Source organism: Desmodus rotundus, chromosome 8, assembly GCF_022682495.2.
Source record: "Desmodus rotundus isolate HL8 chromosome 8, HLdesRot8A.1, whole genome shotgun sequence".
Lineage (NCBI taxonomy): Eukaryota > Metazoa > Chordata > Mammalia > Chiroptera > Phyllostomidae > Desmodus > Desmodus rotundus.
Genome location: NC_071394.1, coordinates 106,588,006 through 106,660,094, shown reverse-complemented (window position 1 = coordinate 106,660,094; position 72,089 = coordinate 106,588,006). Strand labels below are relative to the sequence as shown.

Below are 72,089 nucleotides of genomic sequence, written 5' to 3'. Positions count from 1 at the left end.
AAATATCTTTGAGATGATGAGAAGAAGTCTATAAAAGTGCTAATATTTTAAACAGTGGGAAAATTTAAGGAGGATATTTAGGGTTTACAGCTATTCTAGTCTTTACCACCTCTACTCCTTCCTCATCCAGTTTGGGATTTTATTGGCTTTTATTTGTCTGCTTGTTGTTGTTGTTGTTTCTACAATTAAACACGATAAAAACTGAAGCAACTTCAGCAGCAAATGCTTTTGACACTAGAAAATTACAACTGTCATGAGAGGCTTGAGCTGAAAAAGGAACTCATACCTTGTCTTAAGGTGTATATTTCAGGGAAATGGTTTTCCAATCAAGACTTGGAAATGAGCAGGCTGTTTCTTAACAGGTCAAATGCTTCATCCCGATGGAATGTTTTCCCCCATCCTCCAGAGGAGATCAGGTACTTTCAGACATGCAACAAAAGTGTTACCCTCTGCCTTAGCCCGTTTTCCTGTTTGTCTTCTTTACCTGGTGTTCTGAAGACCGGAAATGCCGCATGCAATGCATCCAGATCTAAGAACCAGGTAAAGGAGACACACCGTGTGATTTCAGAGTGCTCACAGCAGCCTCAGATCACACCATGTTGAAGAGATTAAATCCCTTGTACCAAAGGTAGACACTAAATCCTCCAGATTCCATGTGTTTCCCAGGTCCATGGGTCTGTGGAGCCAGCAAAGGAGCAGGTGCTGCTTTCCTGAAACATCAGCTCCTTTAGTATCATTACTGCTCTTTCCTGGCAGAGGGCACCCATAATTACCTCCCGTAAACTGAACCCACAACCCTACCGCTCCCCACACACACCCACTGCTGAAAATTGTATTGCCAATTAATTTGTCAGGAAAATGCTAGAGGCTGTGAACACTGGTAATTTTATACCATAGATATTCAAATTAAACCCAGAGCCTGAGTGTTTTCAGTGTCAAATTGTAGAATAGTACAGAAGAAGAGAGAAGCTCAACCTTCCTCCTGCTCGCTTCTGACAAGAGGCAAAGAAGAATGTTCCAAGTGGATGTAATAACCTTGGCTCCATCCGTAGGCCTGACGTGGGAACATTAAGAACAAAAACACACTAATTATGGGTGATGTTCCTTGAAAAGGGATGGGGTGGTTGTTTGTTCTGTATAATTCCTCGAGTGCCAAGAATCTTTTTAATGAAGAACAATAGCATCAGATACTGATAACTTGCAGAAGTCTACTCCAATTCCACACCTTCTTTTCCCAGGGTTACTGTGGATTCCCAACACTTAAAGTCACAAAAGGAGCACAGATAATGAGTGCCAGCAGAGCCCCCACTGGAAAGTCTCCCAAACTATCTCATGCGGAGAAGGACAGCCTCTGGGACACTGAAGCTGAATGGGGGCGGCGGGGGGAAGCATACAGCTTCAGGGTCTCCTGTGGCTACAGTCTATAGGAGTCACTTCGCTGATTCTTTTAGAGGAAGAAAGTAAACTAACATTAATTGTCTACGTCAGATCAATAATTGTGCACATATGACATCATTCTATCTTCACATTAAAACCATGAGGGATATATAGGCCATCATCATCTTACAGGTGAGAAAACTAAGGCGTATGGGTTAAGTAGCTATGTAACTCAGCCAGTGTGTGTCCTTTGTAGAATTCAAACTCATCTTTTTTAAAAAAATGATTTTATTTATTTATTTTTAGAGAGAGGGGAAGGGAAGGAGAAAGAGAGGGAGGGAGACATCAATGTGTGGTTGCCTCTTGTGTGTCCCTTACTGGGGACCTGGCCTGCAACCCAGGTATGTGCCCTGACTGGGAATCAAACCAGTGACCCTTTGGTTCGCAGGCCGGCACTCAATCCACTGAGCCACATCAGCCAGGGCTCAAGTCTTCTTAGGCTTTTTCTTATTCCAATTGATTCAAACTTCCACATCAAGGATACTCAGGACAGGATGAGAGACTCATGGGCTAGTTGATGCAATTCTTTCATAGGGTTTCCTAATCCTTGTAAGTACATTAAATAAACCATACCTTTCATACATATATGCACTAATTCTCTTAAATGTGCATGGATGCTGTTGGTGAAATAGAAATGCATTTAGAAGTGTTACTCAAATCACAGCATCTTCTCATTATTATATATGTTTTCCATCAGTAGATACCAAAAGTACAATATTATCATATGAATGCGTCAGGGGCTTTCATACTCAAGAACCACTGCGATCCGACATGCAGCTTGTTGAGTGGGCCCCACAGAGTTTAACTGTGGCACCCTGTGCCTCGCTTGCATGAAAAATGGGAGCCATCAGCATCCTGTCTTAAGCTCAGGAAAGAACCATTTCACTAAGGCACAGACAAGCATTTTGCAAATTTTGATCTAAGGACTACCTGAGACTTGATAAAAAAATTATATTCCTGGGCTCAGACCTATTAGGTCAAACTCTCTGGAGATGGGGCCTAGGAAATTGCACTTTTTGCAAGCTCCCTAGGAGATTGCATCACCCACAAAATCTGAGAACCACTACTGAAAACTGAGGCCATGAGATAATTTCTGGTCCAACCATACCCTACTGCATCTCCATAAGGTTCAAGGGACTAACACAAACGTATATAGGATGTGAGGCCTTGAACATGCTGGTTTCCGTCCCTGGAGAACATAGACTACAGGCTGGATTCCGTCAGTCTACACCGAGACGAAGAAAAGGCCTTCAGTGTTCAAATGAGTAGCACAGGACTGTTAACACCTGTTAGCCCATGGATTTTTCCCCGCTCCTGGGATATGAGGATGCTTTGCCAAACTAGATTTGGGATTTTAAAAAATTCTCTACCTCTCCTACTTAATATAATGTAACTCAAATGTCATTCATTAACATGGATACAACCTCTGTCTTTATTGTTACTGTTTATTTCATTTCATTTATTTTCACATTCAGACATCTTTGCCTTGATTTATGCCAAAAAGTGGGAATAAGAGCTTATCCTACTGAGTCTAAGATTCCTGTTTTCATGAACAATTAATTAACTAGCTTGAGGAGCTATTAGGAAATGGAACTTTCAGTGTGATGAGAGAGATGGAACCCTGAATTCTCACAGTCTGGGGTATCGAGCAGGTTCCAGCTTGCAAGCTAACTTCAATTGATCGGTAGTGGTCACTGGGGCATTGTGTCGAGAGAGACTCTGAGACCGCACCCGGCACAGGAGGGGAGAGCAGTGGATTGACTATAGGCAATGGGGCAGCGAAGCACCAGGCACTTGCTAGTCTTGCTCTTAGTGGTTTACTATTTGCACTGGAAATGTCTGCCAGGTTACACAGCACCCGAAGTCAGAAATTCTGGAAACTTTCCCTCTTTCGAATTTGTATTTAATATAAGAGAAGCAGTACCCAGAAAGGATGAATTTCCCAAAACTACATTACTACTTGGAAATGCAAGACCAGCACTAGAGTTTACTTCTCTTTAGTACCCTCGGTGATGTCTCACAACGAGACGAGGTCCATTTAACCTTAGCCATGTCTGTTACATAGCTTCTGAAAAGAAACTTGAGCAAATCTCCACTATGTCTGGACAGAGGGCAGTTCTCCCGAGCAGCAGGTGATGACCTGTCACCCCCAATACCAATGTGGCCTACACACCACCAAGAAATAACCTGGATTAGCCCAACCCTACCCAAACCAAACAAGATAATGACTGGTTCTGCTCTCCCAAGCAGGAATACACTTCCAGGGAAGTTGGGGGTTAAGGGGATTGGCTGGGATGTGAAACAAGACAGAACTGACAGAAGGCTGCGTTGGGATACGCTCCTGGCCTGCAGGGGTGCGGTTACTGATTCTCCTTCCCAAATGCACTCTGAAAGGCATCACGACAGAGTCAATAATCAGAGGGCTGCCTTCCTCCCGATGGACTCTCACAGAGACAGATGCTCAAAGCTTTATAGATCTCTCACAGTCAGATAGGATTTCACCAGGCCAGGCAATTAGGCCTGAAAGGAAAATTAGCATCACAAACATTTTAGCACCTTCCTTCTCTTGGAACCCTTTCATTTCTTTCTTCTATCCTATTAATGGTCTTAAACAGCTTTCTCTTAAAAAAAAAAAAATCTTACATAGATCTCTAATCTCCAGGGCCATGTACCATTTGTACCCATATAGAAACTGGTGTCACATACAAAGAGCCTTAATTAGACTCTTCACAGAGCACAGGTGTCTCCAGATGAATCGCACACAGCGAGGGAATGAGACCAGATTGCAAGGACTGAGGCAGGCTGGGGAGTGGTCCATACAGCTGTACCCTGTGACTGGAAACAGGAAATAGTCATAGGGAAATGTTTCGTTCCCCAACCATGAGGCTTTTCCTATCTATCACGTCTTCTCTATCCCTGGCCAGGTGTGATTAACTACAAGGATAAGGGACAAGAGGAGAGGGACTAGAAACTCCGACGACTCTCCTGCTAGATTTGCAGGCAGACCCCACTGGCAGCCCAGATACTAGCTTGCTCAGGGACTTGGTGCAAACTAGGAAAAGGCACCCCTTGTTTGAAACACTTTACTGCCATCTGCTGGAATGTTGTCAAAATAACTCTTCACAGCTTGGGCGATTGCAAGTCAATGTCAACCTTGGGAGGTGTACCTGCTCGAAGTACAACCCAAGCAACTAAACTGAGGTGGACTTGGAAGGAAATCTAGTCTGGTAGGTGGAACAGGAAATCCCAAGGCTGCATATGCATGGTTGTGGGCTAGAAATCAGTCTACTCCAGAAGACCACATTATATAAACCCAGGTAAGGCATGATCCAGGACGAAGCATTCCAGAAGGAGGCCCAGCTCAGAAACCAAATGGCCACCGCTTCTTGTCGTTCAGCCAGCTGTTGATAGAGACCGAGGGAGCCCGACAAGCCCAAGACAGACTCCAGCGCCAACCACACTGAGGAAGCACAGTGGACTCAGAGAATCAGACACGGGTCTTCCTTCAGAAGGTGACTCCAAGTCTTAAAGACTGAGGGAAAAGTGGAGGTGGCACGCAGAACCAGCCAGCCTCAGCTGTGAAGACAGAAGGGCTGCCCAATCTGAGGCTGTGGCAGGGATCCACAGTCACTCAACAAACGTTTATTGAGTGCCTACTACCTGCTAAGCATTGTGCAAATGAACAGACTACAGAGAGGAGTAAGTCAGGATGCCTACCATCGAGCAACTCGTGGTCTCCTAAAAGCTCCAAAACAACTTTTTTGATGAACTTAACAATTTATCAAAACAAAAGATCAGCCCCAGTTGGGTGGCTCAGTAGGTTTGAGTGTTGTCCCATACAGCAAAAAGTTCAAGGGTTCAATCACCGTTCAGGGAACATACCTAGGTTCTGGGTTCGACCCCCAGTCAGGTCATGTATGGGAAGCAACCGATGGATGTTTCTCACATCAGTGTTTCTCTCTCTTTCTCTCTCTCTTTCTTTCAATCCCTTCCTCTCTAACTGTCTAAGATCAATAAATATATCCTCAGATAAGGATTAAAAATAAAATTGTAAAAGATCAATATATATTTAAAGAGTACCTACAATATGCCTGGCCCTGTAGTAAGCACAGGACATATAACAATGAACAGAAATAGTCATTGCCTATAAGGAGCCTATAGACAAGTAAGTAAGTCTTTGCAATACAGGGTATGTAAGCACCACTGTGGAGACTGGCCCAGAGGGCTCTAAGCCCTCTTAAAAGGGGCACTTAACCCAGTCTTGGGGGCCATGAGAAGGGTTCCAGGAAGAAGCAGTAACTAAGGTGAGGCCTGCATAAAACATAGTTTCTGCCCTGAAAGGGTTTAATAACATAGGCCTGAGCTATCCAACACAGTAGCCACACGGCTATTGAGGACCTGAAATGTAACCAGTGCAATATATTAATTTTAACTGATTTAAATTTTTAAAACTGAAGCAATTATTATTTTGGTAGATAATTATTATTTTGGTAGAATTAGATTTCACTCTAACCATTTTATCACATAAGTTATTATGGTTGTATTACCATATATGTGCATTTTTTTCTTCTAGAAAATTTGAAATTATATACAGGGGTCTCTTTATATTGCTATTGGATAGCACTGGCCTAGACCAAAGAGATAATCACACAATCAGAAAAGTAACGCAAAGTACTCCTTACAATTGCTGGGATACAAGTAGGTTTGCCTACTACCTGCTGGTGCCTGGAAATATTAAGACAAAATGCTGAGAAGATCCTAGATGCCAGAGGAAAGAACACATTAAATGCAAATTAATGCAAGCTGAGTTTATAAAGAAATAGATGGCACAGCGGGGAAAAACACACCTTGTATTCTGGGCAGAGACAGGTCCCTACACTGATAGGTCCCTACTGCCACAAATGTGGAAGAATGATGATCACTGTACTCCTTCGTCAGTCAGTGTGCATTAGGCTGCAAGTAATGAAAAGTCTAGCAGACAGTGGCTTGAACTTTAAAGATATATACTGTTCATGGGGGGGGGTATAAGAGGACTAAATGGTAATGGGAAAAAATACAGTTAAAAAAGATATATACTGTTTACTTAACAAGTCTGGAGGAAGGAGTCTATGGCCGACTCAGCAGCTCAATGTATCTTCAAGGATTCAGCAACTGCTGGTCTTCCTACCATGCTAAGGGTTTTGGGTTTTTTTTTCATCCATAGGTTGGTTACCTCAAAGTCCTAAGGCACGAAGCATGGGGATGGGAGTAGCCCAATTAGAGAACCTTCCCTTCAGCTCATTGACATTCCAGGTCCACTCCCAGCTTGCTTCCCAGGAGGCAGGGAAAGGAATTACCTGGCAAAGGAGAGCCAGAAAGCCATGACACATTCCCACCAGCCACAACTGTTCTGCTGAGGCTGCACACATTGCAGCCAGGAGTTCAACTGGGGCTCTGTTAGCAGAGACTCCGGGGAAGTAATTCCCAGTGTCTTCCACATGTACCACCACTGTGGTACTTGTTTCCCGATATTTAAATACCCCATACACTAACCGTTAGCAGGTAATTGTCTAAAAGAGACCCCTATAACTGAAAACACAGGCCATATTTATAGTGATATATGAAGGACAAGAGATCTGAAAGCCCTAACCAAGCGAAGCAACTGGTCCATAATTCTTGTATTCTCAGTTAGGAAGAGCAGTGGCGTCTCAGACCACTGCCTCCACTGAGAAGGACAGTGTGGGACTCACAGTGGCTGAGAGACTGTTTTTACGGAGACAACAGGTGGTTTTTAGCGTTACCATAAAGGGATGAGAAAACTGCAGAGTGTCCAGCATTCTTGAGCTGAGAACGAGTCATTTTTTAAATTTTGCCAAACATTAAGGGCAGTAAATTGAACCCCGTATGTAGTAATAGTTAAGTTTTATAGACAAATGTGCTAATAAGCTATAAACCAAAGAGTACACAGTGGGAAGCAACAAAAAATACCAATAATCTTGGCGACGGAAGAAAGGGAATCTCCTTGTGACAATCACGTGGAAATTAAAGGACGCCTTCACGACCTACTAGAAGGCCGGTAAACCACTCCCGTGAAACACTAGGCCACCCGCAGATGCGGGACCGCGCGTCCTCTGCAAGGCTGTGACAGTTCTCAGAAAGGAACGACACATTCATCAATCGAATGAAATCAAATGATGTTTGACCCTTAGAAGTCCATGTGGGCCTCTCATTTCGAAAGGCATGTATTAAATTTATACTCAGTTCTGGACATCGCAGTAGGTCCTGGCAATACAGGAGCAAGGAGCACCAGGCCCCGCCCTCCATCTGTCCACAGCCTAGTGGACAGACAAGGAAATAGATAAACTCCATTCATTAGGGCAAACGGCCTTTTTCTCGTGAAGAAGAGAAGTTCCCAGCATGCCCCACAAAGGAGGCAGCACTTTCCCTGAGCTGTAAAGATGAATAGACACTTGCCAGGGAGGCAAAGCGCCGAGGGAGGTTCCCGGATGACAACACAAGGCAGCAATTTGCGAAGCAGAAGGGTAGCCGGAGAGCAGGCACGCGGTGCCACACGGATGTGCCCGAACAGAGCGGGTTAGCGCGGCTCTGGAAGGGCAGCAAGAAAAAGGCTGGGAGGCATGTAAGGGGTTGTACTACAATACAGTGCAGCTGCAAGTGCGTGGCTCTGAGGTGGAAAAGCCCTGGTTTGGTGTCCCGGCCCCTTCACGACCAGCTACGTAATTTTGAATGAGATCTTTCCATCTTCTCAGGCTCAAATTCCCTCTCCGTCTGTGAAATGGAAATAACAAGGACTTCCCATGGTTCACGTGTGAACCGTGATAATGATTATAAAGGTATCCAATGAACTGCAAAGTCTACTGACATCCATTATTATTGTTATCTTTATACATGTGTTATCGTTAAACTGGGCGTAAAGTCAGAGCCACGTGCCCTCCCCTTGCCATCCGGGAGGTTGGCACAAAACGGTGCTACTGTTCCCCAGAGAATTCGTGGAGGCCAAAGGGGCAGCAAGCCGGTTTAAGTGGTGAAAAGTCGTCTGGGAGCCGAAGCAGTGCTACTTAATTCAGCTGCACAGGAACTACAGTGGCCAAGAGGGGCTAAAGACGGAGCGCTATCAAAGAGAGTGCTGAACGTTTAGCAGATGGACCTATCATTGCAACTCAGTGGTGATTTTATGGGGACCTCTAACCAAGCTGTTTCGTTGCCATCTGAAACCTGTTAGCTGCTGGGCACACACCCCAGTCCTTTCCCAGGGAAACCACCGGGCAACCTTGTTATTGGGAGCAATAGTGCAACGTGCTGTCTAGCCTAGAGATTCACCACCACCACCACCCCAATTGTGCCTGGTCACCATGCAGCCTGGTTACCACGCAACTGCTGACAAAGCCTCCAAAAGGGCCTTTCTAAGGCACTTTGCCAGGTAATGAGGTGGTGACCCAAGTCAGGGCTGGCTCGGATAAGTAAATCTGAGCTCTAGCTTCAGGTGTGCCATTAGGCATTCAATATCCCTAAACACTGAGAAGTGACCTCAGTTTATTAGGCTCTGATTGTTCTTGACGTGGAGAAAGGTTATTTTGCTCTATTTCACCTCTGCAAGGCCAGGTGAGCTCGCCCATTCAGATAAAAACTACTGAAGGCCTACTGCCCCCAGGTACTCTACGAAGTGCTGTAGTAGGAGTCTGCGAGGCTGTACGTGTTGGGCCTCCAGGGTTTGTAATGGTTTCCTTCAGTCACTCGTCTCTGCTCAGCCATGCAGGTGAGTTTCTCAACCAAAGTTCAGCTTTCTTTTGGAAGGATGCAATTACTCTTTGAAAAACTTGTATCTTTAGCCCTGGTTGGTGTGGCTCAGTGGATTGAGTGCCAGCCCGCAAACCAAAGGGTCACCAGTTTGATTCCCAGTCAGGGCACATACCTGGGTTGTGGGCCAGGTTCCCAGTAGGGGACACACCAGTGACAACCACACATTGATGCTTCCCTCCCTCTCTTTCTCCCTCCCTTCCCCTCTGTCTAAAAATAAATAAATATATTTTTAAAATCTTATATCTTTAAAAATAAATGGCAATGACTTGGTCATATTTCTGAAGAAGTGAATCTGGCTGTCAAAGTTGTCTCACAGATTGTCCAAGGAGCTCTGATGCAGGAACTCATAAAAACAAGGCCCCAGGGCTAATGTGCCAATATGCAGAAAGACCCCAACATCATTTATTGGTACATTCAAAGTGCAGAAAGATGAACTTTGGCATAGGAAGTCTAGGTTTAAATATATATGAAACCTTGAGTAAGTCACTTAATTGTTTGTTTGCTATTATCTAAAAATATGAGACTATCCCTCAAGGTAGTTGTTAAAGTCTGCCTTGAGTTAAACCATAGTAAATGTAAAAATCCCTTTTTAAGATTGGTATGTTATTTTCTCACAGGCCAACCCTTCCTCTAATTCTAAAATGGTAGCATGCCCAAAGCAAGCTGAGAGGTGAGGAGCAGGACTGGTCAGAGAGCCAGAACCAGAAGAGGAAAAGTGGGAAAAGGTAGAAGTAACCACGCTGAAAAAAAAAAAGAGAAAAAGTATGATCAGGATTTAGGCCGGGAAGGAGGAAATTACTGTCTTCAAACTCTTGAAGGACTACCATGTGGAACAGGAAGGGGCTTGGAAAGGAAGGCTCAAAGACACTGTGAAGTTCAGAATGGAGAATTAACTGACTGTGGAACAGTACAGCAATGTGGCTAGTAGCTGAGTCTTTGGAATCAGACTGAATTTGAGTGGAATCCCAGTTCTGCCATCTTTTACGGACGACCTCTCGCAGATGATTGCACTTCTCTCAGCCTTAGTCCTTCCACCAGATAATGAAATTAATAATATGACTTGATTTATAGGGTAGTGATGAGAATTAAATAAGATACGTGGTAGAAAAGATTTAACAGAGCCAGCGGCTCTTGGAATTTTTCTGTAAATATTATTTATGCTTATCAAATGAAGAAGAGGTACAGGAGGACGAGGAAGATGATACACTCCTGGGAGGAAGACAGGCTCGGTCCCACAAGCGAGAAGCTTTCCCATGGGCCAAGAGCAGCCCAGCAGTGGAGGGGGTATGCTGCTCCTGTCCCAGTCCCCTTGTCCCAGCGGCACAAGCCCTGGGTGGTACTTCAAGCCAATGGCCTTTACCCACAAAGCTCAGTCCGAAGGTAAATCTTATTTTTCCTTATTCAAGAGCTAAGATGTGTGAAGCTGAGGGCTCGGCTAAGGGATCGTAGTGTCTTAGGAAAGAACTAGTTCAAAAGCCCAGAAGACCATGCTCATACCTCACCCAACCAAGGGGAGCTGGACAAAAGGGGGAGGATCCCAGAAGAAGGCCAACAATGGAGCTCACAGGAAAGAGGGAGAGAAGCTACCCCTTACCAGCCCAGAGGCAGCTGCTGGTGTTTTCCGGGGGTGTGTCCAAGGCTATGCAATAGGGATCATTGGAGCAAATGAAAGTCTAGCCAAGGGCAGATGGCTTCTGATGCACTAGGTTCCCAGTCACTTTTTGCTACAGAGGCAGGGCACCCTTTATCCATCAGGACACCTAAAGATTGTGTTCCATCACAGGCAGGGAACTTGGTCTACATATATGATGTCTATAGTCTCTTCCAATGCCAAGGCTTATACAGTTCTATGGAGTATGAGGCCCCACTCAATTACCATATTTTTGTATAATGCGCACCCACAAATTTGGCCCAAACTTTCAGGAAAAAAACTTTCATTTCAATTTTTTAATTCAATTATTTATTTATATTTAGATACTTGGGGTGTTTTTGTATTATAAAGGAATTTTAACATTTATTTTTGAACACATTATGGTACAATAAATTTCATGTAACAAATCATTACAAAACAGACGAACAGATACAAGGTATTTCAAGCACTACCTCAAAAACTGGGGCAAAACAGTGCACATTATACATGGCAAAATACATTATTTCCTACATAGCTATTGTCTTTCCTCCACCTTTTGTCATATATCCAGTCAACACGTGTTGATTGAGTGCCCACCAGAGAGCAGACACTGTGCTCGTTACCAGGGAAACACGGCACCTGCCCGCCCTCAGGGAGCTTACACGCAGCAATGCTGTTGGTTAGTGTGAGCCGCATCTGCACTTTCTCATTGTCCCGTAGCCCCAGTAACAGAAGCAGAAAATCAAGTGTGAACTTAATCTGAATAATATACTTTATTTAACCAAGCGTACCGAAAATACTATCATTTCAATATTCCAAAAGTTACCAGCGAGATATTTTATGTTCTTTTTTCTTTCCATAGGAAGTTTATCTCAGTTGGGATCAGCCACGTTTCAAATGTTCAAAAGACATATGCTTAGATGACCAGATTGGGGAGTACAGGTATGGCGGGGAAGTCAGTTATTTTAGAAAATTACAGCCATGGAGACCGACCCAGGAGAGGAGCACTGTCTTGTAGCATTAGCAATAGTGTACTGGCAATTGTTAATAACTGGCTGGAGAGGAGTGGACACCTTGTAATATTTGCTGATTTCCATTGAGTCTTCATTGAAATCTTGGGCAAAATAGGAGTGACACCTTCTTCTGGGGACATGTGCTGAAGAAATAAACTTTCCTCTCTTAGAAGGTGACCACAAGAAGAAATCAGAGCCATTGGGTAGGAGGTGGCCCTGTCTCATGGCCAGGTGACCTAGATTCTAATCCTAGAAATGTAACTGCCTTGAGGAACTCCTACCCCTTGCTCACCTGTTAAATGGGGATTAGAGCAATCACTACTGCACAATTGCTATCACACAAGGGATGAAATGCATGAAGGGGTCTTCTGAGAGCCACTGCGAATGTAAAGTCTAATTATTAACTGTTTACAAACTTCAGCCAGTGAGTTTTTATTAATTCCAACTTCCCCATTAAGGCAGGAGAGATGTTACAAGGGAAGAAAGGCAGGTGGCAGCTTATAGGCCCTAGGCAAGCACCCGACCGTCGTATTCCTACTGGAAAGATGAGGAGCAACTACTGCCACTGAGACTGCCCATCCCCAAAGCATGTCCCAGCTGTCCGGAAAAAGGAGCTTCGTAGGGACAGCATAAGAGACCATAGCAATTTTTACGTGTCTCCGTGGCTCTAATTAATAAAAAGGGTGGAGGGGAAGCCTGATTTACTCATGGTTCTGTAATTATTACAAAGTAATGCAGCTTCCCTGATAAATATTGTCAACTAACTGCCATCAGTCTTGTGCCCCCAAAACCCAGCTGTGTTTAACAGGCATTTCCATCAAGGCTTCTCACACAGTGGGAGTGGAACAGATGGCTCCAGGTGATCAGCACCTCCAGGTGATATGGGGACATATATTAATAACTACCACGATTTATCAAGCGTTTGCCTGGTCTGGCTTCAGCCACAGAGACAGGTATGTTCTGAACTGCTTATTGAAGCGCTAAAGATTATGATGATGCTCGAGATCTGAGCCAGGTAGAAGCCCTCCAGCCGGCATCTCCTCACTGAGTAAACAGAGCAGCCTCAGGACGAACCACACATTTTGCTTTTCTTTGTCACACCATGTGAACTCAGTAACTCAGGCTAAATTGTTGCTAATCTCTGCACAGACATGGAAACAAATCAAGCAACCGAGATGTCTGGTAAAATGTGCAGAGCAGAAAGCTACGTGGTGCCAGAACCTCAGGAGGACAGGAGGAAGGTCAGGATTGCCAGATAAAATTCAGGGTGTTCGTGCAACGTTTGGGGAATACTTAATCAACACATCATTTGCCATTTATCTGAAATGTCGTTTTAACGGTCTCCTATATGTCCCTTTTTGCTACATCTGGCAATGCTAAGGGTACCTCTCAGTGTAAAGGTGCAGCAGCTAAGCTGATTTGTCCCACCTCAACCAGTCATGTCCCCTTCCCATTCCTTGTACTAGGAAATTTATGCATATTAATGTATATGAATATTAATTTCAAATGAAAATTATATTAATATTAATTTCAGCCAAAAATTTAGGCTTCAGGTACCTCATTTTATCTTCCCTTTGACTTCACAAAATGTTTAAATTATCCCTTGTTGCTGTAGACCAGAATGGTGTTTGCCTTCTTCAAGCCATTCAAAGACCCCAAGGCCCATGATAACTACAGATTGGTCTTGGTACTGCAATGTATATTATGTACCTCAGTGTCTATTAAACACTTTATACACACCAATTAATGCTCCTTACCAGCTCATAAAGAAGCTTTTTTTTTTATCTCTGCTTCACAGATGCGCAAATCAAATTTCATAGAAGTTAGACATCTTGCCCAGGTCACACAGCTAATTAAATGCCAGAGACAGGATTCAAACCCGGGTGTGACTCCAGAACTCACACTAGGATGTATCTGGCATAACATCAACCCAGGGGGCAGTTTGGGCACCTTCCTCCTAGGGAATTGTAAGAATCTTCTGGAAACAGAAACTATGTGGCCTTCTTTGTAAGGTGCTTGCTTCTTCAAAGGAAACATCTGCGGGATTTTTCAAATTAGTTGCCAATCGGATTTCATTAACAATAGCAGGAGTCTGAGAATGATCCCAAGCGGTGTTTGCCTTCAGATTTGGGCTGCTGGGATGTGTCTGAAGAGTAGTACTAGGACCCAGCAGAGAGAGGCTGGGAGGAAGGGGAGTGGGGTTCAAAAGAGGGTCGCAGACCCTGAGGGGCGGAGGTGCCTGTAGGAGAAGCACATCCTTCGCCCTCAGATTGCTCGCTCAACTTCTGTAGACTCAAGGCTGAATCATGGGGAAGGGGGCTGAAATAAGCAGGTGAGTGACCACAGCATTTCTTGTTTATCATCGCCTTGGGCCATTAGGGGGACATCAGCAGCAGCAGGTTCTCTGGTGACAGGACACACCGGGTTGGCCTCAGTGGCTTTGGGACGAGGATGGGCATCACTGAGACAGCACAGCTCCATCGGGAGTGGCAGGGCAGAGCTTGGAAGAAACCGCCACAGCCGATCAGCCGTCAGAGAGCAGGGAGATGAAAAGGCTAATGACAGGTTCGGTGGGGGCGCCGAGAACACGCAAGAGACCTGTGCCAGAGGCTTCCAGGGCCCTTTGGAAGAAAACAAGATCCCACCAGGCAGGTGGGGGCAGAGGCAAGAGGTAGCAAACTGATTTGGGGTTATCTTAAATAAAACATTCTTAGTTCCTGGCCTATTCTCCCTGCAGTAATTAGGGTACACCGAAAACACTGGGAACCTCAGCCTTTTAACATCTCTTTCAGGGTCAAAAGTAGTCTTCTCCCTCCATTCTAACAAGATAACGAGAAAGAAAATGTAAGAAAAAATTAATGTTAATTGTCTCAAATGTACATCCTGGAATGTCTTTTAACATATGATAAATCTATGCCTATCTAGAGAGTTTTTCTTATGTCTTAAAAATTATTAATCCCACAGGAGATCTAATGTTACAGTCTGCTAAAGGGATTGTATTGTTAAACACTGATGAGCACTTCATAACCTTTTGTAGGAATAAATTAGGCAAAATCCTTTTATACACGTCCATTATTTTTTCCTCATACTTTGAAAATCATGAATGCAGCTATTACCAGGAATTTTTCTCCCTGCATTTGTTTTCTGCCTTTTAGATTACCAAGAGTCCACAGGTTTATTTTTTTTTTCTCTTGATTTCCTATCAACTCTGTAGGGTCTGCAGGGTAGCCTGAGTCGGCAACAGTGGTAAATTATCATTTATTGTGTCATCTTTAAGGGTCAAGTACCATAAAAATGATGACCAATAATGGTTAACATTCGCTCAGGGTTTTTTTTTTTTATATCCCAGACACTGTTATAAGCCCTTCTTATGAGTTTATTTATTCCAAGAAGCTTCTGATATAGATCATAAAGCCAGACATAGCCATTGAAATATCCTGCTTATTGAGGTCAAGAACCTCTCAAAGATTAATCATTTTTCTAGGAAAAGGCTGAAGCTAGCCATAGTCTGCACACCCTTCTGCCACCCCATCCCTTCACCTGGTACAATCAAGCAGATCCTGCCTGGAAGCTGACCCAGACCAATTGGCACACGGTCTGAAGGAGTCTATATGGCTGTTGATTGACTTAAATACAACCAGAGGCATGATGGAGGGGCTAAACCATTTCTTAACCAAGGAAAGTAATAAAGAGAGATAGCATCTCAGCTGGACAGGGTCTCACTCTCTGAGGCCCAAGGTGTGAAACAGGAATAGATCTAAGATCTGGGGCTTCACCCCATCAGGATTGCCCAGAGGGGCAATTCACACATGGGGATTTCCAGGCCAAAATGAAGTGGTAAGCTAGCAAGCCAGGATGTAAGGGATGAGTTGTAAACCAGGGACTGCAGCTGTGGGGCTGGGAGCTGAAGAAGTAGGTCATGTTCATTGTTTTCTCTCGCTTCTAATTTTTGGGAGAGTTTGTGAAATATTGGTAGTAGTTCTTCTGTAAATGTTTGGTAGAACTCACTAGTAAAGCCATCTGGGGCTAAGATTTTTATGGGTATTTTTTAAATACTAATTTAGTATGTTTCCTTATTATAGGTCTATTCAGACATTCTATTTCTTGATTTAGTTTTGGCAGTTTGTGTCTTTCTAGAAATGTGTCCATTTTATCTAAGTTATCTAATTTGTTGGCATACAACTGCTCATAGTATTCCTTTAATATGTTTTCCTTTTTTCCTGAAAGGTGTGTAGTAAAGACTGAATGTCCACCTAGAATTCACATGTTGAAATCCAATCCCCAATGTGATGGTAACTGGAAGTAGGGCCTTTGGTAAGTAAGTGATAAGGGTAAAGCCCGTATGAGTGGAATTCGAGGCCAGAGACCTGGCCTGCTCTCTCCTGTGTGCAGAAACCAGGAGCAGCAGCCGTCTGCAACTCAGAAAAGGGCTCTCCCCAGAACTCAGCCACGCTGCGCGCCCTGATCTCAGACTTCCCAGGCTCCAGAACTGCGAGAAACAAATGTCTGTGATTGACAAGTCACCCAGTTTATGGCATTTTGGCATAGCAGTTCAAACTGAGACAGTAATAATGTCTCCTCTTCATTTCTGATATTTGTAATTTGAATCTTCCCTTTTTTCTTTTCTTGGCCAATCTAGCTAAAGACTTGTCCACTTTATTGATCTTAAAAAAAAAAACAACTTTTGGTTTTGTTGATTTTTCTCTATTGTTTTTCACTTCTCCATTTCATTACTTTCTGCCCTAACTTTTATTGTTTCCCTTCTTATGATTGCTTTAGGTTTAGTTCTTTTTTTTTTAATTAAAAGGTTGAGTTATTGATATTAGATTTCTGTTCCTTTCTAACATAGGTATTTTATAGACAAATTTTTCTCTAAGCACTACTTTAGCTGAATCCCATAATTTTGGGTATGTTGGGTATGTCTTCATTTTTATTCGTTTCAAAGTATTTTTAAATTTCCCCTATGATTTCTTCTTTGACTGTTGGTTATTAGGAAGTGTTTTTTAATTTCCACATGTTTGTGAATTCTCAAACCTTTTTCTGTTATTGATTTCTAATTTAATTCCATTGTGATAAAGAACATAATTTGTACAAAATTAATTTTAAAACAAATATTTTTAAAAATTGACTACTTTCTTGTATATCAACAATGAACAAGTAAAGTTTTGAAATTAAAAACACTATTGCTTACATTACCACCCCAAAAACGAAATACTTAGGAATAAATCTAATAAAACATTACAAGATTTGTTTAACAAAAACCACAAAACTCTGATGAGCAAAGTCAAAGAAAAACTAAATAAATGGAGACATTCCATGTTTGTGGATAGAAAGACTCAATACTGTCAGTTCTTCCCAACTTGACCTCTAGTTTCAATGTCATCCCAATCAAAATCCAAGCAAGTTATTCTATAGACATTGATGAACTGATTCTAAAGATTATTTGGAGAGGAAAAAGGCTCAGCGTAACTAAAACAATGGAAAGAGAAGAACAAGGGGGAGAACTGCTGTGGCACTGGAATAGATCAATGAAACAGAATAGAGCCCAGAAACAGACCCCCACAAATATAGTCAACTGATCCTTGACAAAGGAGCAAAGACAATACAATGCAATAAAGATAGTCTCTTCAACAAATGGTTCTAGAACAACTCATCCACCAGCAAAAAAATTAAAAATCAATCTATACATAAATCTTACATACTTCACAAAAATCAACTCAAAGTAGATCACAGACCTAAATGTAAAATGCAAAACTATTAAAACCCTTAGAAGATAACATAGGAGAAAACCTAGATGACAGTGACTATGGTGATACCTTATTTTAGATACAGCCCAAAGATACAATTGATAAAAAATAATTGACAAGCTGGACATCATTAAAATTAAAAATTTCTGTTCTGTGAAAAACAATATCAAGAGAGTTGGAAGACAAGCTACAGATTGGTAGAAAATATTTATACAAGACATAGCTAATAAGGACTATTATGCAAAATATACAAAGAACTCAACAATATGCAAGTGTTACATAAGAAATATAGCATGCAGCATTTCCCAATTTTCTTTGATCAGAGTTTGGACAACTCAGGAAACCCTCCTCTGCACAGAAGGTTCTTGCCACAGAACTGGCATTCAGCAAACACTTGTTGACTTGGCAGAGTGAAGTGCCTCGAATACTTGAGTACAAAGGTGTCTTAGAACTTACAAAGGTGTCAGGATCAGATGCAGACCCTGAATTTGCTTGAGTAGAATTGAATGCAAGTAATGTGTGAGGTGAAGGAAACATCAATAGGAGCCTCAGGGAGCAAGACAGGGCAAAGGAAGGCAGCACAGAAAGTGTGCATTTTCAAGTCAGCTATCAGAGTAGGTGCCTGGAGCTCAGTCTCACTGGAGGACTCTGGAGGCCACATGCCTCAAAGTTACCCTGCTGGAGACGTGAGGGAATTGTATTATTTATCTACCAGCTCCCATCAGTCATTGGTTGAAGACTGCTCTCAGAGGATATGAACCCCTTAGCATTTCTAGCCTGCCCAACGGAGGCTAAAGTGAACTCTATGGCCAGAGAAAGCCCTCAGGCAAAGAAATGCAGGTGCTGTCAGTGGATGGTAAACCAGTGGGATATGGGTGGTGTATCTACAGCATTGCCTACAAAAGAGATCATTGGCCATTTCTGAAAATTCCAACAAAAATCTCCTAGACCTCATTTTCCAAACCAAGAAAGCAGAAATGCCAACTGATTCAAATAATACACATGTACTTTCTGATTTGGGATTTAAGGATGGGACAGGAATCTAATGGAGACAAAAAAAAAGAGACAAGAAAATAAAATGGAAGAACTGGGCAGGGAGGGGGCAGAGGGTGAGTATTCACAGGGTTAATATGTTGTGAAATAACTGGATGGATGGATGGATGGATGGATGGATGGATAGATAGATAGATAGATAGATAGATAGATAGATAGATAGATAGATATTGGTTCCTGCTAATATTTGGCCTTTGAGCCCAATTCCTGACACAGAGCTCCTAAAACCTTTGTCACTTTCTAAGGGATAGAAGCATCTGACACAGAGCTCCTGAATCCCTTATAAAATTTCTTGAGTGATAGGAGTGTCTTTTATTCTAATAAGGCAACTCCTGGATGGGGACTGGTCACCAAAAAGACCAAACCATGATTATAGGAGCTTAGAAATTTCAGCTCTATCCCTCATTATCCAGAGAAGGGAAAGGGGCTGGAAATTGAGTTGATAACTGGCCATGCCTACACGATGAAGACCCCATGAAAACCCTTCAAGTGTAGGGTTTGTAGAGCTTCTGGGTCGGAGAGCACATTGACATGCCCCAAGGAGGGTGCACCCCAACTCCACAGAAGTTCTTGTACTCAGAACCCTCAGGCCTTGCCCTGTGTATCTCTTCATTCAGCTGTTCATTTGTATCCTTTATTCTATTACAAACCAGTAAACCCAAGAGTTTCCCTGAGCTCTGTGAGATATTCTAGGAAACTACCACACCCAAATAGGGGGTTGTGGGGACTCTGATTTATGGCTGGTTGGTCAGAAGTACAGGTGAGACCCTGGGACTTGTGATTGGCATGTGAAGGGGGGGCAGTCTTGTGGGACTGAGCCTTTAACATGTGGAATCTGAGAGTAACTCCAGGTAGACAGTGGGAGAACTGAATTGAAGCACAGGGCACACACCTACTGAAAACCCCACACATCTAGTGTCAGAAATGCGGTGAGAGTGGGCAGAGAAATCGCCAAAGAGTGTTTCCTCCCACAGATGTCTATAAATCCTTTGAAGCATCTTCGTGTCTGTGGAGGCTGATTGCACACTGCCCAAGCCATTTAAGGGGAAATCATCTCATAAACAAGGTTCAACCCCACAATCAAATCTCGACATTCAGACAGTAGTCTCTCTCCACGCCTCCTTTAACGGATGAGTTCATACCCGTTTACTCTGTGCTGCCATGACTCTGCTCCCACTCGCCGCCTGACGACCCCCGTATATCACAAACAGCAGCACTGAGTTGTATCCGACACAAGAAAACTCTGGGAGTTAAACGGGGTACCCCAAGCAAGGCATGCCCAAACAGAACTCACCCAGCTTGCCCCCCTTTATCCATAATGTTGTAGGAGAAAGCACATGGAATTCTAGAAGCACACTGACCCCAGCCAAAGACCCAGCCATTCTTTAGTGAGTAGTATGACTCTAAATCCAATAAACTCCTTGAACTTGGGGATCCCCAATTATAAAATGGAGATAAAAACACCTTTGCTACTCTGAGTATTAAGTGAGGTATGGGTATAAACAAGCTTCACTACAATGCTACGTGAATGTGAGTAGTTTTCTTATGCCATTACCTTGTCCTCAGCCAGGGAGGACGGGGTACACTCCACCAGTCCAATGAGACCCAAACAGTTATTTACAAAGGATGAGAAGAAAGGGGTCCCGGCCAACTGCTTCTCTGGAGGAAAAATAAATAAATCAAACCTGCCCTGACCTTCCAACCCTTTATTATGCTTGAAAAGTGAAAAGTATGCTTCCAAGCACACCCCCTCCCCTTTCAGATGGAATCATATTGCTAATCACCAATAGTAAAATCAAGCTTAAAGGGAGGAATGCTTGGTTGTTTTTCAGCAGTTGAAAGATGAAGCACTTAATTATGCATGCTGTAATTAGTTTGTAGTTCTCACAACAGGCACATGGAGAATGTTAATGGTGGCTGCATGCCGTTTGGAAAGGAGCAGCATATCTGATATTCAAGGGCCATCCCGTGGAAGGGGCTCACTAAGTACAGCTTTGTTCAACCACAAAGAAGTTCTAAAGGCAGCTCTGGGCAGCACAGTGGTGGTGGAGGAGGAAGGCAAGATTCTCTACATATTAAGGTTGGCCAAGGTCATCACCTAGGGAGCGTACTGCTTAATTACATCGTTTTTGTCATCTCCTGTTGGTCATCTCCTGACATGGAGATCAGGGAATGTGTCAAGATGACATTTTTGTGTTGGACATTCTCAGAAGTCATGGGACTTGATTGCCATTTTGTATTGTTCATTTCTGCTGGAGTTAAACATTCCTCCCAGAACTGGTTCCCTTGGGTAGCAAGCAGTTACCAAAAGTATTTCAAGTTCAACAGACCATAGAGCATGTTAAAGGTAATCAGGACCATGAAGCCTGCTCTCCAGGCCTAAGACCGGCAAGAGAGATGTAATCACTGTGCTGGCAGCAACTCACTCAGTGGCTGCCTGGGAAGACCCTGCCCCTCAGAAAAAGGAGCTGATTTTCTGTGCAAACTAGAAAGCATGACTTAGGTTTCAATACGGTGGGCTCTGCCAGCTCACAAAACCAGAAGGACAATTGGGTAGATTGTTCCCCTCCTTGAATCCACACCTGTTTGCAATATGGCTTTTCAGTACTCCTATCAAACGTCTATTTCCTAATTTTTTAAGTCTGAACTGGCTTTATGACTTGTGTTGGTCAAGAGAACACAATGGAAGTGACATTGTGCCAGTTTCGAGCCTCTGCCTCAAGAAATATTGCACTCTTTTTCTTGAGACCCTGCCAAGCCACCACGGGAGCCAGCCTGCTGGATAATGAGAGCCCTACAGCCCAGCCACCTCCCACTGCCTCAGCCAGTGGCCAGCCAAACCTGGGAAGCAGAGCCTCCTAGGCACGTGTGACCCCAGCTGACCACAGACACGCTCTTCCAAGAAGAGCCCAGTTGTACCCATCCAATCCACAGAACTGTTTTAAACCACAAAATATCAGAGTGGTTTTTTTTGTATCCACACAAGTTCCAAAGAGAGATGTATCCCATGCATAGTTCATTCTGGTGGTGATTGCACTGGGCAAGATGATGCCAGAGACACAGAAAGCTGGTGGCTTCTGAGGAACAAGTGCAAATACTAGCCAAGGGTCAGCTCCAGAAAGATAAATTCCACATTTGAGCTGTCTTTGGAGCTCCACCCCCAGAACAAGACTTGGCTGCCCACCTGACTGAGTATAAACAAACACCAGCTTCTGTGTGGTCCTCTGCATTTGTGGAAATAGCCCCAACACCAGTTCTAACTCACTACTCCTTGTGCTCAATTTGTCTGTTTCTTTGGACAAGTTTTGTTCCCTTCCTCAGTTCCTACTATTTATCTTGATCATCCAATTGAGCTCAGCTCGATTCTCCTCTCCTCCCTCAACTCCCCGTCACTCTCCTGCTTTCTGGCTTCTGTCCCCACCACTGGACAGGAACTGCTCACCCCAAGGTCACTAATGGCCTTCTAAGTCCCACATTTAATTGCTTCATCTCCATTTCCCTCTGATTCAACATCACTGCAGTACTTGACCTTATTCTCTGTAAACTCCTTTTAGGAGAGCTTACTTGGGAAAGTTTCCAAAGAGCCTTATTTTAAAGAATCCTTTCATTTAAGAAAGTCTCAAGGCTTGAACATGATTGTAGTGAGATTATAGGGAGAACTATTTCCCGGTGATAGCAGCATTTCTGACTCAGAAGAGATGGCTGCCACATAAAAGACATGGTAGAGATGTGCTGAGTGTGATTCTTCACGTCCCTAGCCATATTCCAAGCCACGTCTAATTTTGTTTTTAACAAAAAGATAGAAGTTAGACTGCAAAGAAGACTAGACTAGGATTCAGGAATTCGGAACTGAGTTCTAGTTCTGCCACCTAGAAGCCATCTGTCTTTCTAAGCTACTTAACATCTTCAACCACAGTCTGTCTGCCATGAAATGGAAGCAATTACTGGACTGTGAACTCCTTGAAGGAAGAGATTTTCTTCATACTTCTTGGTACCCACAAAGCCTAGCACAATGCTTACAACACAGTAGGTAGTCAGTACAAGTTTAAGTGTTTGTTGACTGAATTTTGAAAAAAGTGAATGAGAGATCTGCAGCATATGTATAATAACCATTAAACCCTAACAGTATCACCACCCTCATTGTGATTTTGTTCCCCAAAGATTTGTTCTAGATGGTCATGGAAACCCCTTTTCCCCCGGATGTGGTAAACAGCAATGGTGCAAAAGCTGAGCTAAGTTATTGCTCCTCAAACTTGTATGCAACACAATCACCCAAAGAGCTTGTTTTTAAGAAGTCCGCTCTCTTAGAATCAGGTTTGGGAGGGTTGAGTTGGGGCACAGGAGTCTATTTTTCAAACCAAGCTTTCTGACCTTAAGGCAGATGTCCCAATTTAAGAAATGATGCCCTCACCCTTCAAAAGCTTGCATTTCATCCTGAACCTTCCCTTCCACCTGCCCTGCTGAAGGCCACCAGGATGTCACCTATACTCTGAGTGTCTTGCATTGTTAACCATCTCAGCTCAGACCCAAGACTTCAAATGCATCTAACTGCACTGCTGCCCCAAGAGAAATGGGTTGCTCTGGCCTCTGCAGGTGGCTGGCTTCTGCCCGAAAATAGGAATTCAGAGCTCATGGAGGCAACTTAGACAGGCTAGTTGCCTATGAAGTTATGAGTCAGAACACCTTTTTCAATCTTGAAAGTGATTAGCAAAGCAGAACAGATTCTTTGAAACATTGTTTTCCTCCATAACAAAGAGATGAGCATGCATCTATTTAAGTTAGGACCGTTGTTATAGAAACTACCTATTTTAAGTGAATGGTAAAGCACCACATACTCTATTGAAATGTGCAAGCTCTTAGCCGAGGCTTTGAGAGGCCTTATTTGTTCTCAACGCACATCCTGGCTGGCTGGCTGGCTGGACATTCAGATGTGTTCCTCTCTAACCACGGAGACTGAGCCCTGATGCCTCTGGAGCACCCTCCCTCCCTCTGACACAGGCCTGCGGGCTGCAGGCTCTCCCAAGCCCTCTATTTACAAACCCTGTTTAAATGCAAGAGAGATCAGGTTGACCATCCTCTTTTCTACCCTGTAGTAAATGAGCTTAAAAATAGAGAACATATAAGCTCTCGTGAATTGCATAACCCGGGTAAAAAAAATTGTGGATCTCCTTCTTTGACCCCATCATGTAAAGGAAGAGAAGACCCTGGGCCCAGCCACAGACCAGCTCAGTGAGATCTCCAGGGTGTTACCTCTCTGTACCTACAATGGGTTGGGGCAAATTTTTAATGAGGTCTCCTGTCTGAGTGGGAATAGTCCCCTTTGGCTCAGCTTCCCCTCTTTCCACCCTGCTCTCTGTGACCCTAATATTTAGAAGAACTTCTCTTGGAGAAGACACTTTGGATTGGGCTACTTCCACTCAGGTGTCGCAGCAATCTTTTTCTTAAAGGGCCAGAGAACAGATGCTTTAGGCACAACCACTCAACTCAGCCATTGTGGCAGGAGAGCAGCCATAGACAGTGTGAAAGAGTTGATGTGATCACGGCTGTGTTTCAATCAAAACTTATTTACTGAAATCTGTGGCAGGTTGCATTTGGCCCACTGTCCACGGTGTGCCAAACCTTGCTGTACTGCATGCTATTGTGTGCTGCCTGCATTGTCCCCTCCAGGACTAAAGAGGTAGCTCATTTGGTTAAAGCATTGTCCCCATACGCCATGGTTGTGGGTTCAATCCCCAGTCAGAGCACATGCCAGGAGCAACCAATGGATGCATTGTTGAGTGGAGCAACAAATCAATGTTTCTCTCTCTCTCTCTTTCCCCTCCCGCCTCTGTCTAGGATCAATGTTTTTAAATCCCCTATTAAAAATAAATGAATAACTCACAGCTCTAGGTGCTGGGAATTGTGAAGGCTGAACGCTCTCAGCTGAGTCTTTCTATGGGAACTGCTCTCAACTGAAGAAAGCCACCTCACCCAAGATATAGTCTGTCTTCTCGGCAGCTGCCACATTCAGGGGCTGGTGATGGGAAATACAAAGGCCCAGTCTACTTGCCTCAGCCCAGAACAACCCTGAAAGGCCATCCAGCCCCAGCTCCCCGCTGCAGGGTCAATGGAGGATTTTGTACAGACCATGGCCCTTCACTCCCTCAGGGAGGCGATCCTGAGAACACAGCCCAATAAACTTTCTGCTTTCAATTCCCCAACTTAGGTCTGCCTCCCACAGAACCTAACCAGAGACAAGCCCTGTCCCTCCCCTTCCAGCCCCACTCTCCTTTAACCCTGGCCCACACTGGTAGGCTTTCCTACTTCCCAGCTGGACCCTGCCATGCAGTGTGGGCTACAGGGCCCATGACTGGCCAATAGAACTTCTAGGTGCTGTTCCCTCTGGAGCACATTGTCACCACTCTGCTCAGGCCACCACCGTCAGCATGGTGCTCTCACCATTGCCCACTCGGGACAGCTGCTCACAAGTGAGTCTCAAACTGTGCCTTGTATGCAATGCAGATTCCAGGGCCTCACGCCTAGATAATGTGTTACAGTAGATCTGGGGTGGGGCCTAGGAACCTATATACTTAATAAGCATGAACAAGCACCCCAAGTATTTCTAAAATTGGTGGTTTATGAACCATTCACTGAGAAACTCTGCACTATGCTTTACTTGTACATAGTAGCTACTTCGCAACATAGATTCAAGCGACATTTCTAAGCACTACTGTGCTAAGGGAGTTATAATCCAAAGCAAACTGTTACATATGTACAGGATATAACAGACTAAGAACAACTCTCTGTCTATATATATATATACATACACACACGCACATATATATATATACACACACACGTATATGTATATGTATAATCTGAATTGCAAACAAAACTTCAAAAGTGTGTCTTCCTTGATGATATGAGACCTTCATAATACATCACTGAGATGAGTCAGGGTTAGAATAGTTGACCTTGGGAAGAGGTTACAAACGCAAATAGGAAAAGTGGTCAGCAGAAGAGGTGAAGGCATGATGGAGCTGGATGCAAGAAAAAAGGGAATGCGAGGGTCTCTGGCAAACCCTTTCTAAAAGGCACATCTGAAACTCATATCCACCAGTTGTGAAATGGGAGAACTGGGAAACACTGTTGCCACATCATCTAATTTTCAAAAAAAAAATGTGTATTGATTGATTTTAGAGAGAGAGAGAAACATCGATTTGTGTTCCACTTAACTATGCACTCATTGGTCGTTTCTTGCTTGTGCCCTGACTGGATATCGAACCCACCACGTTGGCAGATTGGGGCCATACTCTCACCAACTGAGCTACCCGGCCAGGGTCAAAGATCATCTAATTTTTTTAACACTCATTTAACACTGGATACCTAAGACATAAAGTCTATAGGTTTTTAAATATTGGTTCGTATTTACTTTTTCTTAAGTTTGTAAATTCAATTATGCCCTCAGAACATCAGCACTAGCTGAAGTCTTCTGAGAACAGAAAATAGGTTAACTGCTCTATTTGTGAAAAAGAAATACTCTAGTGCTCCCTAGGAGCATGGTCAGAGGAGTCCCAGGGGCCATCTGAGTGGGCAACCCAACAGGTGTCCTTTAAGGAAGCAGAAGGAACAAGAAGAAGAGGTTTATAAGGAGAACCAGAGTTCAAAATATGTAAAGAATGCTGGGAAGAGAGTTCAGTGAGGGGCAGAAGGGAAGTGTGACTGAAGATAAGAGTTGGCATTGACCCTGGGGGGAACCAGAGGCTAGGCCCAAAGCAGAGAAGGTGCTTGCCTGAACCAAGGTAAACTCTAGGAGATAGGAGATGAGAGCTCAGTCTCCCGATCCCAGAGTTTGGGTAGGTTAGATGTCCGTGTGGGAACTGGGGTCAAAGTCAAGTTATCTGATGCCAATTGGTAGGGTCAGAGCCCACTTTTAAGGCAACAAAAGCCAGAGTATCACAGGCCTGTCACAGAGCCACGTAGAAGATGTTATGGTTTCAACACAGATTGACAAGCCAAGGACCTATTACAATGACTCTGACTTGTATCTGTTTGTTTGCTTGTTTTAGTTGTCAAGCCAGTTGTGATTTTACTTAGACGATAAAAGTAAGACCTGACATCAGAACTGGTATATTGGAATGAGAATAAATTGAAAAGATTAAGCAACTCCCTTGAATGTGTCTCATAGCCTAATGATGGATATAGTTTTTAATTTAAAGGCAAGAAAGGAAAGAGCCCCAGATGCTAGACATACGTCCACCCCCACCAGACATGCTGCCAAGTCAGTGTCCCATCCCCCTGATTTATGCATTCTAAAAATAGGTATCGGGGGATCATCCCTCAGGTCCTTTTCAGCATGATCAGTGGTCATCTGGATCTGAATATTTAGGCTTTATTGACTTACAAGTAACAGACAATATAACCAAAGTGGCTTATGCAAGAAGGGAATTTATTCTCTTATATAATTGAAAAACCCATAGGGAAATCAGGTGTGGCTTGATCAGGGTTCCAATGATGTTCCCAGAAACCTTTCCTCCTCTTTATTTCTTGTCTCTGCCTTCTAGATCCTGAACCCATGTTTAGCATTCGTATGAGTGCAACAGGCAACAGCACAAAGAGCGACATTGTCTTCTATTCATATCCAGTGAAAAGAACACTTGTCTCTATTCCATATGTCTCTGCAAGTCTAATGATATTTTATTGGCTTGCTTATGAGCCTACAACTCAATTAAAACTCATCTTGGTAGCCAAATGGCATGCAATAATTTGATTGGCTTAGACAACAGGGATAACTCTCGAGATAAAAAGTGGAATTTTACCAACCAAAAGAAAAAGATGGATCACCCAGAGTTGGCAGTAAAATTGAGATGGACAGACACCAGATGCCAAAATAGAGGCAAAGAAAAGCTGGCCCTGTGACTTCACCAGATGCATTATTAAATATTCATAGACCATCCTTTAAAATGCATCCCTTCTAATAGGCTCATTAGGTCACACAAGGTACTACTTTCATAAGAACGCAATAGAAGAAGCAATGATAATAATCTACTTTGTTTGGATCATTTGCAACACCTTTAACATTCTGGACAGACATCTTGGTTTTTTTGTTTGTTTGGTTTTATCAGAAAACCTCCCTATCTGAGGTATTGAAAGCAAGACCTAGTCCAGAGCAAATGTAACCCAGGCTACTGCTTTGGGTTCTTTTAGAAGACAGTTATACATTCTCCTAATTGGAACCCGTTACCTGTGATTTATCACTCTGGAAGTGGTTTTGTAGACCTCAAGAAGACCAGCTAATAAGCATGAGTCCTATTCTGCTCATTAGGCATCAAAATGAGAAGATACAAAAGCACATAAAGCCTGGGGAGAAAATCAGATGGAAAACTGTCTAATTAGATTTCATAGAGTTCAGAAGAGCCAACAGGATAGAATTTAGGAGAGAGATTTATAAATTAGCAGCCAGAATTCTCCGCTTGCATGTTCATACTCCCATAGCATCTGGAGAAACCACTCGCTGTGGGATAAGGGACAAACGTACCCAAGACCTATTTGCCTTCCGAAGCCTGAAAACGAATCCATTGGTGCTCAAAGACAGAAAAATGCCACCCAATGCTGGCAACGGTCAGATCTCCCCCCTTGATTTTGGCTCTGTTTCTTTAGAAAAGTTTTGTGATTATCCGATGGGTGATCTAGCAGAGCTGGCTATTAAGTGGCTCATGAACAGCGGGAATGGGTTCTTGTGTAACTCTTATTTCAGCTTCCTTATACCCACTAGCTGCAGTTATCATAGAAGAAGTAGTGGTGGCAAAAAACCTAGGAGATTCATAAAAGGAAAGAAATCTGGGCCATGTTTGAGGTAGCATCATTAAAGTTTCAAACACATGGAAATGCAGGAAGGTTATTGCACAGATGGTGCGGGTCTCATTAGCGTGGAGTTGGAGTCATAGCTATCCCTACAGACAAACCCCACGCTAAATACACTGACTGCCGTTCTGATGCGCAAGCAACACACCAGTGTCTTCTTGTCTCATGGAGGCGATCTCGCACATTTGATTGGCCTTTTTGCAAATAAACAAGTTTTAATGTTTAATTTTCTGCAATTTATTTTGCTATTGAGTTTTTTCCAAGATATCTTTTGGAGGAAATTCAGAGGTAAATGTCAAACACCCACAAAACACGGGTAAAGTTATTATGGGTACAGCTTAACTCATAAGAGCATCACGAGGTTGTTGGTTTCTGGTTGGGTTTTTTTTCGTCCTGTCTGCGAAAAAGAAAAAGACAAAAAAAGATAACATAAGCCCAGGATCTGCAAATCCAACACTTTGTACCACAAGGTCATGAGCAAGATATACAGAGGAGAAATCTCAGAGAAAGACATTTTCTTTCCAATGTATTTTGGTTGACTTAAAGCACAGTGGCATGTTAGCAATAAGAAATCATTTCCCAAAGCAGAGGTCAGCAAACTATGGCCCGTGGGCCAAATTCATTTCACCACCAATCTTTGTAAGTAAAATCTTGTTGGAACCCAGACACATTCATTCATTCGCGTATTGGCTATGGCTGCCTTCCCGCCATGACGACGGAAATGAGCAGTTGGGATACAAACTGAATGACCTGCAAAGATTAAAACATTTACTGTCTGGCTATGGGAAAACAGGAAATGGCTTTCCAACCCCTGTACCATGGCTAGATGCACATGGCTTCTTCGGTCTCTATCTTAGCATCTGGGTTTCATCACTCTGATGGCAAAGGCAGGGAAGGAGAGAGAAACCAGAGGACATGGGCACCCAGGAGGAAAGTGGGGCATTTCTTCCTGAGACTGCTAGCAGAGTAACCCAAAATCACCCACCTGGGCTTTCTCAAGGCAGGAGGTGCATCCCAATGTGGTGGCAGCTCCAATCAGCCCTCAGAGGAGAAAAGGGTGCTATAGAAAAACTTCGGAAGGAAACATACCTCGATGAACTAGTGGGTGTGGTAACTAGTTAGATGATATTCCATTCCTCATAACTGGGTATCTTCCATACCTCAGACAAATCCCGTTTTCCCCCCATTTCAACTTGTCTTTTATACCCATCTCCCAAAGAATGGAGAGTTGCTGTAGATGTGTTAACAGCAATATGCATGAAGATGAGACATGGGACAATCTTAAAAATGTCACCTCTCCCCTCTCCACATTCTTCCTAACACCATGACCCAATAACCATGTGGCTGTAGCTCCTCATATTAGCAATCGGTCTTACTGAGGTGGACTTCTGTGTGTGTGTTGGATTTAGGGGGTAAGGGACAAGGAGGGGGTTAATCATACTTTCCCTAGAGGCCAACTATGGTTATATCTCTACCTGTCTTTGGTAGCGTACATTGTTCTGAAAAACAAAGTTTCTGTGGGATATGCCACTCATTCCAGGGCCATATTAAAGATTTTCTATGCGCATAGAAGATTAAGGTTTCTAAGAAACAATGTAATAGAAAGATCTATTTAACTTTCTTTAACCCAATATATTAGGCAGCTGTTGCCACAGTAGCACTGCATAACAAACAGCCCCCCAAATCCCATGGTTTACAGCAAGCAGTTAATCTAATACTCACAAGTCTGCAGGTTTAATGATTTGGCTGAGCTAGGCCGGGCTCAGTTGGGCACCTCTGCTTCAGGCTGAGGGTTGTCTGGGCTGGGCTTTGGTGTATAAAGCAAGAGCAGAGTGTCAAAGCCAAAGGAGGGTAGAATCAAGGGTGGAAAGTGGGGATGGCAGGGGTGGTGGGGAGTAGTGGGGGGGAAATGGAAAAAAAGGAGCAGAGCGGACATTTTGGACACCCTTGACAGTCCAATATGGAGTCACTGTCAGCCATGACAGTTATGCCAAGTGCTACGTCAGGACTGGGGCAATTGGGTGTGATGGGAATGCCCTTAGGAGGGGCCTAGAACACTCAAAACCACAAGTCTGAACACTTGGATGAGGACTCAATCTGGACACGGATACGAGTGGGACCACCACCCCTTAAGGACTATGAGAACTCAGTGCTCTGAACACCCAGCATTCAAGTTTGGCTGTGTCATAGGTCACGCCTCAGAGCCATGCTGGACTTCCACCCCACAGGACACATGCCACCACTGTAGCCACCTGGTGTGACACCAACACCCGCCTCTCCATATTTGGACACCACCAGTGACCAGGACTTTGCACCGGATACTCTCTCTGCTCGCTTCTATCATGTAAGCTCCCCCTCTCTGTGTGTAAGCTGCATATGAATCTATTGGCTTATTGGGGAGGTCTCCTCTAATAAACCTGGCATTGTGGAAAGTCACAAATGTGTGTGAGTGACTAGGGGATATTCCTTGCTCACAACACTTTGGGCAATGGGTTGGACTCTGGTCAGCTTCTGCGGTATTCACTCTGGCACCCAGACTAAAGGGACAGCAGACACCCAGGAGAAACTCCTGCACAAGCATATTTCCAGCTTATGCTCATGTCAAGCCTGCAAATATCCCATTGGCCAAAGCAAGACCCATGGCCAAACCCTAGTGAAGGGGCAGGGAAGTACATCCCACCCACTGTGAGGTTGTGGCCTGAGTAGGGTGTGTAATTCTACTACTTTCCATCCCACTTGGACCCCACCAATATTTCTACTGGTGTCCCAGCAGTTCCCCACTGTTTTTGACTACAGGACTCTCTTCTGACTCATAGCTGCCAAAATCAGCTATACACTTCATGCTAATTGATACCCAATTGATCATGTGCATCGCTGTAGAGTGAGGCTTGATTTTCAAATACAGTACACACAAGACTTTCACTGTGAGAAAGAGAAAAACAGGAAGGAATATTTGAGACGCCATCCTCTCTAAACATGCATGTATGTGTTTTATCTGTGCAATGGTACCAGAAAGAATATGAAATGGTAATACTAGCCTCACACAGAATTTGAAAACTTGTCCAAGTCTATGCCAGGAAGTGACCCAGAAATTCCCTCCTTTCGGGTTTGCAAAGCCATGTCTTTGCCTCTTGCAGCTGTTGTCCAGCCACCGGTGCCGACTCATTAGAGTAGATTTGCTTCAGGAGGTGTCCGACACTCCTCATCAGCAGGAGCCTCAGAAAGTTCAGCCGGCAGCCTGAGCTGGGTTAGGAGTGGGAAATGTCAGCTTCTTTATCATCTGTTTGCTCTCAATTTCAAGAAGATCTAAGCAGTTGCATCTGGGGTGAAATGAACTGAGAGACAAGCAGACAATCCACAGTGTCAACTGAATTGGTTGGTTAGACAGGCAGAAAACAAGGACTAGATACAAAAACAGACATCGAGGGCAGAGTCGCCAGGTCCAAGGCAAAGGGGCGGAGGAGGCATTGACCAGAGAGTCCTGCCGCATGGAGGGGACCTGACCTTGCCAGTGAGTGAAAAGAACCTGGGTCAGTTTGAACAGTTGTGAGCCACCAGGTGGAGCTTGGGGACACCACTACCTGTTAGTCTTGGTGATCATTACATATTTAATATAAGGGGGTTATTTTGGGTTAGAATATTCTAAAATATTTCCAGAGAACACCAGTCTTGTGTTATGCTAAAGGATACGACATGAAACAGCTTTCCGTGAACTAACGAGGTTTAGAAACTCCCGTTAGCTTATCTAAGAGGATTATTTTTTGCAGCAGGACTTTATAATGACAATGTGCGGTGTAAGTCTCCAAGCAGAATATTAGTTCACGGCATCTCGCAAACTGACTAGTTATGAGGCCCACCTTTTTAGAGCACTTTAGCAAAACACACTAAGCATGAATACAGTCACACAAATTGATTAAATTTGCTTTTGACTTACAAACTGCATAGTACCAGAGTAAAGTTATAAAAGAAAACTTAAGTATAACAAATTATATTGTCACCAACTTAACCATTTTACTTACCTATAATTATTTCCTTCTCTTTTTTTTCAAAATCTATATGACAGGGGTGTCAGACTCATTTTCACTGGGGCCCACATCAGCCTTGCGGTTGCCTTCAAAGGGCCGAATGTAATTTCAACTCCTCAACAGTTAAGGAGTAGTTACATTTATACAGTCCTAAAATCATTTCAGCCCTTTGAAGGCAACTGCGAGACTGATGTGGCCCCCGGTAAAAATGAGTTTGACACCCCTGCTACATGGAATAACATTTTAATATGGTTAAGTAGCTTTCTCTTCTGCATTTCCTCATACTGAATGTCCCATTAGTCTATCAGAAACATCTGTTTCCCATGAGAGGGTTAATGACTGTCATAGCAAGAGTGAAAAGAACCCAGCTAATATTCAGCTTCAGAATTCCAAAATAGAATTTTGTAGCAACTTAATGATCTATAAAAGCAAGCTTTTTCAAGAGAAAAAAAAGGGGGAGGGGGGAGATTTCCTAAATCTCTTTTAAGTTCCATCAACTTGTCAAGGGCTAGGCCTAGGCAAGCTAGATCACAGTTTCTTCTACACCTGTGCCTCTCGAGCCTTAGTGTGCACATAGGTCTTATTAAAAATGCAGATTTCCAACCATTATATCCAAGTGGGGCCTGAGAGTCTGCATTTCTAATCAGCTCCCAGATGATGCCGGTGCTGCGGGCCCATGGAACACACGCTGAGCAAGGATACACAGAGAGAGGTGACTCCTTGCACAGTTGATGGCTCACCATGAGGCTTGCTGCCCCAGCATAGAAGGAAGAGAAGATATTGAGGATGGCCCAAGTATTCCCCTTTCAACCTGAAGGGTAATGGAAGGAATGCAGGGGGCAGAGGGAGGGAACATGTATCTCAACCTCTCCTATTTGGACTACAGACCCAGAGGACAGAGATCTATTAGGGAGGGATTGAGGACATTTCCAGAAAGAAATGACATTCTGCCCAGCTTGTGGCTTCCAACACTGGATGAAAATACCCACTGAGGGCCCCCTGTCTCAAACAAAATTAGATGACGATTGATGATTAGAAAGGATAGTTCTCTGTTAACTCCCCAAAGCTGCCTCTGGTCCCATGGAGGGTGCCTGGAGCTCCTCGAAGCCCCTGAGAGTCACCCTGGGGAGTGTCACAGGAACAATCATAATAGGGAGGCCCAGTCAGTCTTCCCAGGTCCCCACAGCACAGCAAGAACCAGGTGAGTGCTAAGTTAACATAAAAACGTGGTGCACGAGAGATGCCACACCACTAGGGTTCAGCAGCAGACATCAGCTGAATACCTCTATGGTGGAGCTCATTGACCTTGGAATTCTCTCAGACAGCCCTTCTGCCACAAAGATCAGAGCAGTTCCAGGAAACAGTAGAGTTCAAGAATCCCATCCCCACCCCACCAGCCAAGTTCACATAAGCCACACTCCATAATGTACCCACCATGACTTTGAAGAGGCCCAATGGGCAGATGCAGAAAGAGAGTGTTTATGCAAAGAAAATAAACATAGACTTATAGAGATGGTTTAAATTACTGGGTTGGACTAAAATTATTTCACTGGACTAAACATTAGGATCTAGCAGGGAAGATCAGATTTGTTCATTAGGAAATAAATTACATACTCCTTCACGTAGAGTATAGTCACAGCCACAGATACAGGCGACCCCAGTCTGTGTTAGCATGGCCTGGACTTAACTAAAGCTGAGCTCAACGGTGAGTTCAGATTTGGTGATGACTTCTAGCAACCTCAGCCATTTAGAAGAATTAAATGACTTCAAGCATTTAATTCCTTCTCATCTAAGTTATCCTCCTTCTTATATGGAACTTCAAACTTTGATCCTAACTTTAGTTCTTTTCTCTTCCTCAAATAATTTTTTATGGGTGCCCTGACACCCTGAGGAATGTTCTAAACAAAATACCTTCCCATCCCAACATCGTTGGGTTGCCCAATGAGGAACCTGCTTTCCTTGGATCCCAAATGGGAAATGAGTTGACCTGCAAAAAGGATTTACCAAAAGGATTTAAACACACCTTCCAAAACAAAGCAGACAGAGACACTGAACAGTGATCACTGCAAGATACACCGACGACCCCCACAGCTTCCCAGACCCCGAAGTTATAGCAACGTCTGTTAGCCAAGCACCGCACAGGGGGTGGAGAGGAGGGTTCCTCCGGATCTCTGCGATGTTTCCCTTGGTGACAGGTGCTATGTCCTTTCCTACTTTGCTCCCAGTCCCATCTCCATTCCCATGGATCACTGCCTCAGGGAGCCACTGTTACTGATGGGAAAGTGTTTTGTCTTTCAAGCTGCTCAGACCAAAATTACACATATGTAAGTGCAGTTGAGAAACAATCACATCGGACAAACGAGCTACTGTGTCAACAACCCAAATACAAACTGGTGCTTTACAGAGTGTTTTGGAAGGACATGAAGCCCTGTATAAAAATTAGTGAACAGGAGATAGTATTTTAGTCAAGTGTATAAGCAAAGACAAAAAGGCCTATTATAGGTGATCAGTAATAAAAAGCAAGACGCTAACATTTCAGAAGAGATGGGATGTACAAAGAACGTCTACCCAACTACATCATTACCATCTGGCCATGACTACAGGGAATAATCGCCACCCGTTAGTGGGTGGAAGATAGATCTCTTGTGTCCGTTACTGTGTAAGTGCATAGTTAACGCTACCTGGTTCTCAGAACAGAGCGTGGTTTCAGGAATTCTCTATAAAATCATCTACAACCCCCCTAAAAGTCTGGATGCAATCTTAAGTCTCCAGCCACGTACTGAGCAGATCCTACCTATTCAGAGTCGAGATCATGGTGCCCCCACTAAGAGAAAGCAGGCAGCATCTCCTCACTGGCAAACTGTCATTGTGAGCTCCCGGGGTCACATGCATGTGGCATCAGTGTTTATTTTCTCTAAGTGAATGATGCGCTCCTGTTGCTTAAAGAAGCTGGACCCTATTCCTAAGGAACATGTTGGAAACCAGCAAACGAAACACAGTTTAACAAAGGTCAACCAGTGTCTTCATACCCCAGACCTCCACCAGCTCCAGGCACCATAATGCAAACCAGGGGCCTCCTCACAGCCCCAGAAACAGAGAGCTTTTCTGCTTTGGCTCATTGGGTGTCCTCCTTGCCTTTCCAATCAGACTGGCGCAGGATTCTCAGATCAAATTTCACTTCCTTAAAGAAGCCTTCCTTGGCCATTCAAACCTTTGTTGATCTTTCCCCCTTCACTGATGCTTCTTGAGCAAGTATTGACTGTACCATAATTGCAATGTTAAATCATGTCCTGTCTTGTATTTCTTAAGTTTTTTTTTAATACCAGTGCATTCTCCAACAAGAATTTGAAGATCTCATTACCAAAGGGTTTCTCAAATAAGAGATTATGTTCCAGGTTTTTTTAATGATCTGGTTATGAGATGTTCTTTGTCAAGAGCCATATCGTTTCCTGATTTTACCAGGGCAAGGGCTCATAAAATGCTGTAAATCAGAATGATTGCCTCAGAAGAAGCTGGTGTTCCCTTATAGCCCATTAGCTCCCTGAGGTCCCACCATCTCACTGTGACACAGCCACCCACTGCTTACCCTGCTTCTGACCCACCCAGCTTGCATTTCTGCCTTCAGCTTCTCTTTCACCCACTAGTCTGAGCATGAGAGGTAACTGCCTCTGCTTCAGACCCATCTCTCCTCATTAGGGCTAGATGTGTCCTTAGCAGACGCTCTAGAGGTAGCCAGCTCTTGGCTGCTGTTCTAACAATCCCCCCTACCTGGTAACCTTGGTTCCCTTGGCCCCCGTCCGTTCAGCAGCTCTCTGCTGTCCCCTCCTGGCCATTTGTGGCATTGTGTCAGCTCTTTCAAGGAGCTCAGCCAGTTGCCTTAACTCTTTAATTATCGTAAAATCCTGTGGATTTGGCACATTTGGCCTACCACCTGAGAGGTCTTTTTAAAAGTTTAACTGCTGTTTCTTTGACATTTAATTTCCGTACTCTCACATTCAGCCACTTGCAATCAGCTAGCCCTGCCTTTATTAGATAGTAAGACAACCATCTATACCAGACATTTTTTCATATACATATTTTTAATTGGAAATGTTACTATACATGGGACACTGAAATTTTAAGGAAGTCATTATACTGTTGTCTTTTTCTGATCCCTCACCCATACAATAACAGATAGTATACAGTGGTGATTCACAAAGATTAGTTTATGTAAGACTTGCCTGGTAAGTGTGTTAAAAATTAAAATGAATGAATATCAATCACCCTCAGAGGCTCTAGTTTCCCAGGTGGACCCTAAAAATCTCTATTTTTAACCAGCACCAAGCAATTCTACTGCAAATGGCCCACGAGAAACCCCAATCCACTATCCACCTTCTATTTCTCTTGACTCTATTCCTCGCTTCAGCCAAAACCACAGGCACTAGGGTTTAGAAACAGAACCAGCCTAACGAGGACCAGGGATAAAAACAGGCTTCGGTGAGTAAGCACCTTTTAGAAGCGCGATCGTCATGTTTCTCTACTTGCTCCGTGATGATTACAGCGCCCAAAATACGCCACCACCAGCACCTGATGCAAGAGAGAGCTGCAACTTAATAACTCTCTTCCGTAATTTATCTCCCCGGCCCCTGCAGCTCTCAGAGATGACAAACAACCAAGTCAGCAAATGTTTTAGCACCCAGGAGACAAATAACGTCTATTCAGAGTGCACTAGGTGGTGTCCTTCCTTAGGCCTGGAGACAAAAACTTGGAGAGCATTTTTCGAACTTGTTATTTGCTTACTCATATGAAGGCATCGGACTGACTGGGCTCCCTGATATTGCTAGAGCAAACACCACAGAGAAAGCTCTCCCTGCCGGCTTCCACAGCCACTAAGAGGTCGGCTCACTGCATGTCCAATGGGGTGCTCACTCACTGTGCCTCTCTGACTTCACTGTGCATTGGAATCACTGGGGCTTTTGCTAAAATGCAGGATTTGATTCAGCAGGTCTAGGGTGCAGCCTCAGGTTCTGCATTTTTAATGAGTTCCTGGGTGATTCCAACGCTGCTAAACCAAGACTGTGCAGCCAAGCCTTTCTTCAGGGTTCTGCTCTGGAGGGAGGCTGCCTGCCTTGGGTTAAAGAGAAAACCACAGGCCCAAATGGGGCCACTTGTGCTAAAAGCCCATGACACCAAACCTAGATTTCATACCTGATCTAATTGTAGTGTCAGCCTTTCCCAGAAACATCATCGTAATCAGCCAGTGTGGAATTTTCTGGTCGACACCAGTGAGATAATCTGTCATGAGGGTCCCCTCCGTCCCCCCACCAAAGACAAGGCATCTGCAAGATGAAAACCCTTGCCATTCCCTTGCCCCAAAAGGTGTGATGCCGCTCGATTTATGAATTGCATAATGAAGCTAACGATCTTCAAGGTTACTCAGTTGAATTTGAACACTTATAATCCCAGTGTTCCCACTTACTAGCCATGTGGTTCGAGGTGAGTTGCACTTTGAGCCTTAGTTTTTTCCCACAGACAAAGCAGTACCCGCCTTCCAGGGTTGTTGAGAGAATTAAAGGAGGAATGCCCACAAAACCCCTGGCAGGTGGAAACCTTCCAACACACATTTATTCCTGCTGCAGAGCACACGACTCCACAGCAGCGGACTGCAGTCGTGGTTTTCAGACTTTGTCCCCGCCCTTCCTAGATCATCTTTTATATGCTTCATTGCCTCCGAACTCTCTTCAGCCACTGATTCAACAGGAGGAGAAGGTGAGGTGATGGAGGAAAGATTTAAAGACATCGCACCAGTGGCTTTGAAGATGGAGGAAGGGACCATGAGTCAAGCCCTGGAAGCTGAAAAAGACAAGGAGACAGATTCTCTGCTTGAGCCTCCACAGAGACTGTGGCCCTGCCAACACCTTGCCTTTAACCCGATGGAACTGCCTTTGAACTTCTGGCCTTCAAAACTAGGAGAAGATAATATAAATTATTCTTTGACACACCACAGTATTTTTCCTATTTTATTAGGGCCCCACCAAGATTGTTTTCTTTTTATTCACCCCTCTAGAATGTAAATTCCATAAGGACAATGATTCAGTCTAACTGTAGTTCTAGCAGTTGAAACAGTGCCTGGCACATCGTAGATGCGATATTTGCTGAATGAATGAACTATAGCTGTCTCGGCCTCATTCCCTCTCTTCAGGGGCTGGAGTACAGTCTTCTGTGTTCGACCTTCATTCTCATTTACCCAAAGCTCTGACCTAGAGGTGCTGCTGGATTCTGAGAAGTGAATGCAGGCAAAACCACTTCCAATGAGCCACTGACAAAGCAACTTGAAGGAACTCTGAGCTCTTGCTCTTCAAAGCAGCAAGTCATTATTGGAAAACAAGAAGGAGTGAACATTTGTTGGTCACAGATAAGGACACTAAATCTGAAAGGTTAAGTAAGATGTCCAAGGTCACAGAATAAGGATTCTTTTTCAGGTTTACATAACCAAAAAGACTGTACTATATCAATGGTTCTCATGATGTGCTCCCTGGACAACCAGCAACTCACCCCCTGAGAAACTGTAGAAATGCAAATTCTCACACCCTATCCCAGACCAAGTGAATGAGGAACTCTGGGGTGGGGAGCAGGGTCTGTGTTCTAACAAGCCTTCCAGGGGGTCTGTGCACACTGACATCCTGAGAACCGTTATCTTCTATGATGCTGTTCTCAGCATCTGTAAACCTACTCCGAGGAATACGTATTTACATGTTAAATCAGAAGATCTGATCGTTCCCCTAAGAAGTATACACTTCCATAATGCATAAAGTTGAGGGTATAGAGAGACAAGATTAGTATTTCTCATAGGAAAGAAGTTGCAGAGAAAGCCAAAATATGACAACCCTCACCCCCACCCTCCACCCATCCTCCCACCACGGACCCCTCAACACAATGTAGGACACATTCCGTGGGGCTTGAACAGGCTACCAGAGTTAGGAGAAATCACGAACTCCAGGGAAGAAAACAAAAGAATATTATCTCTTGAAGGGAGAGACCATTCTTTTATATTTACTATTTAAGGGTAAAAAGCAGGATCTCAACAAAATTAAACAGATTAGATATGCTTAAGGACAAGAAAGAAAATATAAAATTTGAGAAAGGAACATTGTATCTAAGGATGACATGAAGTTTGGGATTTCCTTTAAAACACTCCTGCAGAATAGAAGGGGTAGAGGAGGAGAGAGGAAACAATATTGGCAAATGCTGACGGCTCTTCAAACAGGGTGATGGAAGTTGATTATCATGCCGCTTTTTGTGCATATTTTAAAATTTTTCATAATAAAAAGGGTCTTTTTTAAAAAAAGAAAGAGTCTCACTACTCAGATAGAATACATGAGCATTTCTGTCCACTAAAGGCACCTGCTGAAACAAGAAAGAGTCCAGAAGTTTCAGGAACTTAGCGTAAAACTTCTCCGTGGTGCGGATCTCAGGACACAAGCTGGACTCAGTCTCATCTGTAAGTTCCAGAATTCCAGCAGCATAACCCATTGACCCTGAAACAGGAAAACCCCCAAATTCTTACATTGAAGGATTGCCATGCCATAGTTACACTAAAAAAGTATTAATTATTTATCTATAATTCAAATTCAACTGGGTGTCCTTTGCTTTCTTTTGTTTTTGCTATATCTGACAACTCTACCAATATTCTAACTAAATCTTGAAACCATCCTCAAAGGTTGACCCAAGTACAGTTTTATCTCAATTCATGTCACCTTCTTCTCCCGTCTGCTCATCCTTTTCCTCTTCCTTCCCTGTACATTTGCATCCTTTTCTTTCCTGGTGTCTGCATCATATGGTTAATTTCCTCCACACTAAATCTACTTTACTCATATGAATCAATGGAGTATCTTCTCAAAATAATACTAGTTAGGGATAAACTTAGATTTAACACAAAATCAAGTTAACACCTCACTGGTGGTGGAGTTTTCTGAATAACGGCATTTCTTTACAGTACCAGACACCCCAATTTAGGAAGGTAGGGGAAGAAAAGTGAGGGAACTGGGAAGAGAGAGCCAGTCTTGTTCTGAATCCTCCCACCTCCCACCACAGAGAGGGATATTTTAGTCCAGTTGTTTATACCTTAAAAAGTGAATCTAGGCCTGACTGGTCTGGCTCAGTGGGTTGGGCGTTCTCCCGCCAAGCAAAAGGTAGCTGGCTTGATTCCCAGTCAGGGCACTGGCCTGGGTTGCGGGCCAGGTCCCCAGTTGAGGGGATATGGGGGAAAGCAACACATCGATGTTCCTCCCCTTCTCTCTGTCTCTCCCTTCCCTTCTTTAAAAATAAATATTTTTTTAAAGTGAATCTAGATAGTTGGTCTTTTTTTAAAAAAAATAGAAGACAAATTTTATTTTGCAGAGGAAAAGATTTTTTTAAGGCAGAAAAAGCAAGAGTAAGAGATATTATACACAGTGCACTTTTGCTAACATTTTGGAAAAACCAAGAATTTCAAAGTGTTCTAATTAGTCCATGCCCACATGGTGGGTGACATGTCTCTTACCATGGACTTATGAAGAGAGAAACTATGCAGCAGGGTGGAGGGATGAACTGGAATTCTGATGTTAGGGCTTCATGTGTCAGAAACCTGGGCTCTGGGTATGAAGAGCAGCACCGGGCCTCCCTGGGCCTCTGAAATCACCTGAGCGGTGTGGTCTCGGGGTGCATTTGTGAGGAACTTGTGTTTGCAGGTGACAGAAACAGGACGAAGAGGGGATTGTCTGGATATCATGACTGAAAAGGCCAGGAGTTGTCCGGCTTCTGGCATAAGTTGCCCCAGCAGCTGCAACCTTGTGGTTTTTTCTCTCCTTGGGGTTTTTGCTCTCCATCCTCGGAGAAACTTCTTCCGTACACGCAGCTCCATCTTCACAACAGACAATTCCTTGTGGGTTTTAGTTGACAAAAATAGCTCCAGCCTTTGCACACTCTCAGGGGCAAGACCTCCAGGAAATAAACAAACAAAAAAGGAGTCCTTTCCCAAAAGAACCAGATAATCTCCCTTTGAAAAGCATCGGTTGTGCTGGGGTGGTGACTCTACTCCTTAACAATTACTCTAGAGAGAAAAATGCAATTGACTGGCTTAGAGCTCTGAACCAAGAACGATTCACCCCAAAGCGTATGGCCTGAAATAGGATAAACTCAAGTGACGGTGTCCTGCCTTGTCATCAGACCTGTGGATTCTGAGAGGCAGCACAACCAACTGGCATTTCTTAGACCACCAGAGTGCTGAGCTCTTGCCTGGCCCTTGCTCAGGTGGGTGGGTCAGCCTACCTCCTGTGTATGAGGAGAACGTTCTTCGGTTTCCCTTCGGAAGAGTCTGTACCTGTGGACATCAGCTCCTGCTCCTCAGAAACAAACTCAGAAGTGAGGCAGCATGAGAACAAGAAAGGAAAAGGCCGGTGACATCAAGGAATGACACATCCAAAGTGTCCCATGAGGATTCCTTCAGCCAGGCTGCAGGGCACTGGGAAAAGCCTGGCCAAGAACTGGATGGAAAACAACTGGGAACGAGAGAAAATCCAGAGGCTCTGTAAGGGATGCCAGTTATATCGCTGATGTTGAGAGGCCAAGCCGAGCTATGTGATCGCTGTTCAATTCACAGAGAAGGGAACCTGTAAGTAACCTGAGGATAAACTGTGAATGTCGCAACATTATGAGTAAAAGCCACACGTTTTTCTCAGTTCCCTTTCTGTAATTTGACTCTGTGTTGAATAGTCCACTGAACTGTGAACCCAGTGAGTGGATGTAGCAGTTCTGACTGGTTTTTAATCCACCCAAGATCTACTCCCCTCTTTTATTTTCTGGTAAAAGCATCCTTTTTATTTTTTAGATAACCACCCCCTCCCGATGTTAGCGTGCTTTGAATGGGGCAGAACCAACTCCCCAGCTCTAAAAGGGTCAGATCAGAGAATCCTATGGCCATTGCCACGTGACTGGTTCAAAGACTCCGGTGAGACTTAACCACAGGACTAGAAACACCAGAAAACTTCCTTTTGTCCTGGGGTGGCTGAAAGGGAGGAGGTAAACTTAGTTCACTTGCAACCACTTTGAGATACTTTTCCTGAGATTAATATTAACACGGGGGCGGGGGGGGTGGGGAAGCAGATCTGAGAAAAGGAGAGAAACAGATTACTGGTAACATAAGTTGGGGTCCTGGGTCCAGCCATATTTGAAACAAATGTGAAACCAAATATGAATCATTTTTAACTGTTTGGCTAAAACCAGTTTGAATTGGACTTCTGTTGTGTGCAACTGAAAGACACCCAATGAAGACCACTGCTAGTCCATACACACTTCTGTGAACAGGAGCCCGGAGCGTTCAACGCTCAGCAATCAATGGCACACGTGCGGTGCCAACAAGGTTGGCCAGTGGACTGTGGGCTGATCTCATCCATTAGTCACCCTCTCAACTGAGCAGCTTGGCATTACGTTCCAACTGCATGTACTCTGCGGAAGCACTGAGCCCGGGTAACATACAAAAGTCTGAACTTATTAACTCAAATTAATCTCTTATTGACATGTTTGGACAGGTCAGACTCACCAGGTTAGAAGCAGGCAATTAGGGAGGACCACATGCACCAGTTACCAAGCCACATAGTAGGTGCACAATACATTACTGAATGATATCATTGTCAATACCAACCTGGACTGAATACGGTAAATAGATTTTTAACAATGGAGGAGGGGCTCCATCTGCTGGGTGGTACTAGACACCTGGCCAATGACAAAGATTTAGAATCTTCTAGAATGGGCCAGCAGAACAGAGCATCTTAAGAATTTGGTGGTATGGGGCAAGAACCTTGCCCCAAAGGCTGACTGTGGTGGTTTTAAAATATGCCCACAAATTCTATGTCCCTTCTCCCCTCAGAAGGTACAGCCTAATTCCCCTTCCCTACAGTGTGGACTGAATCTTGGGGACTTGCTTCTAGCAAATAAAGTGTGACAGAAGTGATGATTTACGACTTCAAGGAATAGATGTTTAAGAGCATGCTTTACTCCGTCTTGGAGAACTCGCTGGAGGAAGAGCTGGCAGCCATGCCGTGAGGAGACTCAAGCAGTCCTGTGTGGAGTGTAGACGGCAAAGGGCTGAGACCTCATTAGTCTGCCAGCGCATGAGCCTCCTTGAAAGCAGCAGGTCTGTCGGCTGGCAAGCCTTCGTCCATCCACACCTGGACTTCAACCTCATGAGAGACCCTGAACCACAACCACTTACAAGGCTGTTCCTGAATTCCTGCCCCTCGGGAACTGTGTGAGATAACAAATTACTATTATTGTTTTAAGTCAATAAGTTTTGGGATAATTTTTATGCAGTGGTAGATAATTAATATGCTGAGAGAACATGACTTCAGCCACCAAGAGTAGTGAGAGGCAGGAAGCACTCCGACCCCAGAAGATGGGGCACTGAGCTAGCAGCCAGGACAGACACTCAGATATGGAAATCAGGGTAGTCAAAGCAAGAGGAACCACATGTATGTTTGAGTCCGAGTGGCAGAACTATGCATTCAGAGGTTTCTATTCCCCCTGACTTGGAGTCCTGTTGCTGCAGAACCTGGGGCAGGACTGATCCTGGAAGGTGGGTTAGTAATGGGCCATTCCTCTTGCAGGGCCCAAAACCTAATAGAAATGTTGGCTTCCTGTTTGGCTCCAGGCAGACTGAGGTCTCTGAGGCTCAACTGCCCGAGGATGAGATGTCTGGAGCCACCAGACACAGGGACAAAGGGACAAATAGAAATCACATCACATGGCAGATAAGTATACTTGTAATGCAAAACAGGAGGGGTCAAAACCAGAGCTGGAAAGGGGTACATAATTGAGACAGAACAAATAGCATCACCTCAGGATGAAGGCTAGAAGAGGGGGAACCAGAATCAGGCAGGGGCCCCCAGGGCTGGCCGTAGGACGAGGGTTCTGGGCAGGCCAGGTTAGAGGCTCAGGCTAGACCAGTGGTTTTCCAACTTGAATGCACATCAGTAGCTTTTTTAAAACACAGAATACTGCCCCCATTGAGATCCCGATTCCAAGACCAAAGGAAGAACCTGGTAATCTGCATTTCTAACCAGTTCCTGGTTGTTGCTGATGCTCCTGGTGCACTTCGAGAAGCCCGCGGCTATGTGGAAGGGCTGGTGTTACGCAGGAATTTGGCACCAAGTCCGTCATAGTAGGAAGAATGTGTAGAGGAACCTCTTTGAGCAGAAAGCCGTTCATGTTCCCCGAATTTAACCAGATAACTGCATGGCCCACCCCATACCCTCTTCGTATTTTTTAAATTCCACCCTCTGCTCTGTGCTACTTCTTTCACCGTTGAACATAAAGTCCCTGTGAAATAATTGCTACCATTCACTGAGCAATTAGTGTGTATCGTTGACATTATTCTGTATAACCCTGACAGCATACTTAGGAAGGAGATCGATACTGTTTTCCCCAGTGAACAAATGAGAAGAGCCCAGAGGTTACCGAGGTTAGTTAACTGGCCCCAAGTCATTCATGGGACTAAAATTAAACTTTACAAGTTATTCTGCTGTGTGTGTGTGTGTGTGTGTGTGTGTGTGAGAGAGAGAGAGAGAGAGAGAGAGAGAAATCCCAATTTGCCCCACAGTAAAAAAAAAAAAAAAAAAAAAAAAAAAAAAAAAAAAATTCCATCAGGTAGCAAAGTGTCATATAATGTCCTTTAGCTGGTATTTCTTTTCAAAACTGATAGAGATGGTACTTTGTCTAATGAAATCTTGGATGCCATTTACTTCCTTTTAAGGTAGAATATAATCAAGATTTCTTTTATTTTTCTCTAAAGAACCCCTGCAATATGACAACCTTAAAAAAAAAACCACCAAATAGAAGTCAGGGGAATTGTCTATGTTGATTATTTCTTTCCTATTATGTGAAAAGTGATCCATTTGCAGTTTATTTTTTTGCAGCTCTGACCCCAGAGACGAAGCCTGTCTAGGTCTGTTTAGCACTGAGTTAATTAAAGTTGGGTAGGAACGCTGGAAGCAACTGAAGTGTCCAGCTTATTACTTACATGCCATATGCTAAATGTCACACAGCAGTTAAGACTCATATATTTTAGAACGGTTTTTAAATATTTAACATCATGTACAGGATATATTATTAAATGAAAAAATCCATTTATAATAATTTTTAAAATTATGTCTTAGGCTGCCTTGGCTTGGGTTCCCACAGAGCCCAGTAATTCAAGCTCAGGTAGCTTATTGGGTGCCCGTAGGACACACCGGTCCCGGTCCCGGAGAGGGGAAGCGAGACGAAAGGAAAGCAGCCAGTAAAGCCTGCGTCGCCAGGGAAGTTCCTACTGAGGGCAACTCAATTCTCCAGGGAAGGCTGGAGCCAGGTAAAACGTATCCTGGCTCAGAGCTGTGACTGGAAGAGGTAAGGAATCTGGGGTATTTATTTATTTTATACTTATTTATTTATGTATGTACTTTATTTATTTTTTTTACAATCAAAGGGAAGAGCAACTTTGTCAGGCATGGTTTGAGAGACGCTCCCAGGGGCCATTCACGCTCTGGTACTTCTGACTTACCAGGAATAGTTTGTAGGACAGGCTCTGGCTGCCTCCCCCAACCCCCAACAACAACAACAACTGCCCTCCCTCCGGGAAAGAAATGCAGATGTTGGCAGTGGATATCTGGCCAGGCTGAACTATTGCAGTAAAGGCTGAAGAGAAAATTGGCAGAGCATCCAGACTGTCTGCTCTACTGAGATACACCAGAACCTAGAGCTTGAGGCAAAAGCTATTACTTTTCCAGAAAGTGCAATCCCAGGGACCAGGAGTGAGGTGAAAGGGAGTGGGGCAGAGAAAGAAGGTTTACTCAACTCAAAGGTGCATTGCTAAGCTGGCCATCATTTGGTAACACCTGAAACTGATCACTTCCTCCCCTAATACTATTGCCTGTTACATCCCAGGACAGGCTGTCCGAAGGAAGGGAGGAGAAGACGCCAGCCCTCAGCTCTGTGTCTCACTGGTGAAAGTTTTCCTCCATAGTGAGTTAACTTCCCAACACTTCCAGATTCTGCCTGTGGGAGCACCAACTGGGTCTCTCGGCCTCTCACATCTCAAAAGCAAGACCAAAGGCAAGAGGAGGAGGAGGTGGCAGCCAGCCGAGGTGGGAGGGAAGGGGCTGCAGGGTGGCACCTAGGTGATGGTAACGGACTCCATGCGTGCTTGGCCACCCCAGGGGCAGCCAGGGCAGAAGAGCTGGCCAAGGGCCTCAGGAAGAGTCAAGGCCAAGAGGATCTGGATGTTGCCTAAGGAATGCCTGGTACATATTTATTTAATAAAGATTTATACACATACACACATCAAACACAAACTCACGTGTCCAAACACAACCGCATATAAAAAATAAATAAATAAAACAGTTTAAACAAGACAGGGGTGAAGATCCAACCAAATTTTGTTTCCCCTACATTCTTCAATATATGTTTAAAGTTTTGTACAATAAAGGTATTTCAACATCACGATGGGTAAAGGTCATGTAGACAGTTTTAGAAAGACAGGCACAGCAGTAAATACTTATTTTTATTTATTTTTATTACTATGTTTTTAATTCTCACCCAAGGACATTTTTTTCAGTGCTTTAGAGAGAGAGGAAGTAGGGGAAAGAGAGAGAAACATCAATGCGAGAGAGAAAACATGGATTGGTTTGCTTCCTCGTACACGCACCAGCTGGTGATGGAACACGCAGCCTGGGTATGTGCCCTGACCAGGAACTGAACACACGACCTTTTGGTCTCCTGGTTGGTGCTCCAACAAACCGAGCCACACTGGCCAGGGCAACATATATTTTCTAAAGTAGTAACACAAACTGGTAAAAAATTATTCTGTGTTTTACTTTTTTTATGTTTGTTCTTATTTATTTGTTACTCTTAGAAAATCTCATTTCTGACTGGACTCAGAGGCAGAAGCTCTCAGAGAGGCCAGCCTACATTGCCTGGCAATCTGTTGCTAGGATTTTTCTTTGGCCTCCTTCATTCTCTCAGGCAAAAGTTTAGCATATTCTGCAGCCTCTTCCTTATTTTTCTTAGTACGTCGTTTCTTCAGAGCAATACGCCATTTGTGGTGCAGGACACGTGGAGTAACAAGACGCTGAACCTTGGCTGCTCCGGTCCTGGGTTGTTCACCTTCTTTGGTTAGGGGCTTTCTCACAACATAGCGGCGGACGTCATCTTCGTTGGAGAGGTCGAAAAGTTTGAGGATTCTGCTAGCTCTTTTGGGCCCCAGGCGACAAGGCACAGTAGTATCAGTGAGACCAGGAATATCTTTCTCCCCTCTTTTTTTATGATGGCCAAGATGAGAACACGGAGATTGACATCCATAGTGCGACCCTGAACAGATCTGCACTTCCCGCTCCAGTCCTCCTGGGCCCATAGCAGCAGTGCCCCTTACTCAGCGGCAGACGGACGTGGTCATGGGCCAGGACACCCTGCTTCACGGGGAAGCCTTGTCTGTCATTCCCACCACTCCATTCTTCACCCAGAGCCTCAGCAGCAACGTCTGTGGCCATATGCTTCTCATAAAAGGTGCGTGGTGTGCATTCATCATCCACTTCGCTGCGTTTCTGGCAGACAGTGGCTGGGAAAGCGATGTTCGGCTTCATCCCGAAGCGGCCAACCGCCTCCGAGGTGCCACAAAACAGCTGCTTCTGTGTTTTACTTGATGGTCATAGTCAAAATTTTCATCTTAAAGAAAAGATTGAACCTTTTAAGAGATTGTTTAGGGAAGGGACAATAAATTGTGGGTTTTAATATGAGAAGTGTGACTATTACCTTATAATAATTAGTTTCCAAATAATTTAAAAATATAGGTTGTTTATATATCTTGTGTCATTCATTTATTTATTCACTCAATTAGCCAATAGCTGTTACTCACCAGTACTCCCTGAGTCCCTACTATGAACAAGGTACTTGCCAGTCACTGGCGATAACAGGAAGAGTCAGGATAAAGTGCCACCCACTAAGGGCCCATATTGGAGTGGGTAAGATGGGCTAGGGCAGGGAGAGTTAGTACTCACCGGGTATGCAAACGCTTTCTTAGTTTTGAACCTCCACTGCAGTGAAGTTGGGGCCTTGGGACTAGTCCTGTCCTATGAACTGCGAGCAGAAGTGACGCATGTCACTCCTGGGACAAGACACTTACGAACTCCTCCAACCCTCTCCACCCCTGGAGGGATGGCCTGAAAGGCCACCTTTTGCTGGATGCCATGGTTACGAGAGGGACAAGGACTGCCAGACCTGCATCAGACCTTGCATGGATAAGACACAAATCTTCATTGTGGCAAACTCCTGAGATCTCAGGGTTGTTGCTAGGGTATAGCCACGGTTAGCCTGACTAGTAGGCACATAAACAATGACAACACACCATATAATAACGTAGAAGAGAGGGAAATTCAGTGTGCTGTGGAAACAAAGAAAAGGCAAATTAACGAAACTAACGCTGCCAATGACATTCCTGATACTAAGTCACAATACCCATGAGGAGAAACAGCTTCCCCACAGCCTGGATTGATAATAGGCCCTTTTCTTGCTCTGGGACCCCCCAAAACTGACAATATTATGGCTTATTGTTATCTAGTAAATATACCAGAGAACCACCTCCAAATACATTGCCACCAAAGTGCAGAGAGACACACTAAGAGATATGCTTTGTTCTGCAGGCTGTTCCTCGCTTTAAAAGGAATATCCCAGTGAGTCTCAGACAGCAGACTCTTGGGAATTTTACAATGTAGCAAACTCTGAAATCGTTGCGGTGATTTTCTTCCACCCCTAATACTACAAGGACACAGCAGCTTTGTGATATTTTTCTCCCAAATCTATAACCTCAGTCTAATCATGAGAAAACACTAGACAAACCCAAAGTGAGGGGTAGTTTACAAAATATCTGACCAGGACTTTCCAAAAGTGTTAAGGTTACAAAAAAGAGAGAGAAAGAGAAAGAGAGAGAGAGAGAGAGAGAGAGAGAGAGAGAGAGAGAGAGAGAGAGAGAGAAGGGAAGACTGAGAAACTCTGACATGGAAGGAAACAGCACAGATGTTGACTGAATGCAACATAGTATCCTGGACCGAACCCTGAAACACACAATAAAGACGTTAGGAGGAAAACTGGTGAAATCCGAATGAAGCCTGTGGTTTGGTTAATAGTGTTGTACAGACGGTTATTTCAGTTTTGATAAATGTGCCATGGTTATGCAAGATGGTAACATTCAGGGAAGCTGAGGACAGAGTGTATGGGACCTGTCTATACCATTGGGTTGACCAAAAAGTTCATGTGGGGTTTTTTTTGTAAAATAAAAGACACATTGTTCACTTTCAGCAATAACTTCATTGATTTGGATGTTTTGAGTATGTTGTCTATCTCTTGCATGGTATAGCATTAATTGTTCTCAGTTAATGTCTCAATGTGATCGCTATTAACTTCAGCTGGTCTGCTGGACCGTGGAGCACCGTCCAGCAAGAAATCTCCAGCACGAAACTTCGCTAACCACTTTTGACACGTTCGATCCATCACAGCACCTTCTCCATACACTGCACAAATCTTTTTTTTGCTTTTCAGTTGTGTTTTTACCTTTCTTGAAATAATAAAGCATACTATGCTGAAAATGTTTTATATTTTCTTCCATCTTCAATATTAAAATGGTTACACAAAAATTCACCGATTTTGATAAGTTTTTTTAAATGCACGCTGATTGTCACAATACAATCTAACAAAATCGCTAAGTGCTACTAGAGCCATCTTACAGAAAAATACAAACGACCTCTTTGGGCAGCTCAGATCTTTACAACTGTTCTGAAAACCTAAAATGATTAAAAGATAAGGCATTGGAAGAAAGGAAAATGGAAAACATCTGGTCAATTAGATTGAATATACAGAAAAGGAGAATAAAAGTACCTGTGAGAAAGCACGTGTGTGTGCGTATAACTTTTTGTCTGTTGGCGTGTCTGTGTGATGGTGTGGGGGTCTGGGTGTCATGAGACACATCTGGCTGTGTGTGTATGTGTGTGTGTGTGTATGTTGGAGGAAGGGTGTATGTTAATTCCCTCTACGGTCGAGGGAATTAATGAGTCAAGGCTTTTGCAGGAACACGAGGATCAGCACCTCCTTACATTTTGAGCCCTAGGCACCCTGCTGGCCTCACCCCAGATCCAGTATTTTAATGAAGTTGCCAAGAGGAGCAAAAAGAAATATATAGGGGGCACCTGGATTTGAACCAGGGACCTCTTGATCTGCAGTCAAATGCTCTACCACTGAGCTATACCCCCTGACATAATATGTACCTTATAAAATACCTATTCTACTTTTATGAGTTACATCATGCTTCATAAGTACACATGTGGTTGAGATTCAACCTGGATTTAAATTCATCCCAGTTCCCTTCTGGCCACACCACCTACTGCCTTTCTCAGAGCCTGTATGCTCACTCTCGTCCCAGTACCTTATCTGGGTATCCACAGCGGACTTCAGAGGCTCGTGTACAACTCTGAAATTATAGGCAAACACTGTATATTGTGCATGTTTTCATCAGATTTTTGAAGGAGAACTCATCCAGCACAAACTGTCTCATTTCACAGTTTAAAAAAAAAACAAACTGGGTGTTCCAAAGTTCAAAATTTGCTTTGAACACCTTTAATTCCTATGCCCTTGAGGTCCAGTCTGAGGATTTTTAGTCTTGTGTACATCCCCGATTGAGAAGAAAGGTCAGGAAGTCTCTGGCATCGCAACACATTCTCCCTGACGAGACCTGTCAGCTGCCGTGGCGCCGAGGAGCAAACAGCAGCCAGGGGTTCCAGCTCTCACGCTGTCTGAGGCCCCAAGACACCCATCCCTAGCCTGTCCACTGGGAGGCCTTCCAGGAACCTCAGATTCAAACCCGGTGTGCCCCCTAAAACCTGTCATCTCCCTGCCCAAACCTGCATCTCCTCCTGCTTTGCTTTCGTGTAATAATAACAGCTCCTGTTTACTGGGCACTTGCCATGTGCCAGGCATGGTCCTGAAAGTTCTACCCATAACTTCCCAGGCACCACTGCAAAAACCCCACGAGATAGGTCTTACTGTGGTTAGCATACTGAGTTTGCAGGTAAGGAAACCGAGGCCCAGAGCAGTCACACAGCAAGGAGACAGTGGGGCCACGATTCCAGTGCAGGCTCAGGGCAAATGCTGGCCCTGGCTGTTTAACCATCACATCAGCCTCCTCCCTGTCTGGGTTGGTGACCGTGTACTCAAGTCATCTGGCCAACACACCTCTGGGACAGCTCCCACCCTTTCTTCCCCAGGTCCAGATAATTGCTGGGCACTGTTGATGTTACCTTTGACGTCACTGAGGTCCATCCCCATCCCCAGACCAGCAGAACCACCACCTCCTAAGCAGCGTCCAGGCCTCCACCCCTCACATCCATCCAGGAGCAGCCTGTTTTAAAACCAAGTCTATCCAGGTCACTTCCCCTTTAAATGCCGTCATAAAACACCAAGTCTTTTAACACACCCTGCAAAGTTCTTCACATGTGGATCCCTATCTGCCTCTTCAGCTTCAGCTCCAGCTTCGTCACCTGACACTCCCCATAGCACATTTGTGCTCCAGCTGCTTCCAGCTGCATCCATCTGGCTCCAGCCTCTGCCCCTGCAGTTTTCTCTGCCTGCAACTGAACCGCCACTCCCCACGGCCTGCCTCCACTCCCCCTCCCTCCAGTGATACAATCCTCATCTGTGAAACCAGAGCCATCAGTCCTCTCAGAAGCCGTCCTTAACCTCCCCTCCCACAGGCAGAAGTAATCACTGCCTCCTTTGCATTCCTGATGCTGGAGCAGCTCAGCTCAGCTCACATCACTCCAATTTTTAATTGTATAGGCCTGCTTTCTGGCTGAGAGCACACTGAGCCCAGGGGCTGTGTCTTATTCAGCTCTAAGCTCACACTTTGCACAGTCTGGCACATAGTAGTTGCTCAATATATGTCGTTCGAGCTGATCAAAAGACACAGCAGTGCCTGTGTTGTGGGCAGAAGTTAGACCTAGACGAAGGTTTGATCTCGGCCCTTGCCTGGGTCCCGAATGAAGGCACCCAAGGTATGAGGGTGCTGGCTCGCAGGAAGCGAATGGGGGTGGGTAATAGAAACTTGTCAAGGTTTAAAGCAGGAAAAGAATGCAGCTCCCTGAACTTCAGGCCAGCTCCTGTTTGTCCCCAGCCACACTTTGTGAATAAGCACTCTGTGCCGTGACTTGCCCCAGCACCCTGCAAACTGTGGTCGCAGTCGCTCAGTGGCTGGGTTCTAAAACTCAGTGGACAGTCTCAGAGCCTTGGGAGCATTGCTCAGCAGAATTTTGTTGCAAAGCTCTTGTCACTAGCCCCCAAATAGCAAGAGTAGTATAATGAAGGCAAGAGAGTGTGTGCTCTGAGTTCAAATCCTGGGCCTGCTGTTTGTAGCCTTTGGAGCTCGAGCCACTTACTGAGCATCTCCATGCCTCCAGCTCCTCATGTACAATGGAGATGCTGATAGTAGGTACCTTGAAAAATGTTGGCAAGAAATTGAAGAGATAATTAATATAAAAAACCTAGACTGATGTCTGGCATATATACAAGGGACATTATGATTCAACCAGCCATGAGCTATAGAAAATAATGAATCAAAGTCAATCCACAGTCTTTGGAAGCGAAAACAGGAGTGGGACAGGGGGCACCTGGATTTGAACCAGGGACCTCTTGATCTGCAGTCAAATGCTCTGCCCCTGAGCTATACCCCCAGTGAAATAAACTTGTTTTTAAAGTCTATCCCTCTCTCAACATTCTGGTTCTAAAACCCTTCAGTGATTCAGGGGAGCTATAATTAGAGAGCACACTGCCTGGAAGGAGCCTGGGCATTACAAGTGTTAGAAGAAGTTTATAATGAAAAAATACAGGACTCCTGAGAACTAAGTTCTCTAGGCCAAGAAAGTCTTCTTAGACTTTCCAATAGCCAAAGCCTCTCCTGTCCACCATACCTTACATAAAACAAACCTCAGTTTCAGGTAAAAAGTCCTCAGGTTTTCCACAAATGGCAGCATCGATAGAGTGTGTATGATTGGGCACCTGTCATGCTTCCCTTAGCCAAGGCTCCTAGCTACTAAGATTCTTATTCCTCTTCATGACTTCACAGAACTGAGCTCATAACTGGCTCTCAACAGACAGGCGTTGCATTAAATTAATTCTGAAAAAATAAGTACAGTAGTCCCCTCCCCCATCCATACTACATGTTCCAAGGCCCCCGGTGGGTGCCTGAAACTAGGGTAGTACCAACCCACCCCTATATATAGTACATTCTTTCCTATACATATTATCTATCAAAAAGTTTAATTTCTAAATTAGGCATAGTAAGGGATTAACAGCTACAATTAATAAGAAAAATAAGAATAACAATGTACTATAATAAAAGTTCTAAGAATGTGGTCTCCCTCTTAAAATATCTTACTACATTTTACTCATGCTGCTTCTCGTGATGATAATAAGATGACATAGTGCCTATGTGATAAGATGAAGTGGGGTGAATGACACAGGCCTTGTGACATAGTGGCACTAGGGCTACCTGGACACAAGCCCTGAGATGCCGCAAACACCTCAACGGTTGATCCAATCATCAAGATAGCTTCTAGGTGACAACAGGCCGGGAGCAGGCAGGGGGCATGGGGACAACAGGACGATGCACGTCCCAGGTCCCAGGCCAGACAGGGCAGGACAGCTCAAGGTTTCATCATCCTACTCAGCAGAGTGCCCAGTTTAAAACCTATGAATTGTTTATATCTGTAATATTCCGTGTAATATATTTGGACCACAGCTGACTGTAGGAAAATGAAATCATAAAAAGTGATATTGTGAATGAGGAAACTGTACAAAGAACAACTTGTGAGGAGAGCGTCTCCAAACCATGACTCTGAGATGATTTTAGTCCCACAAAAACAGATGGTCAGTGAGTTACACTCTTCTGTAACATAGCTCGCCTGGAACTTGGGACATTGTCAACTCCAAGAGGTCACTTGAATAGAAGAAACAAGCCTCCCAACAAAAGGCTCTTATTCAATTAAGGAAACTGTTTGTCCTGGCCCCGCCACCAAAGATCCCTTTTCAACTTCCAAAAACAACCATAATTGGAGCCACCTGTATTTCTTGGCTTCGCCCCGTCATCTCACACCCTAATAAATTGTTCAGGTGCTACTTATGGACATCTCGCATGTTTCAACCTGTTGGGAAGACTCTCCTCGGCCAATTTCCCAGGCCACGTACATTTTCCAGGTATTTTCAAAGGATCCTGAGTGTGGGATGATCGTGTTGTGTTGGGCTGTGGTTATTTGGCAGCCTGGCGAGCCAGGAAAGAAACTCCATCCCATTCTCTTCAACACTGCCTCAGGCTGGACTTGAGAGCTCAGAAAAGAATCACCATCTGCTCTGCTCATTGTTCTTTCTGCACCTCGGGAGTTGCAACTTTAGCAGTGACAGATATACTATGTGCTCCATATCACAGGACCCCAGTGTTGGAAAGGACCTACATAGAGGTCCCTAGAAGGAACAGATGGAGAGAAGCTGAAGAGCCTTGCTTAAAATCACAGACATATCAGGGGCAGGACCAGAACAAAGGGTGCCCCCTGCCACCAGCTCCTTAGAGGCAGGGGCACTTTGGAAGTCCCCAGTGCCCAACACAATGCAGGTGCTCAATGAATGTTTGCGGGATAAATATCAAACTGTGGTTACATACAGGTGGACCAAACATCCTGATTTCCTGGGGATTCTCCTGGGTTTGGCAGCGAGTGGCCTGCATCCCAGGAAATACCCTCAGAAAACCGGGTTGGGATTGGTAGGTTACCCTAGATATTACTTATCTTTTCTCATCCATAATATTTTCCAAACCTAATCATTAACTTTTCACTGTCCTCATTTTTACCATTTCCACATACCTCCTTTACTAGTGGGTACTTAATATTTGTCTTGACATCAACCCACTGTTTTTTATTTAACCTCATCCTATGCCCAAATATCCTTGAAATCATACCAATTGTATTTCTTTCTACTGCATATCAAAATAAATACATAGCCATCAAGATATGTTAGAATTGTATTTAATATAGGTTGCCCTTACAACTTGTCATGCATGCTAAGCACTGTATAAATACTAATTCATTTAATCCTTAAATCAACCCAGTAAGGAAAGAGAGGCACTGTGAAGTTAAATAACTCACTCAAGTTCACACAGCTGGTAAACTTGTCCATGTGTCCCCAAAGTCACCTTGAAGGTGTTCACTGGTAACCTAGTACAATGGTTAATTTTAGATGTCAGTTTGACTGCACCATAGAGCGCCCAGACATTTGGCCAAACATTGTTCCGGGTGTCGGTGAGGGCGTTTCTGGACTGTAGTAACATTTGAATCAGTAGACTGAGTAAAGCACAAAGCTCCTCCCCTTTTGGGAGGGCCTCATCCAATCCACTGTGGGTCTGAATAAAGTGGCTGAGGGAGAGGGGCCCCTTCCTGCCAGACTGCTTGGACTGGGGACATCATCTTGACCTGCCCTCAGAATCAACTGCCATCAGCTCTCCTTGGATCTTGAGCCTGCGTCTCTCAGATGGTGCCACACTGTCAGTTCTGGCTCTCAGGTCTCCGGGCTCAGGCTGGACCCACAGATCTGCCCTTCTGGGTCTCCAGTGCGCTGGCTGTAGGGCTTGGGATGTTCGGCCTCCATAGTTAGTCTACAGTTGACACGTGAACTACACCAGTTTGACCTGTGTGAGTCCACTTTTACACAATGTTTTTTACAATAAATATACAGTTGTCTCTCTGTACCCTTGGGTTGCATATCTGTGGGTTCGACCAACTGTGGATCAAAACTAGTATTTTGAATTCATGGTGGGGAATCTGCATAGATGGAGAGGCAACTCAAGTTATTCGTGAGTTTTCTACTGCATGAGGGTTGGTGCCCTTACCTCCATATTGTTCAAGTGTCAGTTGATTTTTGCACATACACATACATTGTATTGGTTCTATTTATCAGGAGAACCCCTAATACACACAGCAAACTCTGAAAAGAATAGTGGGACCTGCACTGGCAGGGAAGATACTCTCCGTAAGTGTTGAGATTTCATAGACCTCACGTGGCCCAGAACAGCACATGCCCCAAGATGGAAATTCAGTAATGATGGTCCAACTGACCTCTGTTGTACTCCGCACTTCTGTGCCCTTCACCATCGTGGTGTCACACGTGTAAATTTGCTCACGGTCAGCACATAAGCAAAAGTGAACGTTAATATGTGTTTTAGTTACAAGGTATATGAGCCAAATAGTCTAGGCCAAGCTCCAAAGCCTATCACTCAAAGATTTACATCAAAGCTACAGAAGAGGAGGGGGTGACAGCACAGAATATCTCGCAGAGACCTGGGGAAATCTGTGGCCAAATGTGCTCCACCACAGGGCTTTGGGCACCGAGTCTTACTAATATTTCCGGATACCACAGGACTATATCATAAGGGATAAATCAGAAATTAAATTTCAGAAATCAGAAGGATTTCCCCCTTTATACTAAGATAGTCTTTCTCAATGGAATTGTTTCACTTTTTAATCTTCAGTTTCCTCAGTTGTAAAACAAGGATGTTGTAATAAGATCTCCTAAATCCGTCCCACTCCCAGCAATCTATGACTCACAAATTCGAAATTTAGCTTCTTAGTGGGACAAGGTCAGAAAGTACAGTGTGGCCAAGAAATCGCAGGGGGGAAAAATGACTGGATTGAGTGGGAAGATTTCAAATATAGTACAACGGAAAAAAGAAAGGGAATATGTTACTGGGGCCACAAGATGTAACATCAACTTTATTGCCCTAGTTTTTCCCCTTTTTATTCTACAGAGGATTTTTTATAAGTATCTATGCTGTATGAAGAGGTGCTCAACATCACTAATCATAAGAGAAATGCAAATCAAAAGCACAACGAAATGTCGCCTCACCCTCATTAGATTGGCCACTAGCAAAGAACATAAAAAAGTAAATATTGGCAAGGATGCAGAAAAATTGGTCCCTGTGCACTGTTGGTGGGAATGTAAAATGGTGCAGGTATTATGGGAAACAGTATGGAGATTCCTCAAAAAAAATTAAAAATAAAATCACCATATGACCCACCAATATCACTTCTGGTATAAATTCCAAAATAATTCAAAGCAGGATATCAAAGAGATATTTGCACACCGTGCTCACTGCAGCATTATCCACAAGAGCTAAGAGGTGGAAGCAACCGAATGTCCACCGACATATGAGTGGGTAAAGGAAATATGGTATAAACATACAATGCAATGTTACTCAGCCTTTAAAAATAAGGAAATTCTGCCATTTACGAGATTGATGAGCCTGAAGGACATTATGCTAAGCAGAAGAAGCCCAACACAGCGCACGACCCCACTTTTATGAGGACTCTAAAATAGACAGACTCATAAAACTAGAGAGAAGACAGCACAGTGGTTCCCGGGGGCTGGGCAGAGGCGGGTGGTGGGGAGGTGTCTGTCAGAGGGTACAAAGTCTCAGTGAAGACAGTTGAATAAGTTCTGAAAATCGAGGACCCAACAAAGGGCCCACAGTTACTATGCTGGATCGTTAACTTAAGATTTTACTAAGAGGGTAGATCATATATTATGTGCTCTTATCACAAAATAAATATATTATTCATAGATAAATAAATAATACAAGGGTGGGAGGAAACTTTTGGAGATGAGGCGATGTTTATGGGCTTGAATATGGTAATGATTTCATGAGTGTATACTTACTTCCAAACTCACCAAGTTGCTGTATACATTACAGATGTACACCTTTTCATGTCAATCATACCTCAGTGAAGTGGTTTAAAAAGAAGAAAGGGACATAGGTATGTGTCAAGGGCTGGGGAGAGGAAGGAATTCATGTTTTATGGGCATAGAGCTTGTTTTGCAAGAAAAAAATGTTCTAGAAATCTGTTGCACAACAGTGTGAATATACTTGACACTAATGAACTGTATACTTAAAAATGATTGGGATAGTAAATTTAATGTTATGTGGTTTTTACCAGAATTAAAAAATACCTGTGTTCTAAAATTAGAAAAAAAACATGAATAATGAAGCAGCCACCTCAAAAAAACAAACACATGCCTTTTGTAGAAATGGCAAGCACGTGTCAGCTCTGACATCACTTGATGGTCAATTACTCTGCAACCTCCAACTGAGTGAATGGATTTTGCCTGATTCATAGACCAAGGCAAATTCTTCCTCTAACTCCACAGCAAGCCCCAATGCCGCTCACTGCTTCCGACAGGCCACACCACCACCTGACGTTCATTCCCCAGATGGTCACTGTGTCACTTAGTTCCGCCCTCTTTCATTACCCACTTCACAACAAAACAAAATGAAGCTAATATTATTGGGCTGGCCAAAAAGTTCGTTGTTTTTCTTTTCCACAAGATAGCTCTAGTAGCACTTAGTTGCCTATAACTTCATTCAAAATAATTTTCTTAGATTGTATTATGACAGCTGCCATATCAGCGTGCATTAAAAAAATAATCAAAATTGGTGGATTTTTGTGCAGCCTTTTTAATATTGAAGATGGAAGAAAATATGCAACATTTTCAGCACGTTATGCTTTATAATTTCAAGAAAGGTAAAAATGCAACTAAAACGCAAAAAAAAAAGGGTTCGTGTAGTGTATGCAGAAGGTGCTGTGACTGATCAAATGTGTTAAAAGTGGTTTGCAAAGTTTCATGCTGGAGATTTCTCACTGGACAATGCCCCCCCCCCTTGGGTAGACCAGCTGAAGCTGATAGCAATCAAACTGAGATATTAACTGAGAAAAACCGACGTTATACCACATGGGAGATAACCAACATACTCAAAATATCCAAATCAATAAAGTAATTGGTGAAAATGGAAACTGTGTCTTTTATTTTATGGAAAAAACCATACAGACTTTTCGGCCAACCGAGTTTCACCTGTTTTTCTCACCCTGGAGAAGCAGCTTCTAGACTTAGCCTGTAAGTGCTGTGTTTTACTTTCAAAATCCCCTCCTTTTCTTTCTTGCCTTCCCTCTTTCTCTGTCTCAAATCAATCCATGTTTTCCCGGGGTTCAATTTATTCTCTAAATGAAACAAAAGCCCTTTTACAAGATACATTCAATCTATTCAGATTGCGGCAGTCTGGTTCAGAAGTTACCATTTCGGGTAGAGAAAATTTTGTATGGGAAAGTTTGTTCCTTAAAAGTATGTCCCAAGGATATATCACCAGACACTGGGCAGAGGACTGACATCTACTGCTCAGCCAGCTCCTGCGGCTGCATAAGGTCTTATTCCTATAATAAGCCCTGTACATCGCTTATCTGGTTCTGCTTCTCTGATTGAACTCTAACTAATTACTGGAGAAAATGAAACAGCGAGTGGCTGGATTTCTTAAATCTGACTGAAATCCTACTTGCCTCTGGCATTCACCTCATTGGATGACTGGAGGGGAGGGTAGTGACACCCAAATTTAACCTTTCGTTTTCTCAGGACTCTCACCGTGAGCAAGAACCAGGAAAAACACTCCTGGCCTCCCCTGGGCTGTCTTCACGATTTTGCTCTCAGCCTTGTCTCTACTCTGCTTCCTCTGTCCCCAGGACTCACCATCGTCCAGGCACGAACCTGCTAGTTCCTGTCGGTCGGGTCACTTTATATCTGACGTCAGACCTGTGTGTGTCAGGTCATTATTTCTTACTGCAAATACATAAAGCATTTTCATTTCTCTTGAAGCTCACTTGGCAGTAATTCTGAACACTTCAGACCTGGAACTTCTCTTTTATGGAATAGGTAGAACACTTGGCTAGCAGTCAAGGCCAGCTCTGTTCAATCAGTCTGATCTTTGCACAAGACACTGAATCTGTTGGGATGCTCCCACCTTCAGCTGCAGAGAGAGAAAACTGGAATTGACGATCTCTCAACACCCTTATAACGTCAAACATTCCATCTGAAATAAATCTTCCAAATAAAACTCGAAATATAGTAAGAGAAGCTGCAACTTTAAAGGAGCTAAAAGTAAATATTTCCAGAAGCAAACATTTAGACTTTTGTACATTTTCAAACATATGTCACATCATATACATGCTATATAAAAGCATGTTCTGGAGTGAAACCCAAAGCAAATTCAGTATTCAATTACTGTCAACTAAATTAACTCTAATTTTTAGTATAGTTATTTACCTAGTTTTTGAGCCTTTATTTTTATTTTGATAACCTTGTGTTTTTAATGCATACTGCCTCGGTCCTATTTGGAAGTACACGAAAAATAAACTAAGCAAAATAAATAAAATAAAATAAGCAAATAATCAAAATATTCTAGTAGCTCCAAAAAACTGCTTTTGTGAAAACTCCTTTATTATGTCTCCTGGGAACAGCAAATTCATACATCATATTTAAGTTTCTGGGAGAAATAGAGTCTCAAAGGGCCCTAACTGACTTCTAGCAAGGGAATTCAGCTTAGGGAAAAACCAAGCATACGCGTTTCCTGACTTGATTAAGCTCACATGACGTTAAATAGCTTCAGTCTTTGCCTTATCAGAAAACTCCTTCGTCTACCTGGGTCCTACACTCTACCTGGTTTAATGAATATCTAGGCACTCTCCCCTCACCTTTGTATGAGGGACATCAGGCACAAACTTCTGTCTAGTACCCACGAAAAGGACCAGGGCTGTGCGTCTCACTTTATCACATACCTTGGGGATGGCAGATGCCTGATCCAGAATCAGACTCGTGGATCAGAGCTCTGCCCCCTATAGAGAGGTGGTCAAGGTCCTGGCTGCCTCCCTCCCCAAACCTCTTGGCATTACCTATGAGTTCATTTCTTACAGACAAGGAAGGGTAACTCATGGGAAAAAAACTAAGCCCAGAGGGCAGAGTCAAGAAGCATAGGGAATTAGCCACTCATGCCTTGCTGGACTTCTAAATTGCTATGGACCAGTGGTTGCTCTGTGCCTCCTGTTTTCCTCGTTTTAAATATAAAAGTGTCTGTTGCAGCTACCCTATGCCTGTTCCACCACAGTGGGACAGATAATTAGTATCTTCAGTTCACAGACCTTCAGATTGAGAAGGATGGTACTCAAGGAGATAGATTTGAGGAACCACACCAAGGAGCCTCATTTGCACCTGGACCTCAAGATCGAGGCTGATTTCCTAATGACATGAAACTTTTGCAGGGATTTGGAAGGTATATAGTTTGCATTTGAGAGGAATGTAAACAATTATAGTCAGAGGATAGATTGTGTTTTAAAACATGCTTTAAAATGTAAGCCAAAAATTCTTTATCACTTATCCCATTTAAAAGTGGTATCCTGCCTTGGCTGAATGGCTCAGTTGGTTGGAGCATCATCTCATGCACCAAAATGTTGTAGGTTCAATACTGAGTCAGGGCACATACCTAGGTTACAGGTTCAATCCCCAGTCAGGGTGCATATGGGAGGCAACCAATTAATGTTTCTGTCTCATATCAGTGTTTCTCTCTCTCTCTCTTTCTCTCTCTCCCTCCCTCCCTTCCTCTCTCTCTCTAAAACCAATAAACATATCCTTGGCTGAGGATTAAAAATAAAGAAAAGAAAAAAAGAGAAAAGAAAAGAAAAGAAAAGAGGTATCCTCCACATAATTCTGACCAGGGTTTTGGGACTTCTACAACCATTAGAGTGTGGCAGAAATAATGCTGTGTGACATCTGAAGCTAGCTCAGAAACAGACATGAAGCTTCCACCTTCTTCTCTTATGATTCTTTTCTTAGAACCCAGTCACCATGCTGTGAGGAAGCCCAAGTTGCCACATGAATAGGTAATATGTAGATATGCAGGCCAACAACCCCAGCTGAAGTTCAACAATAAGACATGTGAGTGAAGTTTTTAGATCATTCCAGGCCTAGCTGTGAAGCCATCCCCAGTCTTCAAGTCTTCCCAGCTGAGACCCCAGACAACGCAAACCAGAGACAAACCATCTCCATGTGCCCTTCCCAAATTTCTAACCTACAGAATTCATGAGAATGATAAATAGCTGTTGTTTTACACCATTAACTTTGGAATGATTTACTATGCTGCAGTATACAACTGGAACCACCTTCCTGTGTTCCCTGTCATTTCTGTAGCTCTTGGGTCATTCGATGGCTTCATGCCTCACACAGGACTGGACATTGTAATGTTGTTGCGTCCCAGTCCTTTTCTGTCTTGCTGACCATGTCGCACCACCATCATAATGCGTGGGTCTAAGATCCAGAACCTGCCCCTCCCCTCACCTGCTCTGATTGGCCACGGTAAACTGCACTGCCTTAGGGTTGGAATCCAAGACAGTGTGAACATAGTGGTGAGTGACATGAGTATGACTAGGCAGTAAATGTAAAAAAAAGGAAATCATGGTCTAATAGTTGACACTTGGCAATGTGGTCTGGTGAGCTGCGTCTGAGACTCCTGATTTGTTTTGTGTTTTGCTTTTATTTGTCCTGGCATCTCTATCTAGAAAGTTGCATTACATCTTTTCCTATTGGTCTAGGAAAGGGGTATCTAACTTTCTCCCGTCTCTGGGCCACACTATAGAAGAGGAATTGTCCCAGGCCACACATTAAATACACAAACACTAACAAAAACTGATGAGTGAAAAAAAGGTTTTAAGTAAATTTACGATTTTGTGTTTGGCCGCATTCATGGCCATCCTGGACCACACACAGCCCACAGGCTGTGGGTCAGACACCCCTGGTCTAGGGCAAGGACCAATGACCAGTATATGATGAGCTTCTGGCAAACCTCCAGCTTTTCTTGGCAGAACTCCAAGCCAGATACCATTGCCTCAGATCCCTCTCTGGCAAGCCTCACAGGATTCCCTATGAGGGAGAGGCTGCAACCAACAGCAATACTTTCTCACACATTCAAAGTTCCTGGTCATCACCTACCACTCCTCCTACGCATTCAGTCTCAATCTCCTTCGGGTCTGACATTTCAAGGCTTCAAGCAAGTGAGATGTTCTCCTTTGGCCAAAATGGTATCTGGCACACACCATCTGCCTCGGTTCCTGCCTGATTCTGCCAGCCAATGACATTAGTGCTCCTATTACTGAACATCCATTTGTTACACCTATTCCAAAATCATTCTCAAAATAATGATGGTAACACCAACAAGAAGACCTGGGGGCTGGGAAGTAGGATGCAGGATTCGATAAAATAACCACTAGACTTACTAGGTTGCCAGCTGATAAGGAATGTGGCAGCATCTCGTTTTCATTGGCATGAGATCTTGGATGTCATCTCTTAGAACCAGGTGACAAGGCATCTGTGGAGGGCGATGTGGCAACCCAGGCAGTGGGTGGTGAGATTAGGAAGAAAAAAAATGGAAATGGACAGATGGTGGCTCCTGCAGCCAAGAAATGACTCTCCACTTTGACACGGTGGGCATACAAATTTTAAATGACACTTGGTAAAGATGAGGTTATTTCACCCTGGGCCAAGACCTCATGGTCAAGGTCTTGAATTTTTATTTGTTTTGTTTTCACTAATGTTTCTTTGCTTCCTGGAAACTTCAGAAGAAGGTTAGGTTGCAGGGAGAGGAAGGGATGGCAGACCAAAGAGAACTGAAGTCCTAGATCTAAACTTTGAAGTCCTAAAATATTTTCAGTTATAAAAAGGTGTCCCATTTTCAGTATCCAGTTATGTAAATAGTGCTCAGAAGCCAGGAGACTTGCCGAGATTTAATTTGGCTGACAAAATTTTCATTTGCCTCTTCCACAATTCAGTGTCACCCTCTGTGGCTTTCAGTCTCTAAAGTTATAAATTATTGTGGACATCTGCTTCTAGCAAATATAGGCAGAGCTGTCCTGCCACCACCAGTCTGCAATCACAAAACCGAAGGAAGGAAAAAAAGAAGTGAAAAAGAACAACTCCTACAGTTTCCAGGAGATGGGACCTTCCCCAAATACCAGCCCCCTCCTTCAACAACCCCAGCCTGCCTCCCCTGCCATGTATGAATCTAAGGTCATAACTCGACTGCCCTGTATACATAATAGGAAACATCAGACCCGATTCTATTTGTTCTATAGTCATTCAAAAATCACCAAGATTTGTCAGAATAGAAAATGAAAACTTTGTGAACCCACAATGCACTCATGTACACCCCAACCATTTCAGGCACGACATGCTTATAATCAGGAAATGCTAACGCCTCCCGGGCTGGCTGGCACCTGGCTCCTGGCCTGACAGACAGTAGGTCTCCCTGCCTTGGCTTCGGCTCAAGGCCAGCACTGTCCATTGGAAACCTAATGCTGACCACAAATGTAAGCTTAATATATAAATTTTAATTTTCTGGTAGCCAAATTCAAGAAGTAAAAGAAGGCAAAGTTAATTTTCATAATACATTTTTAATTCAATATATGAAAAATGTTAGCATTTTAATATGTAAAAAATCACTGAGTTATTTCATAATCTCTTTTTCATACTAACCCACCAAAATTGAATGAGTATTTTTACAACTCAGACCAGCCCTATTTCTGGCCCTCAAGAGCCCTCAAGTTGCTTTTCCAGGCTGCCTGCTCTCTTTCCCTCTGAGAGTACACTTTTGCTTTAATAAATCTTGCTGCTGCCACTTGAACTCAAAAAAAAAAAAAAAAGCAGCATGTGGCTAGTGGCTACCTTATGAGACAGCACAGCTGTGTGCAGATGAGTGCATCTTTATTTTTATGACTAGGTGTGCTCTTTTCTAAGAGAGAGTGCCTCTCCTGGTTTAGGCAACTGAGATGGGAATCCCTGCTCCCTCAAAGTAAGCTTGCCAGGTGAAATATAAGGCATCTAGTTAAATGTGATTTTCAGGTAAAAAATGACTCTGTTTTTTAGTGTAAGTCTGTCTCATGCATCGCTTTCTGTGTTTTTGTTTGATAAATCTAACAACCCTAGCAGACAAGCACTGGTACCATTGTGTCTTTAGCTGAGGTGGAGAGTGAGCAGAGCTTTCCACCATTAGGCCCACAGCAATGGTGATGGGAGGGAGACTTGTCATTGGATAGCCAGGAGGGGTAAGAAGGACCAAGGTGTATTATTCTACCTTACTCTAGTACCGGCAATCTCACCAAAAGAAAGAAGCAGGAAATGGAGGGGGCGGGGCGGGGAACAGGGCAGATGGAGAAGGAGCAGGAAGTTAGGGTGAGCCAGGAAGTCAGAGGCAGGCCTGCTGGGAGAGCCAGTGTGTTCGGGGTGAGAACCACCATCATTAAGGGTGAGAAATATGAAGGAATCTTCCAGAAATGTGCTCAGGCAGCGCAACAGGTGGTGCTGACTCTCGGGAGCTTACACCTGGCCCCCATTTTCTCATTCCCCCCTTTCCGTGAATTTCATAAATATATCTGCACATCCTGCAAGAATATACATTTTGCAAGACCTTAATCTTGACGTGGCATCTGCAGCTTTTCAATTTGCTATGCATTTCCTTTGCTAACAAAATTGCCTTTTATTTTTATTTTATGTACTAAGAGCTCTGGCAATGGATGAGGAGAGAGAAGCATCGAGTTTTTTCAATTTATTAGATATTCCTTCGTTTGCCTCAATATCAGGAAGAAACATGAACTCTCCCCCTCCCCATCCCCACTCTTCAAATTCCTAAAAATTCCAAAACAGGAACCTGGTTAAAGCAAAGGGGCACAGGGATTACAAAACTCTGGGGGAGGTGTGTGTTTCCGATTGGCTAGGTGTGGGGCACTTTTTTAGGCTCAGAGATAAGACCCACAGAGTCTGATTCAGTAGGTCAGGGGTAGAGCTCCAGAATTTGCATTTCTAGCCACTTTCCAGAGGCTGCTGCTAATGTTGGTCCAGGGACCACACTCTGAGAACCACTGCCTTAGAGAGTACCGGGTGAGACTTTTTGTTCTGTTCTCTAGTGAGAGTTTCCCCAGATTGGAAACCCAAAGAACATAAACTGTATCAGCGGTGGTCCTGCAGGGCCAGTGGCCCCTGTTGTTGCTGTGGATCATGCAGCTGTGTGATGTGGCTTGTCACATCCTGCACCATCACATGGCTGATTTCAAGCTCTGGGGGCTGGAGGAGAGCATGTCTCAGAGGTGATCCTTTGAGAGTAGATATCCCAAGCCAGACTCTTCCAACTCCCTGGTTACTTCTGCCCCTTCTACCCCCCATCACCCATGGTGCTTTCTTTAATCGATTCTGAATTTCCGTGGTCTGTTCCTCTGCCTCAGCCTCTAGCCAACCTTAGCTTTTGCACAGGAGGGTTACGTTTTCTGGCCAATTCTCATCTACTTGAGAATTGGGGCAAGTCTATTGTGCCCCAGAAAGTTCACTTCCGGATATAGGAAGCCTTTCATGCTCTTTATCTGAACATGGTGTTGAAGAGACCCACTTGGTGGCAACATCTTCAGTTCCCTAAGCTAAGTAGTTACTTCTTGTCCAGAAGGAGAGAGCATCACACTTATCAGTCCCAGGCAAATGAGAAAGATGGAACTCTCTCTATCTCAAGGTAATATCAATGGGACTCAGTAAAATTTTCAGCACGTACAAAGGCACTTCCATTTTCTCACCTCTCTGAAGGTAACACCTTTATCTCCAACAGCCCATTTGCTTCCTTCCCAGCAGGCTTCCTAGCAGCCAGCCTGTTCTCCATGCCTCTTCAGGAATTTTGTCCCCTTAAAACTCTCTTTAAGGCTTCCCCTCTACCCAAGTCCCCCTTGCTCATGCCATCCACCCAAGAAGGCACGAACACCACACATGTAAGGACTTAATAACTAATTTAAATGAAGTTGTAAGGGATGTCCAAGATCAAACATAAGGAAGCCCCAGAGGTTCAAAACACCTCACCATGTTTTTGTCCTTGTTCTGTTGCCAGAAGCTCAGATACCCTCTCTGCTCTCTTTTACCCTCAAGGAGACAGAACATCAACCCACATATGTCTTTCCCATGTCCAGAGGGGCCACTCTTCCATGAAGATCCCTTGATGCAGAGCCATTCATTTTGGCCAGAAAGGAAGCTTAGGGAAGATCAGTAACAGGGAACTAGTAGAACTTGGAGCTGCCTCCTCACCTCAAGTGGGAAACATCCCTCAGGCAGACTGGAGAAGTGTCTTTGAGAAGCAGGGGAGAGGCACCTACTGAATGCAGCAAAGGCCTCGATGTCCACTTTTGCCCAGAACTATGGCTAGACAGCCCTGCCCTTGGGCCTGATTATAGAACTAAATGAATTATTGCTAATGAACATGTGTTGCAAATTAAATAAATCTTAAAATACAAGCAATTATTTTCCTCTTAGCCATTATTCTTAGTGAGGTTGGCCCATTTCCACATGTAATAACTATTTTCTGGGATTCATTTGCTATTTGCTTTAGATGAAAATATCTCTGGATATTAGAAATTAAAACTAATATTCACTTTGCATTTTTCTTCTTTTGAAAGGAAAGTTGGCTGGGAAATCTTCCTGTGGCGTGACTTTTTCCTTGCCCATTTCATTGTTCTGCTAAACTAGTATGTCTCAAACTGGGGTCAGTAGACTCACCTGCATTGGAAGAGTCGCTGTTCCTAAAATATTTCCTGTTGAGAGAAGATGGGCACGACTAGGGCCTGTCAGCAGAGAGCTAGCCAGGAAACCTGCTGGCGTCTGCCTGTTCTCCTGCCCCGTTTCCACCGTGTGGCACTACTCTCAGAACTGTACTTTCCTTCGACTTGTCTGGACCTCTGCCCAAAGTGTTTCTGGAAGCATGAGGTTCTAGAGTAGTGGCCTCCTATAGCAGCGATGAGGGGGAAATGTTACTGTGTTCTGTACAAAATAAGTTCATCCATGTGCTTGATAAAACAGTTATATTATTGTAGAAAAAGAAAACAAAAGAAATACCTGGGATGCTTATTAAAAATACAAATTCTTGGCCTCATCCCAAACCTACCGAGGTGAAGTGGGAGCTTGCTCAGGGAATGTTTATTTTCTTAGAAGCTCTTTAGAAGGTTTGAATGCTCACTAAATTTTGAGATCCACCACGATAAGTATAATTTAGATTTATCCTGTAGGTGTTTTATAGGCACCAGTGTGCCTAGAGGGCAGCTAGGGGTTTGACCAAACGACACCCCGGCGGGGGTTTGAGTTCCTCTGCCCGTGTACTTATAGCAGAAATGCTAGCTGCTTTCTAGGTGGGATTCAACACTGGTCAAAGAAGTTCCTTCTGTTTTTTCCTTATATGCTTTGCCCTTTTATTGCTTCCTCCCCACTCCCCTGCCTGAACATGCCTTTCTCTCCAATTCCTTCAACACCTCTTTACTCTTTTAGGTCTCAATTCAACATTTATGTTACCATTTTCTCGTTACTAAACTTACACCTTCTCTAATAAATGGCTTCCCAATTAATACACAGATGCTATGACATTAACTGAGCTGACATCCCTAATCCCACTAACCTAATTCATCTTCCAATTTAGCAATAGCAATAGTTAAAGTCCTTAGGGTCAGAATCATCGTTTTCCCTAAAGACCAGAAAAACACTTTCTTCATTCTTTTCACAGCGGCCTTGGCTGAATTGATCTTCATAAATATTTCATCCTAGATCTTTATTTCTTCAATTAAATTAGCACATTGCCCTTCCCCTACATCCTTCAAATACCAACTTCCTCCCACCTTCAAGGAAGAGATAGTTTATTAAACATTCTTGTGTGCTGATCCGATATTTTAATTACACTTACATTATTACACATTTCATACTGCAAGAGAGTATTTGGTGGCCTTTATGTTTCCCCTGTTAGATAATGGACTCCTCCCACGCAGGAATCTGATTCACCACTTTGCTCTCTGGCATAGGGTGGGCATTCAGTACTGTTTATGTGGAACTGAACTATTCTCAAACTTTTATAGTCAGACACATATTTCATTTAATGCTGCCCCATAAAACGTTCATTTGTGATACCACAGTTCATTGCAGAAAAACTAATATGTGTATATTATATGTGGTATACTATGTATAAGCCATTTACTATGTTTATTATATGTAACATAATTATATAGAGTAGTGTGCAGTTAATTTGTGTCTTCATATAGTCAGACAGCTGGGGGAGTCTAGAGTAACACTGTCTACAGAGCTTTCTGTAATCATGAAGCTATTCTATGTCTGTGCCGTCCAGTATGGTAGTCACCAGTTAAATGGAGCTGATGAACTCTTGAGATGTGGCTAGTGAGACTGAGGAAGTGGATTTCTAATACTATTCAATTTTGACTGATTTAAACGTAAATAGCCACATTTGGCCAGTGGCTGCCTTATTGGACTGCACGGGTCTAGCGAGTGCTATTTTCATGCTCTCCCGCAGGTGGCACTGATGCGGCGACCTGGGCTTCCTTCACCGTAGAAAAAGCCCGGTAATCAGTGTTTGCGGGGCACTGGTGCGGGGTGGGTGAGAGTGGACAGCTGAGACACGGAGAAGTATTTCAGCACTCACATTCTTTAGAATTGCTGGTGCAGGGTGATAACAAACAGCAGACCAGCTTTCAGTTTCGTTACTATTTTTACACTCTTTACAGACACGCACCCACTGATTGCTGGCGCCCAGAGGGAACGGCTCCCACCACCACCCCGGTTATAGCACTGTCTTCAGTCACCGCACTTCTTCTGGCCCCCACATCACATGCCAGTGAACACGTTTGACACGTGATGGACAACAAAGTGACCCAAGCGTTTGTGCTGAAAGTGACAAAGAAGGTCATCACATCGAGTATTTTTTATATTGAATATTAAAATGGAAGTTTCACATAGGGAAAAAGCTCCTTCATACTGGTTAGCAATGATTTTCGGGGTAAGATACCAAAATCATAAGCAACAAAAGCAAAAACGACAAGGGAGACTACATCAAACCACAAAGCTTCTGCACAGCAGCATAAACCATCACCGAAATGAAAAGTCAACCTGTGGCATGGGAGAAAATATTTGCACACCAAATATCAGATAAGAGGTTAATATCCAAAATATATAAGAAACTCATCAACTCAATAACAAAAACACAAATACTCTGATTTTAAAATGGGCAGAGGACAGTTTTCCAAAGAAGACATACCGATAGCCAGCAAGTCCAGGAAAAGCTGCTCGACATCACTAATTATCAGGGAAACGTAAATGGAAACCACAGTAAGCTGGCATCCCACATCCGTTGTGATGGCTATAATCAAAACACAAGGGATGACGAGTGTTGGCGAGAATGTGGAGAACAGGAAACCCTTGTACCCTGGTAGCGCCTGGTGTGCATTGGTACAGTCATTGTGTAAAACAGCATAAAGAGCTCTTCAGAATGAAAAATCGAACTGCCACGTGACCCAGCAATCTTCCGGGCATTTATCTGAAGGCAGTGCGACCACTGTCTTGTAGAGATATCTGCACTCACGTGTCCACCACAGCACTATTCATATAGTCAGGATAGATGGAAAAAGAAGGTGTGGTACGTGTGTACAATAGAATATTCTTCGGCCATGAGAAAGAAGGGGATCTTGCTATTTGCAGCAACATGGATGAACTTGAGGGTCCGAATGCTTGTGAATTGGCCTGGGAATAAAGCGCTTTTTAATTTATATATCCATATGTTGCCATGAAATAAACTCAGTATGTGTTAAAGAAAAAAACAGCTTATACAGTAGCATGTATAATATGCTATAATATACATTATAGACCGTTAACTACACTGTGAGTGTACGTGTGGTATGCATGGTACGTGTGTGCAAGTAAGTGTGTGCCTATAGCTATTTAGAAAACAGAAACTAGAGAGAATGGCAGAGAATGCAATTAAAAAGTAGATGCGGTCATGTTTATATAGTAAAATCACAGGAAATTTTACTTCCCAATTCTATAATGAATTTAAGCAAATATGAATTTACCTCTAAAAGTATACGAAGAGTAAGAAAATGTATTCTTTTACAAGGTCTTACCTGAGCTCTCAAATTCTCAGTTGAGGTACTGGTTTTTTGTTTATTTGACTTGGTTTGGTTCGATTTGTAGAATTTACTCTTCTATCTACTACGTTCATTTATAAATGGCTTTCCTAGGTCAATGTAGGGATCCGTGCTCATTCTTCTCCTGAATAAACCCTTGTTTAATGACATCAGTAAAGCCATGGGTTAGATGCACTTCCTCTTTACATAACTGCTCTTGAATCTTCCATTTCGTTTAAGATGGTCTGAGACCACGGTTCTCAGATGTTTTCAATTTGGGGACAAGGGCAAAGTGTCTATAGATACCTGCCTCGTCGGTTTCTGCTTATCATTGTTAGAAACTGAACATTTGGCTTTGCTTTCACCAGCTACCACTAAGGTGAGAAAGTTTTTTTTTTAATTACATATCAAATTGAATGATTATTTCAGTCCCCAAATGGGAACATAGATACTGTCATAACACTAAATGTAACACAGAGCTGCCTACGACAGCCAGCTTACTGAGCCTCAGGCATCACCCAGGCACCCCAAAAAGTGCTGATAACCTGGAGGGATGGGTGAAATCAGAGGCATCCTACACTCCAAGTTGCAAATCTAATGCAAATAAAAACAGATCTTTGGGTTTTAAA

The 72,089-nt window shown here is 43.7% G+C and overlaps 2 non-coding genes and 1 pseudogene across 2 annotated transcripts; all 3 read right to left on the bottom strand.

Moving 5' to 3' along the window:
- Positions 1–47,456: 47,456 nt before the first annotated feature.
- LOC112309936 (small ribosomal subunit protein eS6-like) lies at positions 47,457–48,177 on the bottom strand (annotated as a pseudogene).
- Positions 48,178–50,763: 2,586 nt separating this feature from the next.
- On the bottom strand, positions 50,764–50,835 carry TRNAC-GCA (transfer RNA cysteine (anticodon GCA)). Its single transcript has one exon. It is a non-coding gene; the product is annotated as a tRNA-Cys (tRNA).
- A 2,400-nt stretch (positions 50,836–53,235) lies between these two features.
- Positions 53,236–53,307, bottom strand: TRNAC-GCA (transfer RNA cysteine (anticodon GCA)). The gene has a single exon. It is a non-coding gene; the product is annotated as a tRNA-Cys (tRNA).
- Positions 53,308–72,089: the final 18,782 nt, after the last annotated feature.